The sequence below is a fragment of the Elaeis guineensis genome, chromosome 13 (assembly GCF_000442705.2).
Source record: "Elaeis guineensis isolate ETL-2024a chromosome 13, EG11, whole genome shotgun sequence".
NCBI lineage: Eukaryota > Viridiplantae > Streptophyta > Magnoliopsida > Arecales > Arecaceae > Elaeis > Elaeis guineensis.
Genome location: NC_026005.2, coordinates 69,755,859 through 69,827,947, shown reverse-complemented (window position 1 = coordinate 69,827,947; position 72,089 = coordinate 69,755,859). Strand labels below are relative to the sequence as shown.

The following is a 72,089-nucleotide window of genomic DNA, read 5'->3' as shown; positions in this document are numbered from 1 at the left end:
TTGAGATAGATAAGTTTTTAGTTTATCGTATAGAGATACTGAGTGGCAAGTACAAATAGTTGTTAGAGAATAACTAGTACTGAGCGTGACCATACGAGAGATCATATAGATTTTTATTCAATCACCAGTGATCATCTTAATATTGTAGTTGTCTGACTGATTCTTTGACCTATGGTGTCACAATTGCTTATAGTTAGATGACTGTAGTTTGACTACACATAAATATTAATCCGATCATGAGCTTTTATAGTGGATGTTAGCTTTAGTTGGTTGAGCTGTGTGAGCAAGATAAGCATCTATATGGGATCTATGGAGAGGAGTAATCCTATGAGATTGGAGAAGTTGAGTCCACAAGTCTATGGCTATTGTAGTATAATTAATAGAAAAAAATTTTCATTTGAAATCACTATTGGACTTAAGCTAATCACATCTTGTTAGATGTATGTCTTAGAAGCCAATATGATCGACACATTGTAATAAATTTAGGATATAATTTTATATTTAATATATTGATTTGATCAATAAAAGAGTAAGTTTATTTTTTATTCAAGTGTGATGTGTCCTTGAATCATCCATGAAATTAACTTTCGATACATATTCTCAAGGTGTTGAAAATTAGAGATATGTATTTAATTCCTAAATGCTCTCAGTCATAGTATCATCATGAGGATGATGATCGATCCAGATAGATTGGTGCATAAATTACTTCCTTCGAGATAGATGAGTCTCTAGTCTACAGTATAGAAATACTAGACGACGAGTATGGGTAGTTGTTAGAAAATAACTGATACTGAGCATGATCATACAAGAGATTATTTAGATTTCTATTCGATCGTCAGTGATTGTCTCGATGCTGTAGTTGTGTGAATGATTCTTTAATCTGAGATGGTATGACTGCTCGTAGTGAGACTGCTGGAGTTTGATTGACACATAAATATGGGTCTCAATGAGCTTTTATAGTGGATGATGGCGATAGTTAGTCCACTATAAGAGTAGGGTATGCATTAAGATGGGATTTATCGATCTTGATAGAAAGGAGTAGTCTTATAAAATTTGAAAGGCTAAGTCCGAGAGTCTATGACCACAGTAGTATAATTGATGGAAAAGAATTTTTATAGAGATCACATTTGGACTTGAGCTGATCAAATCTATCATATGACTGATGTTAAGGTTTGATGATTTATCCATAACCTGCCATCTAGTCGAGACTCACGATAGAGGAACTGACTCACATATTAACTACACCTTTAGATTTTTTTCAATTCTAATAGATTGCCATATATACTACTAGGTGTTACTTGTGGATTGTGAGAGCTCACTAGAATTATTCTAGATCGATAATCTTTGATGAGTTAGAGTGAAATTATTTCGATCCATTGAAAAGAGTTTCAATAATACTTTGATAGAGATCATTGTATATCTTATTACTAGATAGAATTAATTTATGAGATCACACAATAAAAGAATTAGATCAAGAATAAGCAATTGGATTTATGAAGTCTCAATTGGGTTTAGAAAAATCCTACTGGGTTCAAGGTAACCTTGCTAGCATATGGTTGGATCCAATTTTCTCTTTACGTTTGGATTTTTTATTTGATAAGATTATTCAAACTTAATTATCTATTAATAATCTAAATAAATTAGATTTATTAGACTTCAATTATTGGTGTCTAAGGTTTTGGATCAAATGAATTAAGGATACAAGTCCTTAATTAATATTCCTTAATACTTTAGTTGGGGTGCCACTTGATTTGATCAAGTTGGGCATCTTCCATCTTTAGAGGGCATGTGGATCCTTATGGGGCGTCCCTTGGGTGCACTTTGGGATGTGATTTAGTAGGTGTAAGAGCTCTAAGAGTTAGCGCCTAATAGGTTTTCTAAAGAAAGTTGAATAACTTAAGTTATTAAAAAATCTAATGCAAGTAGGACTTGTATTATGAGATTGAATTAGATTCTATCCTTGTGTCTATTTAAAAAGACCTCTCCTAAGATCCCTAGGCATCACAACCAGCAGCCAACACCCCCTCTTAGAGTGCCCCACCCCTCTCTTCTCCTCCCCTTCTCCTCCTCTTGGATGTCCACATGCCCCACCCTTAGGCGTCCCACTTCTTCATGCCCATAAGGGCTTTGGGCATCCCCTTTGAGTGCTGGTTCCTGATGCTTGGTAGCAGCATAATCAAGAAACAAGGAAAGAAAGATAAAAGAAGAAGAGAAGAAGAAGATCAAGAAAAGAGATCAAGAGTTGATCGTGATCTAGACTTCATTCAGATTCAGTAAGTTAATTTTTCTTAAACAAAAAAAATTAATTTAAGAGAGCTGTTCTAGATCGATCCTGAGTGGATACTTATAAAGATCGGATACTTGCATGGCTAAGAAAAAATCTCTTCTCTTTCAGATCCAAATTTGAAGAAAGAAATTGCAAAACAGGTATGTGATTCGAATACATATTGAATTTCATCATACGTTCAATTTCAGCATGTGAACTAGATCCTAGTGATTTACATTTTTATGCATACATGATATAGATTAAAAATATTTTAATATTTTATTCTACTATGTTATTTAAATTTTTTTTTTTAAATATACATATATGCCAATACATAAATTTCAATAGTGGTATTAGAGCCACAGATTTCATATACTGAAATTAACATATATTTTTGAAGAGATTTCAAAATCTATTTTTTTCTTGATACATGAGATCTAAAATTAAGTAATTGATCAAATCAAATCAAGTATTGATTAAAATTAGATCAATTAAATTATATGATCATACAATTATTATTGATCAAATTGATTGAATCCCATATGTAAAATCGATTAACCTAAAGATCTAATTTGGCTCGATTGTTTGAGCCTGATTTGCTTGAGTTAACCTATTTGGACCAATTGATCTTTTGGTGTCTAAGGTAAGTAATTGAGATGTGGTTATTTAATTAGTTCCGTTAGCTTATCTGATCAATTTATTGATATCTAAAGAAAGCAACGGGGGGACCCCCACTAATCTCCACTTATCTAGCTAATTTAGAAGATTCGATCTTGAATAAGGTTGTTTAGCAGTTTGGTTTAGCCTATGTCAATTAGATCGGTCATATAATGACTTATTAGATAAGTTTTAAATCTAAATCTTTTCATAAATATTAAGTCCATAGGTTTTTCACCATTATAAATGTGTGGGCATGCTACTGGTATTGATTGTTCTCAGCTGGTTATAGTGGTTCAGTTGTATCAAAAATATGCAACCACTCTATTAGCAAAAAGTTGCTCTACGGTAAGGATGGGATTGGGCCCAACAACTGTTAGGTAAGAGACCCAATGACGGTCATACACCTGCTTGTGAATGGTGGATCGGGCTTAACTAAGGAGTATGGTTAATAACTGTTAGATGAGCCCATATGACTTAGAGACCAAGTCGCTGCAACATGCTTAGAGAAGCATCTGGATAAAAAGTTACCTACGCATCGATGTGCGTATTATCAATAACTATTAGGTGAGATGCATAGCATTAGTGGAACTACAGCATCTATTAGGAATCCTTTTGTCGCATCAGGATTTCTATTTTCCATCTGGGGAGTGGAGGGATCCGAAAAATTAGTGAAAGCCATTGTTTGCATCTTAAAGTCTTTAGAAGCAAATATAACATTTAAGTACAAAAGTCTAACTTAAATCTTTACTCTTACAGTTAAACAATATTAGCCTCAAATCCTCTAGCCCACATCCTTGAAACCAATCATTTGACTGAAACTACTTACAAAGATTGGCTCAAAAATCTCAGGATTGTTCTGACCTTAGAAAAACTAGATCATGTACTTGATCAGAAACCCATAGTATTACCAAACCATCCTATCACTGAGCAAAGTGCTGTTTTGAAAAGTGGATGGATGAAGACAGTCGGGTCAAGTGCTATATACTGGTATCTATGTCAAATGAGTTGTAAAGCCAGCATGAGCATATGTCCACTGCTAGGACTATGATCACTCATCTGCAAGAGTTGTATGGTGAGCAGAGCTGTACAGTGCACTTTGAAGTATCCAAGAGACTCTTTAATTTAAAGATGCATGAAGGGCAGTCAGTCTATGATTACTGTATGACAGTGATCAAGGAATTGAGAAGCTAGAAAGCTCGAGCTTGATATGCAAAAAGAATTACTGATGGATTTGATCTTTCGATCTCTTATGAGTTCATATAGTCAATTTATTATAAATTTTTATATAAACAAACTTGATTGCACTATACCTGAACTAATCAACATGTTGGTCACTACGGAAGGAATCTTGAAGAATTGAAGGGGCACTGCTCTTGCAGTGGAGCGAACTTCTTTCAAGAGAAAGTTTACTGGAAAGAAGAAGATAATGTTTGCTAAGAAGCAAAAGAAAGAGAACAAGTCAAAGAAAGATGTTCTAAAGAAGGCTGAAGCAAAGAGAAAGTGTTTCCACTGTGATGCTGAAGGCCACTAGAGGAGGAACTGTCCACTTTATCTGGAGAGCCTAAAGATCAAAAAAGGTGATAAATCTTTGAAAGGTATGCTCGTAATTAAATATAATCTTATGGTTTCTTCTACTTCTAGTTGGATATTAGACTCTGATTCGAGTGCTCATATATGTACCTTAATACAGGATCTAATAGAAAGTAGGAGGTTGAGGAAAGGTAACATGATTTTTCAGATCAGCAATGGAGCAAAACATTACTGCAGAAGCCATTGGTACTTATCTATTTAGATTACCATCTGGTTTTAGATTAGCTTTAAAGGACTATTTTTTTTTCTATAGCTAGTTGGAATTTAATTTTCATGTTTGTGCTAGCACAGGAAGATTTTAAAATTAATTTCAATAAAACTTTTATTCTATTTATTTATAAAATAAATTAGTTGTACGAAATTTTTAAATTGACAGTCTATATCACTTGTATGTTGATGTGAATGTGAATTTAAACGAGTAAGTAGTAAGTGCTATAGGTCAAAAGAGATGTAGAGATGAAATTAACTAGAAGTACTTGTGGCATCATAGACTAGGCCATATTGGAGAGGACAGGATAAATAAACTGAAAAATGATGAGATCCTTGACTCTCTTAATTCAGAGTCGTATCCAGCTTGTTAATCTTGTCTTCGAAGAAAAATAGTCAAGTTACTCTTTATAGGACATAGGGAAAGGGCCACTGAGTTATTTGTCCTGGTACACACAGACATATATAGGCCATTTGATGTGTAGGCCAGGGGTGGTTATGCCTATTTCATTATCTTTATCGATGATCTGTCTAGGTATAGATATGTGTATCTGATGAAATACAAGTCTGAAACTTTTAAAAAGTTTAAAGAATTCAGACATGAATTAGAAAAACAAACAGGCAAGCTCATTAAAATTTTTAATCTATTCGAGGAGGTAAATATCTTAGTCAAAAATTTTAAAATATCTCAAGGATAATGGTATAGTCTCTCAATAGACTCCTCCTAGAACACCTTAACTCAACGGGATATTCAAAAGAAGGAATAGACCCTATTAGATATGGTCCGATCTATAATGAGCTTCACTGATTTATCCTTATATCTTTGAGGACATGCCTTGTTAACTGTCATTCACCTATTGAATAGGATTTCATCAAAGTCCGATTTTACCACACTATATGAGATATGGTATGGTAAGAAGTCGAGTTTAGATTATCTTAAGACTTGGGGATACCCGACCTATGTCAAGAGACAGATAGCTGATAAATTAGAGAATAGATCTGTAATAGTTCATTTTATAGGGCATCCGAAAGAATCAATGGGATACTACTTCTACTTTTCATAAGATCACAATGTGATTATGAGTCGAAATGCCATATTTGTAGAAAAATAGTTTATCTAGGATGGTGGCAGTGAAAGTTAGTTGAGCTCGAAGAGAAGGTCTCTGAAGAGCAAAGAGCTATAGATCCTCAGGAACCCATTATTCATTAGCCAGTAGTTGACATTCCTTTACCACCTCATAGATCTAGCAGGATCTCCCGACCTCCTGAAAGGTATATAGGTATGCTTACGAAAGAAATAAAAAAAATATTCTTTATGGGAGATAGGGCTCATGGTGATGATTCTAATACCTTTAACGAGGCAATATCTGACATCGATTTTAAAAAATGGTTAGATGCTCTGAAGTCAGAAATTGACTTTATGCACTCGAACCAAGTTTGGACCTTAGTGAATCCACCTGAGAGTATTATACCCATTGGGTGTAAATAGATCTACAAAAAGAAAATAGATGTCGATGGTAAGGTAGAGACCTATAAAACTAGACTTGTAGTTAAAGGTTATAGTTAGTGCGAAGATATTGACTATTAGAAAATCTTCTTACCCGTAGCCATGTTGAAATCCATCCGCACTCTGCTTGTTGTTACAGCTTACTATGATTATGAAATCTAGCAGATGGATGTCAAAACTACTTTTCTGAATGGGTATCTTGAGGAAGATATCTATATAGAGCAGTCTTTGAGTTTCATATATGGTGATAGTGATTACAGAGTATGCAAGCTGTAAAGGTCCATATATGGATTAAAGCAAGCTTCTCGAGTTGGATTCATTATTTTGATGATACGATCAAATATTTGATTTCATCAAAAATGAAGAGAAATCTTGTGTATACAAAAGATCAGTGGAATGCAATAATATTTTCATATTATATGTGGATGATATTCTCCTCATTGGGAATGATATTCCCATACTGACCATGGTTAAAAGATGGTTGTTCAGGAAATTCTCTATGAAAGACCTAGGGGAAGCATCCTATATTCTTGGAGTAAAGATCTATAGGGATAGATCTAAAAGGATGCTAGGTCTGTCATAAAAGCTGTATATAGAGAAGGTGCTGAAGAGGGTAAGTATGAAAAACTCTAAAAGAGAATTTTTATCTTTTAGGCATGGTATTAATCTTTTCAAGACGATGTGTTCGACCACATCTGAGAAAGTACAGTGCATGAGTAGGATTCCTTATGCCTCAGCCATAAAGAGCCTCATATCTACCATGCTGTATGTTCAACCTGATATTGCTCTTGCTGTGAGTATCACGAGCAAGTATCAGTCGAATCTAGACGAGGAGCACTAGATAGCTGTGAAGAACATCCTTAAGTACTTGAGAAGAGCTAAGGATTTGTTTTTGATATTTGAAAGAAATTTTAAGTTGCGAGTCAAGAGATATACTGATTCAGACTTCATGTCTGATCTTGATGATAGAAAATCTACGTCAGGATATGTGTTCATTTGCAATGGTGGAGCAGTCAGCTGAAAGAGTTCGAAACAACTCATCATAGCAGATTCGACTATAGAGGCTGAACATGTCACTGCTTCGGATGCTGCAAAAGAAGGCTTTTGGTTTAAGAAGTTCATCGTAAAATTTAAGATTGTGACATTGAATGCCATACCACTTTACTATGACAACAATAGAGCCATAGCATTTGCTAAGAAGCTGAGATCTCATAAAAAATCAAAGTACATCAAGTGACGGTATCATATTATATGCGACTACCTCGAAAAAAATATGTCAATGTGCGAAGAGTAGACTCCATGGATAACGTGACAGACCCGCTGATAAAGCAATTGAGCTAGCCGAAAATGAAAGTCCACCTTGAGAAGATGAGACTTAGATTTATGGCCAATTGGCTTTAGTCCAAGTAGAAGATTGTTAGATGTATGTCCTAGATGCCAATATGGCCGACACATTGTAATAAATCTAAGACATAATTTTATACTTAATATATTGATTTGATCAATAAAAGGATAAGTTTATTTTTCATTCAAGTGTGATATATCCTTGAATCATTTATAGAATTAACTTTCGATATATATTCTCAAAGTGTTGAGAATTAGTGACATATATTTAATTTCTAAATGCTTCCGTCATAGCATATCATAAGGATGATGATCGATCCGGATAGACTGATACACAAATTACTTTCTTCGAGGTAGATGAGTCTCTAGTCTATAGTGTAGAGACACTGAACGACAAGTGTGGATAGTTGTTAGAGAACAATTGGTATGGAGCATGATCATACGAGAGATCACTTGGATTTCTACTCGATCGTTAGTAATTATCTCGATGCTGTAGTTATGAAAATAGTCTTTTGACCTGAGATGGTATGACTGCTCGTAGTGAGGCTGCTGGAGTTTGATTAATATATAAACATGGATCTCAATGAGTCTTTATAGTGGATGTTGGCGATAGTTGGTCCACTGTAAGAGTAGGGTAGGCATCAAGATGGGATCTATCGATCTTGATAGAAAAAAGTAGTTCTATAAAATTTGAAAGGTTAAGTCTGAGAGTTGTGGCTATAACAGTGTAATTGATAGAAAAAATTTTTATAGGGATTACATTTGAACTTGAATTGATCGAATCTATCATATGACTGATGTTGAGATTTAACGATTTATCCATGACCTATCATCTAGTTGGGACTCATGATAGAGAGACTGAATCACATGTTAACTACATCTGGAGATTCTTTTTGATTTTATTAGATTGTCACTACATACTGCTAGGTGTCACTGATGGATTGTGAGAGCTCACTAAGATTGTTCTGGATCGACAGTCTTTGATGAGTTAGAGTGGAATTATTCTGACCCATTGAAAAGAGTTTCAATGATACTTTGATAGAATCATTGTATATCTCACTACCAGATAGAATTAAACTTATGGGGTCATACAATAAAAGAATTAGATCTGGATTAAGCAATTGGACTTATGAAGTCTCAATTGGGTTTAGAAAAATCTTATTGGGTTCAAGGTAACCTTACTAGCATATGGTTAGATCCAATTTTTTCTTTATATTTAGATTTTTTTTATTTAATAAATAATTTAAATTTAATTATTTATTAATAACTTAAATAAATTAAATTCATTGGACTCCAATTGTTGGGTGTCTAAGATTTTGGATGAAATAAATTAAGGGTGCAAGTCCTTAATTAATATTCCTTGATAGTTTAGTTGGGATGCCACTTGATTTGATCAAGTTGGGGGTGTTCTATCTTTAGAGGATATATAGATCCTTATGGTGTGTCCCTTGGATGCACTTTGGGGTGTGATTTAGTGAGTGCAAGGGCTCCAAGAGTTAGCGCCTCATAGGTCTCCTAAAAAAAGTTGAATAACTTATTAGAAAACCTAATACAAGTAGGACTTGTATTATGAGATTGAATAGGATTCAATTCTTGTGTCTATTTAAAGGGACCTCCCCTAAGATTTCTGAGCATCACAACCAACAGCCAACACCCCCTCTTAGAGTATCCCATGCCCTCTTTTCTCCTCCCATTCTCCTCCCTTTGGACGTCCACATGCCCCACCCTTGGGCATCCCACTTCTTCATGCCCATAAGGGCTTTGGGTGTCCCCTTTGAGTGTTGGTTCTTAGTGCTTGGTAGCAGCATAATTAAGGGAAGAAAGGCAAGAGAAGTAGAGAAGAAGAAGATCAAGAAAAGAGATCAAGAGTTAATCACGATCCATGCTTCGTTCAAATTCAGCAGGCTAATTTTTCTTAGAGAAGAAAAATCAATTTAAAAGGGCTATTCCAGGCTAATCCTGAGTGGATATCCGTAGAGGTCGGATACTTGCGCAGCTAAGAGAAAATCTCTTCTTTTCAGATCCAAATTTAAAAAAAAAAATTATGAAATAAGTATGTGATTCGATTACATATTAAATTTGAGCATATGTTCAATTTCAGTATGTGAACTAGATCTTAGTGGTTTATATTTTTATGCATGCATGATATAATTAAAAGTATTTTAATCTTCTATTCCTTTGTGGTGTTTAGAAAAAAAAAAATTGAAACACACATACATGCCAACACATAAATTACAACATATCTATCATATAATTGATGATAAATTTGACGATTTATCTATGATCTATTATTTAGTCGGAACTCATGATAGGGAGACTATATCACACATTAACTATACCTAAAGATTTTATTTTGGTTCTATTGGATTGTCATTATATATTACTATATATCACTGATGGATTGTGAGAGCTTAATATGATCGTTTTGGATCAATGATCCTTATCAAGTTAGAGTGAAACTGTTCCAATTTACTGAAAGAGATTTCAGTAGTACCTATAATAGAGATCATGGTATACCTCACTACCAGACAGAATTAAACTTATAGGGTTATACATTAAAGAAAAAAATCTGGATTAGTTATAATTAGGCTTATAAAGCACCAATTTATGTGGATTTAGAGAAATCCTATTGGGTTCATGTTAACCTTGCTAGCATCTTGGTAAACCTTATTCCTCTTATAGTTGGTTTGCTTATATGATAAGTATTAGCCAATTTCTATACTTGATTTAAATCTAATTGAATTTGATTCAATGAGTGTCAATGGTTGGATGCTTAATTTATGGCTAAGATTAAATCAAGAAAGAATTTTTTGATTTTATTCATCTTAATTTGATCAAGAACCCTTGAAGTAAATTTATGAAATCATATGGGCTGATTTGAGAGCATTTAATTAGGTCCTATATGATAGGATGTCTAGCATTGGGTGTGGACATGGGTGAATCATGGGTGGTGCCCCTTTTACATGGTCTAAGTATATTATGACTAGAACTTCTAATATGATTAAGAGGAGGGATCCTAATTTGATTAGGACACCTTTATATTGTCTATTTAAAGGACCTTAGCCATACCTCTTTTGATATGTCATATTATCTCATCCCTTGTCGCCACCCTTACTGTGCCCAATTCCTCCCCTCCTCTTCTTCTCTCTAGCCCATGCCCTCTCTCTCTAGACGTCCCCTATTGGATCCAAAAGAGAGGTGGGCGGCATCTCTTTCCTTTGTGTCAAAGGTTGGCGCCAAGGTTATTTGGTTTCATCTTTTTTCTCTCAAGTTGCTGGGAGTTTGTTACAATTGTTTCTTGGTTGTTATTCTTGTTGGTTAGTTGAGCAATCAAGAAAGGTTCTTGACTTCTTCAAGAATCAAGAAAGAAAGATCAAAAATGGTTCAAAGATTGATTCCTATCTTGATTTGGTTCAAGTCTATTCAGGCTATGGTTCAACGAGCAGGATTCAAGAGAAAATAATTCAGATAGGCCCTATGAATATCCGTAGAGATAGGATGCTTGTACTACTGATTCAGAACCTATTCAACTCTAGATCGAGGGATTGAATTGGATGTAGCCCCTATTACTTTCGTAGTTGCTAATCTGCTTGATCCAGCTGAAGCTTCATATTTTTAATCCATGTAACCCACTAGACTGTGGTTGATTGTGGGTCATTCTTTTTCTTGTTTATTCTTATACTCCCTTCACTTCTCAGTTGTTTTAATTTTCTTCCCACATTTCATTTTGTAAATATCTGATTATAGAATAAATGCTGGGTGGCTATGTGCCTCCCTTAAACCCCAAAAAAAGGAAAAAGAACAACATTTGCCTGCATGCAAAGTAATACCATCCAGAAACAAAAGGTGGCCTCTCCTGCTGGAAACAGTGAAGCCAGCAATTATTGTAGTCCTATGTTTGATCCTTCTGTTCTCCTTCGACATCCTTAGGAGAAAAAGGAAATCAGAACAGAATGCTCCCACTTTGTCTACATTGGAGGCCAGTTCCCAAGAGTCTCTTACGACGAACTCATGAAAGCAACGGATGGTATTTCTTCCACCAATCTCATTGGCAAGGGAGGGTATGGTTATGTGTCTAAAGGCAATTTGGGTCCTAGCCAAACAATTGTTGCTGTGAAGGTTTTCAACCTCCAAAATCAAGGGGCTTTGAAGAGTTTTATGGCTGAATGTCAAGCATTGAGAAGCATCCGACATCACAATCTCATCAGGATCCTGAGTTCCTGCTTAATGGTTGATTTTAAAGGCCATGATCTTAAAGCTCTGATTTTTAAGTTCATTCCTAATGGAAGTTTAGAAAAATGGTTACATCCAGAATTAGAGAGGCATTTGCCATTCAGAAGGTCTAAGCCTGCTTCAAAGGTTAAATATAGCAGTTGAAGTTGCTGATGCAATGGATCATCTTCATAATTACTGCCAACCATCACTTGTTCATTGTGATTGAAGCCTGGTAATGTATTGCTTGATAATGAGATGAATGCCCATGTAGGTGATTTTGGGCTTGCAAGGTTCATTTCCAAAGTTACAGAAAGCTCCTTAACAAGCATGAGTAACTCCACTTGGATAGGGGGATCTGTTGGATATATAGCCCCACATAAATTCTATTTATCTCAATCATCTTGGTTCAGAGTCATTTATTGAAGATGCATTTAGTAATTAATAAGGTTAAATTAGTACATTTTGGTTAAGCCTATTTATTGAATATGGACATTTCTTTAAGCATTTGAATGCATGGATTGCAGAGTATGGAGCAGGTGGTCAAGTGGCTACTTTTGGGGATGTGTATAGCTATGGAATCTTTTTTTGGAGATGCTTATGAAAAGAGACCTATCGACAATATGTTTAAAAATGGCCTAGGCCTTCAAAAGTTTGTTGAGATGGTTTTTCCTGATAGAATCATGGAGGTGCATATCCATTAATGCCTCTTGCAGAAATGAGATCAAAACTCATGAATGCTTAGCAGCCATGGCAAAATTGGTCTTTCTTGTTCAAATTAGTCAGCAAAGGATAGAATGAACATGAATGATGTTGCTACCACGATACATGCAATTAGGAGTACCTACCTCAGGGGTAGAGTTCATTAAAAGGTCTAGCAAAGGTTTATATCAGTTTTATAAATTGCCAACCCTAAGGATTGATGTCTCTCAACTTTTTTACTATTTTCCTTTTTCAAGAATAACCTTGACTTATTTTCTAGGGTTAATCCTGTATGAAACTTTTAAGTGTGAGATCATCCTAAAATACAATCACTCTCTTGGTCTTGTTCTCACAAGAGTGGAAGTTTTTTTTTTCACATGCATATGTATTCCTTCAAACTAATAGCTTAAAAATCAATAGCTAGAAGGAACAACAAATGAGCAAATTGTTTGTGCACCAGGTATATATTCCTCTGTAAATATAAGTGGAGCCTATGAGAAATTTGATCAAATAAGTGCATTGTTATGTCAACCTTAAGGGAGTTCTGCAACCAGTCAAAACAAGTGTCTGTGGGGCTATACAAGTGTGATATGGTTGGCTCGTAGCACAAAGTGATGGAACGTAGACAGAGAGGGAAATGGGGAGGTGGTCAGAGCTCAAAAACACTAACCTTCTACTAGAAGATGGAAGGGTGGCATTTCATCTAACAATATTGATGCATTGTCTTTCTCAGTGGCCACTTTTGCATTTCAGCTTCACCACATGTTTCTCCACCATTTTTAGCGAACTTACCCCCATGTCCAAGGACTCCAGTCTTATTAACAATTGAAGTTTATCGAGCAGTTCAAAACAAGAACATTCTTCCATGCATCTCCACTCCCATGTGTTTATTCTCCTTTCTTTTCTTTCCTCACTCTGTGGTTCAATTTTTTCATGTAGATTAGTTTCATGTGCATAATTCTAGTTGGTAAACAAATGAGAGCTCTAATAATCTGATCACTTGCATTAGAATTTTATATTTTAACTTTTCATACTATATTGTATACTAAAAAAAAAAAGTCTTTTGATGTTGTATGATCTAGGCATCTTTATTGTTCCTTAATCTCATCGTAGGGTTGTTAAATGATACAAGAAACTCGAGCTTAGCTAGGGCATTAGTCTAGTTAGGCCTAATTCAAAATTAGTTGAGTCAAACTTGAACTTGGTACCGAGGCTCAAAATTTGATTCATGCTGAGCTTAAGAAAAACTTGACTCGAGCATACTTAGCTACATAAGGCACAAGACTAAAGGAACAAGAAATCAAAAACAGAGTGTGACTTGTTTATTAAATAGATTAACCCAATCCCATACACGAAACTATTTAATAAACAGGTTGTGCTGGGTTGAGGCTAGGTGGGTCGTAACTTGTTAGCCTAAACTGACTCCATAAATAAAAGTATTTAAAATAGATCTTAAATAAATTAATAGGTTACATGAGTCCTAAGAGTTGTTTTGTAACAATGTCAATCCTATTGCTTTGTTTTTTCATTTTTTTTTTTGAGCGTAACACTGGGGAACTCACCATTCATTTGTTTTTTGTCATGATTATCAATTGAAGAAGCTTTACAAAATTACCCAGTCTATTGGGGACCTTTCGTCAACCAAAGATCTACACCAACCTTTTTCACGTCATAGTACAGTGGTAGGGTTGTCAGCCAAAAAAAAAAAAAAAAAAGAGACGAAGAAAAGGGCTCCACAGAGGTGTTGGGTTGACTAGGTCTTTAATCCAAGCAGAACGGTGGGGAACCCACCACTCATTTCATTAGGAAAATGAAATGGAAAACAAGGTGCTAGGAGGAACCAACTGTTAAAGTTGACAAGTGACGATTCCAACCCAATTATTAAATAATAGACTTTAAGAAAAATAATGAGGATTTCACACCCGAATCCAACCTATTTGATAAATGGCCATGAAAAACCTACCTAATCAAAGATAATGATGTTATCTTGAAGAACAACTTGTACCAGGACAAACTTAAAAGAAATAAGTATTGACTAACGACAAGTATATGTCCACCAAGTCAATACTCCATATTGCTTGCTCTTTTTTTCCTAATTAGGCCATTGGTTGGCATTGATATTTATTATTGTTAAAAAAATTAAATAATAAAACAAAACAATATTGAACAACATAAACAAGAGATCGTTTGGAGAAAGGGGAAGAACAAGTGCTGATGAAGTTGCCGTGCATTCAAGGTGTTGTGTAGCTATCCACTGTCGAATCGGATTATAGAAATTTAGAAAAGATGATATGAACAAGCCTATTCTTAGTGCCCAAGCCCACCAAATTGCAGGCCACCTAGCCTGTGATCAGATCTATTCATAAAACGCAAAATTCATAGAGATTGTTCATAATTTATACTCAACTAAATCTACACAATTAACAACTGCAGAGTTGATAAGCAGTTTGATTTGGACTCTTGAAAAAAAATTAGCTGTTAAATTTGTTAACTATTAACTTCCTTTTGTTTTATTTCATTTAATTTTGATTTGGACTCTTGAAAAGATTACCTATTAAATTTGTTAGCCATTAACTTCCTTGATTAAGCCATTTGGAAAGAACAAAAAAAAAAAAAAAAAAGGTTTGGTGGGTGTCCTAGCTTTAATAAGAAAACAAAATCCAACTTGCTCTCTTCAGAAACAGGAAAATAAAAGTTATTATTAAATTTCTTAATAGATTTCTAGATTTCATTTAAATTAATTTTGACTTGGACTCTTGAAAAAGATTAACTGTTAAATTTGTTAACTATTAACTTTCTGAATTAATCCATCTGAGATCAATAACTAAGATCGACATATTTGAAAAACTTTATATCAACTCCTGTAATCATCTCGCATTTGAAAAGATCAAGTTTTAAGGGTATCTTCTTTAGAATTGGCTTCCAGAAAGTTTTTGACATTTTAGCAAAAAAAAAAAAAAAGAAAGCTTTGACAATATTTGATATACCGGAACTATCCCGAGCTAGAAACTTGCCAACGAGCGGATGAGTTGGGCGAACTCCATCTTCGCTCCAGTGGTCTTAATAAGATTCAATTGCATTCTTCTAAAATCTAAAATGGAAATATATTATAAAAATATTAATATTTTTACTGCCTGGAAGATTGAACTGATCCAAAAATCCTAAACAGTTCTGCTTTCTCCGAGCAATGAACGGGAGCAAGTTGAGAAGGAAGCCTTTGTCTTTCTGTTCCCCCAAATTGTGAGAAAATGGCCCAGCCCACTGACCCACACGTTTCATTGTGCTGTGGCACCTCATCTTTCCTACATTTCTTTAATTTATTCTAATTTATTCTTCTTCAGGTAAACGATTGGATGCGTGTAACCTCACTCCTCTAAACAACTGCCAATAAAGACTTCCTTTTAAAAGAAAGGAAGGACTTATCAAAATAAAAAAAGAAAGGAAGGACTTACTTTTTTTTTTTTTTTGGTAATTGAAGGACCTATTTTTCAAGGCAACCCTTTCCACGCGTCTAAGCAACGACTTCTGGGGTGTCGCAAGATCGGTCAATATTCGTTTTCAGGCCCCGAAAGGTACATGTTTCTACCTGCAATTGATAAATCTTCCCTCTCTCAACCTGCCTTCTCTAATATGTTATCTGTAACGTACTAACATGCCAAAACCGAACGCTTAACATATGCCGTATGTCTATAAAAAGGATCCCACACATATATTATCTGAAAGATAAATTTATTTTATAATAATTTTAAATCAATAACAAGATAATTTTAATTTTTATAAATTAAAATTTTTTAAATATTTCAGACAACTAGCATGCTTCCGCAAATCCAGAATCTGAAAATAAAAAAAAATGATAATAAATTATACTAACTCAATAAGTGACAAAATACTTCAAAATGGCTTCAAACACGTTGATTCATAACAAAACTAAATTATAAAATTGATCAGATATATTTTATTTTTATTACATATCATAGAATAATAATTTTTTTTTTTTCAAGAATATACTTTTTGAAAACTAATACTAGAATTAGCTATGACCATATAACCCAGTAGCATGGGTTGATCACAGTTAACCGGTATGAAAAATAAATATCAGATAATAGATCCTCAGATAACTACTATTATATTCCTCAATAGTGCAGTGTCATAATCAATTTCTCAGATTATAAGTTGACAGGACTAATATACAATTCCTATTGATGAAGCCAAAACATAGCTATACTAAATATTTAAAGCAAATAATTATGCGAATTGCGCAGCCATATTTTCTAAAATCTATATCAGAGTAAATTATATATCAACTAATTTATTTGTGGACGTATATATCGAAATACATATTTAATTCCCATGCTTGACCATTTAATTAAACAGATGGGAAGATTGATAAAATTTTAAAAACATACCAAGAAATGTTAAGTCACTAACAATATAAATGATAAGAATTAAGATAAATTTGATTCGGTTACATAAATGCTTGGAGACCTAACAATCCAAAACCACATATATACATGAGTCTATTTAGCAGCATGCTAATAATTTAAAATAAATTTTAAAATTTTTAATATTATTAAAGATTTTATCAATTTTTAATTTTCTGTAGAGAAACTAATTACTAATTTTATCTTATTTTTTGTCACAAGACATAGTGAATCTCTTCAAGAACAAGTTTAGAGAAGAAGAAAGAAGATGTAGGAGAGAGTGAGAGAGCATCATGAGAGGGACAGAGAATGAGAGAGCAACAAGAAAAAGAATACCATAGGAGAGAGAAAGAGGCAAGAGAGTGAGAAAGAATATCTGTGAGAGAGATAGTGAGAGCGACAGAGAAACGAGAGCATGAAAGAGTCTTCGATGTGCAAAAATGCACCCCTTTTTCCATGTCATGTGTGGCAAAAAGGTGTGGACTAGATCTCTCCTTCTCCACGTCATGCAATAAGAAACATATGTTTGCCTATTCCACTTAGGGGTGATAAAATATGATCTGACCTGCCAACCCGATCTACGTTCACCTATCATAAATAGGTTTGGATTTGGTTTAAACGGATTCGGATTGTAAATAGGTCAATCCGTTTAACCTGTTTATTATTCAGATCGGATTCAGATTTCAGGTGGCTGACCTGTTTAACTTATTTAACTCATTTAATATATGGATCAGGATGGGTCAGGTCGGGTCGTGTGACCTGCCAACCTGTTGGGCAGGCCAGCTGCAATGGATCCAAGATGCCCAACAGTGTTGGGCCAACACGCGGCCCACTCAGGTGCTCAACCCCCCTCAAAAGTTGAAAGAGTCCTTCTTTGACTCTTCGAATCCATCGGGTGATAAATAAATTTTTAGCCCAATATTGTTGGGCCAACATGTGGCCCGCTCAGGCGCTTAGCCCCCTCAAAAGTGAAAAGAGTCCTTCTTCGGCTCTTCAGATCCGTCGGGTGATAAATAAATTCCTTAAAGGCTCAAACAGTCAAACCCTCTGTCCTTCATTTCGTCTTCCTTCCCCAGCAGTGGCCAACCCTAACCTATTCTTCCTTCCCAACAGCAGCCAACCCTAACCCTAACCATGCTTCTTCCTCCCCTATGCACTAGATCACCCGGATCATACCACGTTGTCTCCCATCAGACCGCAAGTGAGGGTCTGAGGAGTCATGGAGAATCTACGATTTTTTCTTTGATCTTCCTTCTTTCTCTCACTATTTTCGATGTCTCTGGACCTCTTCAATGACTCTTGACTGGTGAGTGACTCATTCCTCCAAGCGGAGACTAGAGGTTTCAACTTTCTTCAAGATTAGGGTTTCTACTTGATAACGGTGAGTGATTTCTCTTCTCTCTCTTTCTTAAACTCTTTCTTCTTCTTTTGTTTTAGTTTTGTTCCAATTCTTTTTTATTTTTTTCATATTATTGAGATTAGTGTTTCAAGATGGCAATCAGGTCTAGAGGAGAGTCGAGAAGGGCTGGAAGGGGAATGGAGGGCTCTGATACTCCCCTTCCCTCCTCTCTCCCTCTCCCTCCCACCCCCACTCTCTCTTTTTTCCTCTCTCTCTCACCTCCCTTTTCTCTGTTTTGCTAGATTTCTTGAACTGGGGATGGAACTGTGGAACCATGCCGGTATGCTCTTGGTTTTTTGTTCTATTCTCATATGCTGGATTTCTTGTTCCATGCTCAAATGCTGGTGCTCTATAGTGCTTTGTTGTTCATTGTTATCCAATGCTTGGGGTGCTCTGTTGTTATCTGATTTTGGTACTCTGTTGTGCTCTACTGTAGCTTTTAGATGCTGGTGCCACTCTTATCAATAATGTGAGATCTTGAACTTTATCACTGAACACAATGTATTTCATTGTTGTTAAATTAGTAAGATTTTTGAATCTTATTCTATACTCATATGCTGGTGCTCTGTGTTCCTTAGAATCACATTTTTTATGTAGGGATCAAGAGGAGCTCTTTTGTTACTCAGCATCTTTTGCTACTTTTGTTCATCAATTTAGATGGCGTAGAGACTAGAGCTTCTTTGTATTTAATATTCTATTTGGCTTCCATGTAATTATACAACATTGGATAATGGATACTAGATTCTATGTAATCATGTAACATTGTATAATTGATTGTTGTTATTGTTTAATTATGAAATTAATTAAAATTTGTTATTATTATTTCTTGTTTTAGATGGCTGATTTTGATGTTTATATTTGGATCTTTCTTGTGATGGATTAAATAATTCAGATTAACATTTTAAACAGGTCAAACAGTATTGGGTGTAAAGGCCTAAGATTTATAAATAGGTTCGAAATAAATAGGTTCAATGGGTTACAAATCAACGGTTAAATGGGTTGAATCGGGTTGGACGGATAAATAAGTTATCTGTTTAATAAACAAGTTAAATGGATCGAATCTGATAATCTGTTTATTAAATAGGTCAGGTTCAAATTTGAAAATCTGATCTGTTTATTAAATAGGTCGGATTCAAGTTTAATATTTTTTGACTTGATCTGTACCTGATCTGAATCATTTATAATCCGATCCGATACAATTGCCACCCCTAATTTCACTCTCCCTCTAATATTTATTTATTTATTTTTTTCGGACTGCATTGATGCGCAATAAATCCACGTATCCTGAAAGGTGCTAAACGTGGATGGCGGGTTGAGAGATGGATGACCGTCGCACATCTCTTCAACGATGCCAAAGACGCATAATGTGATAGCCTGGCCCGGACCCAATGAACCAGGGCCCTCGTCCTTAAGCGGTACCGCCTTAGGCGGTAGGTGGATCAAAGCGAGATGGGTGGGATATTTATGGAGCAGGGCTGCACAATTTCTGTTCCACAACAGAGCATGGAACTTCCCCTGATACTTAACATGGGGTTGATCTTCTTCCTCCTCTGGTCATCCTCATACTTGTTGGTGCAATCCGGGGTTGATGCCATGGGAACTATTCCATTCGGAAACGAGACCGACTATCTATCACTGCTTGCTTTCAAACATCAAATAATAATTCATGATCCGTCGAAAGCTCTAGGCTCGTGGAACAACACCATCCATTTCTGCAATTGGGAGGGCGTCGCATGCAGCAGGAAGCACCAGCAGAGGGTCATCGCCTTGGACCTCAGCTCCAGCGGGTTGGAGGGCTCTCTCTCTCCCTCCATTGGAAACCTCACCTTCCTTCACCGGCTCGACCTCCAAAACAATGGTTTCATCCACGAGATTCCACCGGAGTTGGGTCGTTTGCGCCGCCTAAAACATCTCAACTTGAGTTTGAATTCATTCCAAGGGGTAATCCCTGTGAACCTGACTTACTGCTTTGAGCTACTAACTCTTGACTTGTCGAGCAACCAGCTTAAGGGCAAGATTCCAGTGGACATTGCCTCCCTTACAAGGCTCGGTGAGCTGATGCTTTTCAACAACAGCCTTACTGGATTCATTCCACCTTCAATGGGTAACCTGTCATCGCTCAACACACTCGAAGTCGGCATCAATCATCTGCATGGTAGCATTCCAGAGGAGATTAGCCAGCTTACAAGCCTAGAACAACTTCAATTGTCTGTCAATAATCTCACAGGTACAATCCCTGGCCGGCTTTACAACTTGTCATCATTGACTGACTTGGCGGTGACGTCTAATAATCTGCAAGGGAGTATTCCACCTGACATTGGCATCACCCTTCCTAATCTTCATCGCCTTCTGTTGGGTGGTAACCAATTTGATGGACCTATTCCTCCTACATTAGCAAATGCCTCGGGACTTCTTATCATTGACATGTCACAAAACAACCTTAGTGGAAGGGTGCCGTCGGAACTTGGAAGATTAGCAGGCTTGCAATATTTAAATCTAGAATTCAATCAGCTGGAGGCAAAGAATGCCAGGGAGTGGGAATTCATCGACTCCTTGGTCAACTGCAGCCAATTAGAGATGCTGGCACTGGACCAAAATATGCTAGGAGGCATGTTGCCCAACTCAATAGCCAACCTCTCTTCACATCTCCAAGTATTGCTTATGGGATCAAATCAAATCTCAGGGAGAATTCCCCATGGAATTGGAAACCTGGCCAACCTTAATATTCTCGGTATGGAGGATAACCATCTCACCGGTACTATTTCAGAAAGTATCGGGATGCTTTCGAGGCTAGAGAGTCTGGACCTGTATCTTAACATGATTACAGGGGAGATTCCATTTTCTGTAGGCAATCTCACTCGATTGACTGAACTCTTTTTGCTTCACAATAACCTGCAAGGCCCCATACCTCCAAGCCTTGGAAACCTTCAACACCTATCAAATTTGGACCTCTCCAACAATCATCTTAGTGGAACCATACCCAAAGAGATCGTAAACCTTTCTTCCCTATCCATTTATTTTGATTTATCTTCTAATTCATTGGTTGGATCTCTCCCTCAAGAGATCGGAAGTTTGAAGAATCTACCAGTTCTAGATGTTTCTTGGAACATGCTGTCTGGTAATATTCCCGGCACTCTTGGTGTCTGTGAGATGTTGGGGACTTACATCTGGACCACAATTTATTCCTAGGGATAATTCCTCAAACCTTGAGCAACATGAAGGCCCTCCAGAAATTGGATCTCTCACATAACAATTTAACAGGGCCTATTCCCTTGTTTCTCGAAGACTTCAATCGATTGGAAAACTTGAACTTGTCTTTCAATCATCTCGAAGGAGAAGTGCCAGTAAAGGGGGTCTTCAAAAATGCAACTCGAGTTTCAGTCGAGGGAAATAATGGACTCTGTGGGGGTGTTCCAGAATTGCGCTTGCCCGCATGCCAAAGAACATCATACAAAAAGAGAAAGTGGCCTGTACTATTGAAAATAGTGATTCCCATAGGCGGTGCAGTCTTGTGTGTGAGCCTTCTATTCTCCTTTTTCATCCTTCGATACAAGCGAAAGTCTAAAAAAAATAATGCTCCCATTGTAACTCTATTAAAGGACCAATTTTCTAGAGTTTCTTACACTGAACTAGTTAGAGCAACTGATGGATTCTCTTCCACTAATCTCATCGGGAGAGGAGGGTATGGTTCAGTCTACAAAGGCATCTTGGTCCTCAGCAAACTATTGTTGCAGTAAAGGTTTTCAATCTTCAATATCAAGGAGCTTCGAAGAGCTTTTTAGCTGAATGTGAGGTACTTAGAAACGCTCGGCATCGTAATCTTGTCAAGATCACAACTTCCTGCTCGACGGTTGATTTCAGAGGCAATGATTTCAAAGCTCTAGTTTTTGAGTTCATTCCTAATAGAAGTCTAGAGAATTGGCTACATCCAGTGTTAGATGAGCATCATCATTCAGAAAGTCTAAGCCTTCATCAAAGGTTAAACATAGCGATTGATGTAGCTGAGGCAATAGACTACCTTCATAATAATTGTCAGCCATCTATTCTTCATTGTGATCTAAAGCCTAGTAATGTCCTGCTTGATAATGAGATGGTTGCTCATGTGGCAGACTTTGGTCTAGCAAGGTTCATGTCCAAAGCTACACCTAGCTCCTTGACAGACAAGAGTAGCTCAATCCGGATAAGAGGATCCCTAGGATATATAGCTCCAGGTACGTTCTATTTTCATTTTTATCTTCTTGGCTCATAGTTGTTCAATTTAAGATGTCCATGCCAAACTTTTCATCTTTTTTTTTTTTTTAATTTTTGATGTTGAAGATAATTGTTGGATTGATACGTTTTGCTCAAACATTTAAATATATGGACTGCAGAATATGGTGCAGGTGGTCAAGTGTCCACTTCTGGTGATGTTTATAGTTATGGAATCCTTCTTTTAGAGATGCTCACTGGAAAGAGACCTGTTGATGATATGTTCAAAGATGGCTTAAGCCTTCGAAAGTTTGTCGAGATAGCTTTTCCTGACAGAATTATCACAATTGTGGATCCCCTGATGCCGCTTGTAGAGAAAGAGAGTAAAACTTATGAATGCTTAGCGTCCATCGCAAAATTGGTCTTGCTTGCTCACATGAATTAGTGAGAGAAAGACTGAATATGAGTGATGTTGCAACCACCATGCATACAATCAGGGCTGCCTATCTTGGAACTAGAGTTCATTAGAAGACAAATGAAGCTTATGTAGAAGGTAAAGTCATAGTATCTTACCTCTAATAATTGTCAAACTATAATTTTTAATCTTCTAGACCTATTCCTAGTGTTAAACTTCTATGAGACTTGAGTTGTGAGTTTGTTGTCTATTGTGTGATTGTGGCTACAAAGAGTTGGTAATAAATATCACAACTGTGTGTATCTATGCATTTACATTTTTTTATATAAATAGAAATTTCAAATCTAAAAGAATTTTATATCCAATATATACCAGCATTTTAACATCAACATAAAGTACCTTCGGCCAGTCTAAAATGTTTTTATAGATATGGCTTAACGATTATCATCCTATCACCCCCACAACCCCAGTGATACAACTATTATGCGCTTAGTAGCATAACCCACTAGTCTACTAGAACATTGCTATCCAATATTATAAAAGGTGGGTGATAGTAAACAATAGTGAAAGAATTAATGGAATCAAAGAGAGGGATGGAGAGGTGGTCAAAGCTCATGAGCCCAAACCTTTCATTGGGAAAAAGATATAGTTTTGAATCTGAATTACCTTGATGAGTATCCAGGAGCAGTATGAAGAAGGATGCTCCAAATTTGTCGCTAGATGAGTGATATAGAAAAGAAACTAGAACTTTCAAAAACCAGCTTTAACACTTTCGGCACATGAGAACAGTTAGCTGATTCAGAATTTTGGCATCTCAAAGAGTTGAACCTTCAGGTCAAGGTGGAGCATGAGCTCATGCATTCATCGTTTCATGGAACCAACTTAAGCACTAACTCATCTATGCAAACCTAAACTGCTCAAGATCAGACCATTTATGAGACAAGCTTCCAAATATATTGAAGCTCATTTTCCAAGTCTAAAATGAGATCAATGAGTATGTAGCTTGAATACACAAGGTCGTGAGCACATCAAACACAGGAGGTAGCTTAGGTAAGACAAAAAATGGTTGAACATTATGGCTGTCCTCCAATTTGGGCACAACACATGGTTCCTAATGCATTAGCCAACACGAGCACAGACATCACCACAAGTAATAAAGCAGCTAAGGTTGGAGGGATCGAGCATGTGGAGACCATTCTGGTAGGTAAAGCAACTAATATAGGGAAGTAGACTTTTGTTTGTATGCTTGGAACGTAAGGATTACCATGCATTAAATAGACCACAAACACTGGTAAAACTAAAGGAAGAGGGTTCTCCTGTTTCTCCAAGTTCAACAGGTTCTTTACTGTCTCATAAGATACTAAACACTATTGAAATAGAACTTGGAAGACAATTTTTCACATTATCTTAACCAAGTTCTATAAAAGAATTACCAGGAGTTGGAGGCAACCATCACATCATTAGCTACAGAGCTTAACACAAGGCCTCATGACTGCTCAACCTGTGGCGGTCACATTCAAGCAAACCCTGTCAATCATCTGCCTTCTCCGCATCGACCAAAAAGCCTCCCAGCTATTGTAGAAAGTGCCAAATATTGCTGTTAAGCTTGTACAAGCCCTTGACTAGGAGAAGTTTTCTTCTTATCCTTGGCCACCTTGTGAACCACTTCATCTTCTCCTTCTTTCTATTTTCGATCCTTGCAAACACTGATTTAGGATCTACCATTATCTGACTGCTTTCATCCCACCCCATTTGGTATCATCTGCATGATAAAGGCAAAAACATAATCATAAATGTAAATATCAATGAAATTTGTAAAAATAATAAAATTGGCTGCTATCAGCTATGCACATCCAGAACCAAAATTCCAACATTTGGTGCGAGATTGTGCCAAGATCATGCATACAGATTCAACACAAGATAAATATTGATCCCTAATCTATATATTATAAATGCTATCAGTATTTCCTATAAGACGATCAAGCCTAGCATAGTACTATACTACATAGAAAAACTTATGGATGCATGCTACATAGAAAAACTTACGGATGCAAAACAAGTTACGTGAAGCTGTACGTTTCTTCATGCACTAGGCTGCTCAGAAGTACACATTGCATGAGAAAGAAGATGCATGAAGAGTTGAAAGCACCCAGGTCACTGCTTCCAACTGAGCCTTTGAAAACCCAAGTTGCATGTATATTCTCAAACATAGGCTTGGAGTGATTGGAGCAAAGCAATTGCTATAATCCCATTGCCTCCAATATAATTACAAGGTCCTGCATATAAATGAATGATAAAATGATTAGCAACTGTAACTTTCATTATAATAAAATAGAATATTAGTGACAAAAAAAATTCATCGCTAACAATCAATTTTCGTCGCTAATAGTTATTAGCGACAAAATTTTCATTGCTAATATTTAGTCACAAATAATCACATCGTTGAAAATTTTTTACGATAAAAAAAATTTTCATCGCAAATAATAGATATTTCTAATGAAAAATTTTCATCGTTAAAAAAATCATTTTTTCGAAAACTATTGACGATAAAAAATTTTCATCATAAAAAAAAATTATGATAAAATATTATTTCACTAATAAAAAAATAATTATTTACGATGAATTTTATTCGTCACTATTAATTTAATTAAATTTTTTATAAAAATTAAATTTAAAAAAGTATTAGCGACGTAAATTTTTCATCGTAAATATCATATTGTTTGATGTAAATTTTTATCGCTAATAAATAATAAATTAATAGCGATGAAAATATTTTTACCGCTATTAATTTAATTAATTTTTTTATGAAAATTAAATTTAAAAAAAATTAACAATGTAAATTTTTTATCGCAAATATGGTTATTTGTGATGAAAATATTTTTGTCTCTATTAATTTAATTAAAAATTTTTATGAAAATTAAATTTAAAAAATATTAGCGATGTAAACTTTTCATCACAAATAAAATTATTTACGATGAAAATATTTTTATCGCTATTAATTTAATTAAAAATTTTTATGAAAATCAAATTTAAAACATATTAGCGACATAAATTTTACGTCACAAATATCACAATTCTTGACGTAAATTTTTATCGATAATAAATTTTTAATTATTTACGATGAAAATATTTTTGAAGCTATTAATTTAATATAAAATTTTAATATTTTTAAATTTATTAAAAAATTATTTAGATCAATTTTTCATCGCTAATATATTTTTTGGTGACCAATATTTCGTTGAAATAATTTCATCTCTAATAATTTACAGATATTTTTTTAAAAATAATTTACGAATGTATATATTTAATTTATATTTATAATATTTTTTTATAAATTAAAAATAAAAAAATAAAATAAAAAATCACATAATAAATTTTATCATTTTATTATATTAAATTAAAATTATAAAAGGTCTAAAATAAAAATAAATAGCTAGACAAATAGGTCGTCAAGTATCGGCATCTGCAGAAGGAGAATGGACTGGGGAAGGAGACGCTCGGATGAACTCGAACCGGCCTGCTGCTGTCTCATCAGCTACATCATCTGTTCCATCTGCGCTATCTGCTTTATCATCTGGATCGGAGCCGCTGGTACTCATTGACGTGTGCAGTCAATTTATCAGCTCACTGCTCAGCTTGTCTCTGCACCTTCACTAGTCGAGCATCGCAGGCAATATGGATGTCAGCTCTGGACGAGCGTGAGAATGAGGGAGCAGTGATCCCATGCTATAGATCCCTAACATAGTAGGATCTCGTACCAAGCACCTGATCACAGATCTCATCATCCTAAAATACAATCACTCTCTTGGTCTTGTTCTCACAAGAGTGGAAGCTTTTTTTTAACATGCATATGTATTCCTTCAAACTAATAGCTTAAAAATCAATAGCTAAAAGGAATAACAAATGAGCAAATTGTTTGTGCACCATGTATATACTCCTCTGTAAATATAAGTTGAGCCTATGAGAAATTTGATCAAATGAGTGCATTGTCATGTCAACCTTAAGGGAGTTTTGCAACCAGGCAAAACAAGTGTCTGTGGGGCTATGCTAGTGTGATATGGTTGGCTTGTAGAACAAAGTGATGGAATGTAGACAGAGAGAGGAAATGGGGAGGTGGTCAGAGCTCAAAAACACTGACCTTCTACTAGAAGATGGAAGGGTAGCATTTCATCTTACAGTATTGATGCATTGTCTTTCTCCGGTGGCCACTTTTGCATTTCAGCTTCACCACATGTTTCTCCACCTTTTTTAGCGAACTTACCCCCATGTCCAAGGACTCCAGTCTTATTAACAATTGAAGTTTATCTAGCAGTTCAAAACACGAACATTCTTCCATGCATCTCCACTCCCATGTATTTATTCTCCTTTCTTTTCTTTCCTCACTCTGTGGTTCAATTTTTTCATGTAGATTAGTTTCATGTGCATAATTCTAGTTAGTAAACAAATGAGAGCTCTAATAATCTGATCACTTGCATTAGAATTTTATATTTTAACTTTTCATACTATATTGTATACTAAAAAAAAAAGTCTTTTGATGTTGTATGAGCTAGGCATCTTTATTGTTCCTTAATCTCATCGTAGGGTTGTTAAATGATACAAGAAACTCGAGCTTAGCTAGGGCATTAGTCTAGTTAGGCCTAATTCAAAATTAATTGAGTCAAACTTGAACTTGGTACCGAGGCTCAAAATTTGTTTCATGCTGAGCTTAAGAAAAACTTGACTCGAGCATACTTAGCTACATAAGGCACAAGACTAAAGGAACAAGAAATCAAAAACAGAGTGTGACTTATTTATTAAATAGATTAACCCAATCCCATACACGAAACTATTTAATAAACAGGTTGTGCTGGGTTAAGGCTAGGTGGGTCGTAACTTGTTAGCCTAAACTGACTCCATAAATAAAAGTATTTAAAATAGATCTTAAATAGATTAATAGGTTACATAAGTCTTGAGAGTTGTTTTGTAACAATGTCAATCCTATTCCTCCGTTTTTTTATTTTTTTTTTTTTTTTGAGCGTAACACTGGGGAACTCACCATTCATTTGTTTTTTGTCATGATTATCAATTGAAGAAGCTTTACAAAATGACCCAGTCTATTAGGGACCTTTCATCAACCAAAGATCTACACCTACCTTTTTCCTTACTGATCACATTATGGTACAGTGATAGGGTTTTCGACAAAAAAAAAAAAGAGAGACGAAGAAAAGGGCTCCACAGAGGTGTTGGGTTGACTAGGTCTATAACGTGTTCGTCGAACTGATTCCATAAAATGAATTAATAAGTTACATAAGCGTCAAGGAGTTGTTTTGTGACTATGTCAGTCCCGTCTTTGTTAATCCAAGCAGAACGGCGGGGAACCCACCACTCATTTCGTTAGGAAAATGAAATGGGAAAAAAAGGTGCTAGGAGGAACCAACTGTTAAAGTTGATAAGTGACGATTCCAACCCAATTATTAAATAAGTTGGATTGGAATAGACTTTAAGAAAAATGAGGATTTCACACTTGAACCCAACCTATTTGCTAAATGGCCATGAAAAGCCTACCTAATCAAAGATAATGGTGTTATTTTGAGGAACAACTTGCACCAGGGCAAACTTGAAAGAAATAAGTATAGCCTGTGATCAGATCTATTCACAAAACTTAAAATTCATTGAGATTGTTCATAATTTATGCTCAACTAAATCTAAACAATTAACGACTGAAGAGTAGATAAGCAGCTTGATTTGGACTCCTGAAAAATATTAGCTATTAAATTTGTTAACTATTAACTTCCTTTTGTTTTATTTAATTTAATTTTGATTTGGATTCCGGGAAAGATTAGCTATTAAATTTGTTAGCCATTAACTTCCTTGATTAAGCCATTCAAAAGAACAAAAAAAAAAAAGAAAAAGAAAAAGAAAAGGTTTGGTGGGTGTCCTAGCTTTAATAAGAAAACGAAATCCAACTTGCTCTCTTCGGAAATAAGAAAATAGAAGTTATTATTAAATTCCTTAATAGATTTCTAGATTTCATTTAAATTAATTTTGACTTGGACTCTTGAAAAAGATTAACCGTTAAATTTGTTAACTATTAACTTTCTTGATTAATCCATCTGATATCAATAACTAAGATCGATATATTTGGAAAACTGCATATCAACTCCTGTGATCATCTCGCATTTGAAAAGATCAAGTTTTAAGGGTATCTTCTTTAGAATTGGTTTTGAGAAAGTTTTTTACATTTTAGTGAATAAAAGAAAAAAAGAAAGAAAGCTTTGACAATATTAGATATATTGGAACCACCTCGAGCTAGAAACTTGCCAATGAGTGGATGAATTGGGCGAACTCCATCTTCGCTCCAGTTGTCTTAATGAGGTTCAATTGCACTCTTCTAAAATCTAAAATGAAAATATATTATAAAATATTAATATTTTTACTGCCTGGAAGATTGAACTGATCCAAAAATCCTAAACAGTTCTGCTTTCTACAAGAAATGAACAGGATCAAGTTGAGAAAGAAGCCTTTGTCTTTTCTGTTCCCTCAAATTGTGTGAAAATAGCCCAGTCCACACACTGACCCACACGTTTCATTGTGCCGTGGCACCCCATCTTTCCTACATTTCTTTAATTTATTCTAAATTATTCTGCTTCAGGTAAATGATTGGGTGACTGTAACCTAATCCTCTAAACAATGACCAAGAAAGACTTACTTTTAAAAGAAAGGAAGAACTTACCAACAAAAGAAAGGAAGGACTTACTTTTTTTTTTTTTTTTTTTTTTTTGATGATTGAAGGACTAACTTTTCAAAGCAACCCTTTCCACACGTCTAACCACGGCTTCTGGGGTGCACCGAAAGATCGGTCAATGTCCGCTTTCAAGCCTCGAAAGGTACGTGTTTCTACCTGCAATTGATAAATCTTCCACCTCTCAACCCGTCTTCTCTAATATATTATATGTAACATGCCAAAACCGAGTGCTTAACAGATGCTGTATGTCTATAAAATGAATCCCACGGATATATTATCTAAAAGATAAATCTATTTCATAATACTTTTAAATCAATAACAAGACATCCTTAATTCTTGCAAATTAAAATCTTCTAAATGTTCCAGACAACCAGCACATTTTCTCAAATCCAGAATCTGAAAAATAGAGAAAGAACAATAATGAGCGATGCTCGCTCAATAAGTGACAAAATATTTGAAGATGGGTTAAAGCATATTGATTCATAATAAAACTAATTTTGTATAGTTGATCAGGTGATATTCAATTCTTATCACATATCAAAGAATAAATAATTTTTTTCTTTTTCAAAAACATACTTTTAAAAATTAATACTAGAATGGCTATGGCCACATGACCTAGTGGATGGATTGATTACAACCAACCGATACGAGTAATAGATATCAGATACCGGGTCCTTAGATAACTACTATTATGTTCACTGATGGTGTAGTATCAAAACCAATTTCTCATATTACAAATCGACAGAACCAATATACAATCCTCATTGATGGAGCCAGAACAAATCATAGCTATATTAAATATTTGAAGAAAATAATTATATTAATTGGGCAGCAGTATTTTTTAAAATCTATATCAGAATAAATTATATATTAAACTAATTTATTTACAGAAATATCAAAATATATATTTAATTTTCATACTGTAAATAAAACATAACATACTTGACCATTCAATTAAAGAGATGCAAAAATTAATAAAATTTAAAAAATATATTAAAAAATATTAAGTCACTTACCATACAAATGACAAAAATCAAAATAAATTTAATCCGGTCATCGAAACCTAACAATTCAAAACCACCCACGTACATGGGTCTATTAAGCAATATGCTAATAATTTAAAATAATTTTTAAAATTTTTAAAACTATCAAAGATTTAATTAATTTTTTATTTCTTTTAGAGAAACAGATTACTAGTTTGATCTTATTTTTTTGTCACAGGACATAGCGAATCTCTTCGGGAACAAGTTTAGAGAAAGGAGATGTAGGAGAGACTGAGAGAGAGTCATGAGAGGGACGGAGAACGAGAGAGCAACAAGAAAAAGAATGTCATAGCAGAGAAAGGGGGCAAGAGAGTGAGAAAGAACATCTGTGAGAGAGACTGAGCGAGAGCGAGACGGGAGCGTGAAGGAGTCCTCGGTGTGCGGAAATCGCACGTAAATCCTCTCTTAGCTGTAGACTTCTCCCTTATATTTTTCATTGTTCTGTTTGCAAACCTGTTCTCACACCTTTCTGCCTCCATTACCATAAAAAAGAAAAAGGAAGAATGTTGACTAATTGTTTAGTCTTCACCAGGACAGCTCTCGCCACCTCCAAACAATATTTATGAAGCAGCGCCGCACAATTTCTGTTCCACAACAGAGCATGGAACTTCCACTACTGATACTAAACATGGGGTTGATCTTCTTCTTCCTCTGGTCCTCCTCATGCTTGTTGGTCCCATCCGGGGTTGATGCCATGGGAGCTATTCCATTCGGAAACGAGACCGACTATTTATTACTGCTTGCTTTCAAAGATCAAACAATTTATGATCCCTCGAAAGCTCTAGGCTCGTGGAACAACACCATCCATTTCTGCAATTGGGAGGGCGTCACATGCAGCAGGAAGCACCAGCAGAGGGTCGTCGCCTTGAACCTCAGCTCTTGCGGATTGGAGGGCTCTCTCTCTCCCTCCATTGGAAACCTCACCTTCCTTCACCGGCTCGACCTCCAAAACAATGGTTTCATCCGCGAGATTCCACCGGAGTTAGGCCGTTTGCGCCGCCTAAAACATCTCAACTTGAGTTTCAATTCATTCCAAGGGGTCATCCCTGTGAACGTGACTTACTGCTTTGAGCTACTAACTCTTGACTTGTCGAGCAACCAGCTCAAAGGAAAGATTCCAGGGGACATTGCCTCCCTTACAAAGCTTGGTGAGCTGGATCTTTGGAACAACAGCCTTAGTGGATTCATTCCACCTTCAATCGGTAACCTGTCATCGCTCACAATACTCCAACTCGATATGAATCATCTGCATGGCAGCATTCCGGAGGAGATTAGCCAGCTTACAACCCTGGAATATCTTCAATTGTCTGCCAACAATCTCAAAGGTACAATCCCTGGCCGGCTTTACAACATGTCATCATTCACTCACTTCGCAGTAGCAGGTAATGATCTGCAAGGGAGCATTCCACCAGACATTGGTGTCACCCTTCCTAATCTTCAGGGCCTTCTATTGGATGCTAACAAATTTGATGGACCCATTCCTCCTACACTAGCTAATGCCTCGGGACTTCATGTCATTGTCATGTCAAGTAACAACTTTAGTGGAAGGGTGCCGTCGGAACTTGGAAGATTAGCAAGCTTACAATATTTAAATCTAGAATCTAATCAGCTCGAGGCAAAGAATGCCAGGGAGTGGGAATTCATCGACTCCTTGGCAACTGCAGCCAATTAGAGGTGCTGGCACTGGATAAAATATGCTAGGAGGCATGTTACCCAACTCAGTAGTCAACCTCTCTTCACATCTCCAATACTTGTTATGGGAAGCAACCAAATCTCGGGGAGAATTCCCATGGAATTGGAAACCTGGCCAACCTGAATGTGCTCGGTGTGGAGGATAACCATCTCACCGGTACTATTCCAGAAAGTATCGGGATGCTTTCAAGGCTAGAGATCCTCGGCTTGCATATGAACAGGTTTACAGGGCAGATTCCATTCTCTCTAGGCAATCTCACTCTATTGACTAAACTCTTTTTGGATCAGAATTACCTGCAAGGCCCCATACCTCCAAGCCTTGGAAACCTTCAACACCTATCAGCCTTGGACCTCTCTAACAATCAGCTTAGTGGAACCATACCCAAAGAGATCGTAAGCCTTTCTTCCCTATCCATTTATTTTGATTTATCTTCTAATTCATTTGTTGGATCTCTCCCTCCAGAGATCGAAAATTTGAAGAATCTACAAAATCTAGATATTTCTTGGAACATGCTCTCTGGTAATATTCCCAGCACTCTTGGTGACTGTGAGGTATTGGAGGAGTTATATCTGCACAACAATTTATTCCAAGGGATAATTCCTCAAACCTTGAGCAACATAAAGGCCCTTCAACTACTAGATCTCTCACATAACAATTTAACAGGGCCTATTCCAGCTTTTCTCGAAGACTTGAATCTCTTGGAAAATTTGAACTTGTCTTTTAATCGTCTCGAAGGAGAAGTGCCGGTAAAGGGGGTCTTCAAAAATGCAACTCGAGTTTCAGTCGAAGGAAATAATGGACTCTGTGGGGGTGTTCCAGCATTGCACTTGCCCGCATGCCAAGGAAGATCATACAAAAAGAGAAAGTGGCCTCTACTACTGAAAATAGTGATTCCCGTAGCTGGAGCAGTCTTGTGTGTGAGCCTTCTATTCTCCTTTTTCATCCTTCGACACAAGCAAAAGTCCAAAAAAAATAATGCTCCCATTGTAACTCCATTGGAGGACCAATTCCCCAGAGTTTCTTACACTGAACTGGTTAGAGCAACCGATGGATTCTCTTCCACTAATCTCATCGGTAGAGGAGGGTATGGTTCAGTCTACAAAGGCATCTTGGGTCCTCAGCAAACTATTGTTGCAGTGAAGGTTTTCAACCTTCAATATCGAGGAGCTTCGAAGAGTTTTTTAGCTGAATGTGAGGTCCTGAAAAGCGCTCGACATCGTAATCTTGTCAAGATCATGACTTCCTGCTCAATGGTTGATTTCAGAGGCAATGATTTCAAAGCTCTAATTTTTGAGTTCATTCCGAATAGAAGTCTAGAGAATTGGTTACATCCAGAGTTAGATCAGCATAATCATTTAGAAAGACTAAGCCTACTTCAAAGGTTGAACATAGCTATCGATGTGGCTGAGGCAACAGACTACCTTCATAATAATTGTCGGCCAGCTATTGTTCATTGTGATCTAAAGCCCAGTAATATACTGCTTGATAATGAGATGGTTGCTCATGTGGGGGACTTTGGTCTAGCAAGGTTCATATCTAAAGCTACACCTAGCTCCTTAACAGATAAGAATAGCTCAATTCGGATAAGAGGATCCCTGGGATATATAGCTCCAGGTATATTTTATTTTCATCTTTATCTTCTTGGCTCATAGTTGTTCAATTTAAGATGTCCATGCCGAACTTTTCTTTTCATCTTTTTTTTAAATTGTTGATGTTGAATTAATACATTTTGCTCAAGCATGTAAATATATGGACTGCAGAATATGGCACAGGTGGTCCAGTGTCCACTTCCGGTGATGTTTATAGCTATGGAATTCTTCTTTTGGAGATACTCACTGGAAAGAGACCTGTTGATGATATATTCAAAGACGGCCTAAGCCTTCGGAAGTTTGTCGAGATAGCTTTTTCTGATAGAATCATTACAATTGTAGATCCCCTAATGCCGCTTGCGGAGGAAGAAAGTAAAACTCATGAATGCTTAGTATCCATTGCCAAAATTGGTCTTGCTTGCTCACACGAATTAGCAAGAGAAAGATTGAACATGAGTGATCTTGTAACCACTATGCATACAATCAGGGATGCTTACATTGGAACTAGAGTTCATTAGAAGACCAGATGAAACTTATGTGGAAGGTAAAGTCTGTTGTAGTATCTTACCTCTAATAGTTGTCAAGCTATAATTTTTAGTCTTCTAAACCTATTTCCTAGTGTTAAACTTCTACGAGACTTGAGTTGGAAGTTTGTTGTCTGTTGTGTGATTGTGGCTCCAAAGAATTGGTAATAGACATCACAATTGTGTTTATCTTGGCATTTATGTTTTTCCATATAAATGGAAGTTTCGAATCTAAGAGAATTTTACATCCAATGCCGGCATTTTAATATCAACATAGAGTTCCTTTGGCGAGACTATAATATTTTTATATATATGGCTTAATAGTTTTCACGCTACGGTACCGACAGTCGAGCGATAGAATTATTATGTGCTTAGTAGCACGACCCACTAGTCCACTGGAACATTGTCATCCGATATTATAAAAAGGGGGTCATAGCAAACAACAGTGAAATAATTAATGGAATAAAAGAGAGAAGGAGAGGTGGCCAAAGCTCATGAGCCTGAACCTTTCATTATGAAGAAGATATAGTTCTAAATCTGAATTACCTTGGTGACCATCCAGGAGCAGTATGAAGAAGGATGCTCTAATTTTATCACTAGATGAGTGACATAGAAAAGGAAATAGAACTTTCAGAAACCAGCTGTCACACTTTTAGCACATGAGAACAATCAGCTGATTCATGATTTTCATCGAACCAACTTAACCACTTACTCATCTATGGAAACCTAAACTGCTCAAGATCAGGCCATTTATGAGACAGACTTCCAAAGAGATTGAAGATCATTTTCCAAGTCTAAAATGAGATTGAATGAGAATGTAGCTCGAATACATAAGGCCGCGAGCACATTAAACATAGGAGGTAAGACAAAAAATTGTTGAACATTATGGCTGTCCTCCTATTTGGACACAACACATGGTTCCTAATGCATTAGCCAACATAAGAGCAGAGGCATCACCACAAGTATTAAAACAGCTAAGGTTGGAGGGATCGAGCATTTGGAGACCATTCTGGTAGGTCTCATGAGTATGCTCTTATATTTCACGGCAAAGCAACTAATATGAGGAAGTAGACTTCTGTCTGTATACTTGGAACACAAGGATTACCATGCATAAATAGAACACAAACACTATTGAAATAGAATTTGGAAGACAATTTTTCACATTATCTTAACCAAGTTCTATAAAAGAATCACCAAGAGTTGGAGGCAACCATCACATAATTAGCTACAGATCTCAACAAAAAGCCTCAGGACTGCTTAACCTGTGGCGGTCACATTCAAGCAAACCCTGTCAATCATGTGCCATCTCCACATCGACCAAAAGCCTCCAAGCTATGGTAGAAAGTGCCAAATATTGCTGTTAAGCCTGTACAAGCCCTTGACTACGAGAAGTTTTCTTCTTATCCTTGACCACCTTGAGAACCACTTCATCTTCTCCTTCCTTTCTATTTTCGATCCTTGCAAACACTGGCTTAGCATCTGCCATTATCTGACCGGCTTTCATCCCACCCCATTTGGTATCACTCTACATGATGAAGGCAAAAAGATAATCATAAATGTAAATATCAATGAAATTTGTAAAAATAATAAAATTGACTGCTACCAACTATGCACATCCAGGACCAAATCCCAAAATTTGATGCAAGATTGTGCCAAGATCATGCATACAGATGCAACACGATAAATATTGATTCTCTAATCTATATATTATAAATGCTATCGCTATTTCCTATGAGACGGTCAAGCATAGCATAGTACTATACTAAATAGAAAAACTTATGGATGCAAGAAAAGTTATGTTCCTTCATGCACAAGGCTGCTCAGAAGTATACATTGCATGAGAAAGAAGATGCATAAAGAGTTGAAAGTACCCAGGTCACTGCTTCAAACTGATCCTTTGAAAACCCAAGTTGCATGTATATTCTCAAACATAGGCTTGGAGTGATTGGACGTAAAGCAATTGCTATAATCCTAATTGCCTCCAATATAATTACAAGGTCCTGCATATAAATGAACAATGAAATGATTAGCAACTCTAACCTTGCATTTCCCACCAATCCTTTAGCATTTAATAGCACAAATTCGTTGATCTTTCCATGGAAGATGTTCACAGCCAAGGCTGTCAAATAGAAGTGTGAAATAGGTAGCACAGTAAACTTGTGAAAAAATTCACCAGCCAATGCTATTAACTGTCATATTAATTAAAACATTGATAGATTATAAAAAAAAGTGAGACCAGTTATTTAGCACAGTATCTAGTAAATTAGTTACCAAATCAGGTAGGAAAAGACACCACCAATGTAGCAAAATTGGACCCCAGATTGTATCGAGCATTTCAATGTTTAGATCTGGGTCTTGATTTTCTTCATAATTTAGGGATTTAAATAATGGAGCAGTTTTAGGAAAACCTTATTGAGGTAGACAAATTCTTTTGCATGCCAAAGTTATTGGTACATGGTCAGGTATTTTAGGAAAATCAGTATAACTCTTTTAGTAGTTATAAGAATTTTATGATCAATAAGTCAGAACATGAGTAAACTATAAAAGGCTTCACATCAGTTACAGGCCATGTTTATAGGGGATCCGGAACAATATTTTGGGTTTTAAACCAGTTCTCAGGACCATGCAAACGTAGTTAAATGCACTCATATGGAATTATATCAAATTAGACATAAAAAAGTCACTCGAGATTCTTAATTTTCTTTCTCCTCCTTAATCTATATTTTTGATCATATCTGAAACCTTGACTGACAAAAACAAAATAAGATGCTCAAACAATATTATCAAGATATATAAGGACTATTTAAACTTCCTTTATGTTGAAATCATCATTAACACCTGTTTAAGATTTTATGCTAGTTGCTGCCAGCTGTAAGACTAGTAAAAGTTACATACTTGCAGTGTCAGAGGAATGAAAAAAAAAAAAAGTGGAGGCTCCAATTTGACTCAATCCTCAAATTAAATGTTAAAACAAGATTCGCCGTCTCGATATCAGATCCTATATTGATACCATTCTATTACAGTATCAATATGTGATATAATACAGTACAACAGTGTTAGTACGAAGCAGTATGGTATATCGATATGTGAACAAGATGGTACGGTGTGCTTCACATCGGGCAGTATGGGGTGGTATAGCAAACATATAGTTAAACAAATCTACCAAGTTGTATAAAGGTTCAGGGGGACTTTATGAATAAAGGTTCAGGGGGACTTTATGAGCAGGTGGGAAGGTTTTAAATCAAGCCGAGCAATCTTAGTATACCAGTCTAATCAAAGCCAAACCCCACCATCAAACTAACCACTTCCACCCCTATATCTTAGTTCAGTCAACCAAGAGTCTTTCATCCATGCAGTTGTTCAGTTTCTTCAAGTCCATTCATTGCTCACTCTGCTCCACCAAAATGAAAATGCATCCAAAGCCCACCACAATTTCATGATCACTCTAAGTATCTGTTTTTGCTCATGATTTTCAATTCAAACAACTTTACAAAATTACCCAGTCTATTGGGGATCTTTTGTCAACCAAAGATCTACACCTACCTTTTTCCTTATCACTTTTTTTGATTCATATGGCTATAGTGCAGTGATAGCATTTTCAGCAAAAAAAAAAAAAAAAAAAAGAAAGGAAACAAGGAAGCTCCACAGAGATGTTTAAGCATGAAGATACCAATCTTTATTCTCCCCTAGAGTGGGCCTTTTCAGTACCTCAAAGGCAGAAAACTGGTTATGTTTTCACATCAGCCCGCCATATTATACTTACCACTTGGACGATATGTGCTGTGGACCAAGAACCTCAAAACAATGGGCTGAATGATCTGGCTCATGTAGTATAGGCTTCTATGCGAAATATATTAAGGTAAGGTGACCTCCATATTTGAGGTGTATCCAGTCTCTGAAACCCCTCACCTCTACATATTTCCCTTCTATCTAGTTTAATGGAATAGTGGTATAACTCCTTTCTTATAATATTAAAAGAACTTTTGGTATCTAATGAAGGTACAGTAATATTCATCGTCTGCAAGATTAACATCACGGCAAAGAAAGAACTTGAAAAAGCGCAAAAATGATCGAACAAATGATCAAACTAAGATGTAGTCGATACCTTTGCAGCCATTTCAGAACTAGCACCCCCTTTCTTAAAACCAGACCATGGAGCACGTTCATCCATATATGAATTACCAGCATTACCAATATCTAACACAGATTCACAAGCAGATTACAATGAGAGATTCTCATAATGGTGTCTTGCCTTCTTCACCTATGCAAACAGGCATCAGCAAGAGAAGGTATTACATATAGCTTAAATATTTATTCTAAAATTCCATTTCAACTTTTCATGCTAATAAGCTTTTTGTGTTATAGTAAGCATATGTTTAGAAAAAAAGCAATCCTTAGAGACAATATATGCTCATCTACCATGGTACAATGAAAGGAAATTTCGGTATTTTTTAGCATTGACAACCATGCTGTACCGGCCTGTACCAGTGTGTATCGACCAAACCGTTGTAACTATACCAAACTGGTAGGCAGTACGGGGGCATTGCAAGTGTTGATACACCAAGCCAACCCCTATACCGGGTGTACCAACACTGTACCAGGATGATATTGGTATGGGGTCCATACTAAGACGGTGAACCTTGTTGACAATGCTTGTTCAGAAGGAGAACTTTTTAAGAAGTACGCATCAGTGGACATACATCTAGACAAGCTGTGAAAGCCAAAGAAGAAAACTACGAAGTATTAAGCCAGGAACCAAGACAAACGGGACACTAGAAGAAATGAATTATTAGACTAGGAAAAAGAAAAAGAAAAGCCAAATAGCATACTAGCTGCAGGCATCCTCCCCCTACTCATCATGCATGCACATATAAACACAAACTGGGGCCTAATTCTGTACAAATTCCCACCAAAAAAAATCTCATATGAGGTCCTCTACAAGGTATCAGCCATCAGGTAAGGCCCACTTCTCCATCAAATCACTTGGCACAACACAATGATAGTCTTATGCAACTGTCCAGATGCAGCCACTGGCACACGTCAAAATGTGGTAGAAATGAAGATAAAATACCATTGCATAGGTCCATGAATATCACTCAGAACTCTATTTTCCCTTGACTGGTTTTCTTGTCTAAGCCATTCACCATTAGACATGTATAAGAAGATCTTTTGGTGTTAATGAGGTTCACTGCGGATTACCTCTCTGAAAATTTAGAACTCCATGGAGTCCATATTAAATTGTGTTTTCAAGGAATTAGGATAACAAAGAGAAACTCATTAAAATATTCAACTAAGTAGCGCATGCTGATGACATCATAAAGGAGCAGACTCCAAATGACAAAAAATAAATTCAAAAGAGATAAGAGCTTCAAGAATAAGTTACTAATCCTTACCAACTTCTCCACAGTATCTTTGAACGGATGTCCTTCTGCTGCAATACTAGAATCAAAAGCCAACATGGACTGGCAGTTCTTCTTTAAAAGTCCAAGGGTACAGTTGAGAAGGTTTCCTGTGCATATAAATACAAGCAACCCAAATAAAAGGGGAATCGAAACAAGCATATAAACTGGGTTAAGAATTACTCCAATGTTACTACATACTACCAGAAAAAGATAGTAAACATTCCAATCAACAATGACTCTAGTAGCCAAGTAACATACCGATTGTATTTGCAAGATGTGCATTGACTATATTTATGAAACGGTCCTCTGAATAGTCCCCATCATTGCCAAATTCCGCTTCTCGCAAGAAAAAGTACCTGACAGAATCAGCTCCAAATCTATCCACCAGATTCTTTGGTTCGAGTGTATTTCCCAATGATTTTCCCATCTTCATACAATCCTAAAATTTTCAACGTTAAAAGTAGCTGCATGATATGAAAATAAATATATGAGATAGATTATCAGATTCCATGGTATCTCTGTAATAACCCAGATTTAAAAAAAAATAATAATAATAACAGAGGAGGAGGAAGACTCCTAGCCGGAGTCTTCTTCCTTCCCGTTTCCGGCAAAATCGGACTCAAAGAGTCCGGCTAGGGTAGGAAACTTCCACTATAAAGATCCCCGTCCTCTCTTAGGAATTTACAACAAAAATTTCGAAGAAAATCGAGGGATTTGAGAGATTTTCTCAAAGGTTACCGTGGGTGGTTGATCGGAAGAAAGGGGGGTCGTCGGAGATTTCTTTGGACGGCGGAGCAAGGTATTCCTCTTCTCTTTTTTTTATTCCCTGGTCACCGGTGTATTTGGAAACCGGCGAGGTGCCGGTTCGGGCTCAAACAGGGACACCCCTGTTTATGTTTTGTTTTTTTTTTTCTCCCCCGTGTGCCACCGGCAACAGCCACCGTTGGGGCTGTCACCGGGGCTGTGGATGCGTCGTCGTCGGCTGCTGTCGGAGGGTGGCCGGAGTCGGCCCTCCTTGGCCGCCTGAGGGTGAGAGGAGATGGAGGGGGACGATGCCCCTGTTTTACCCCAAAGGAACCCACGGGAAAAGAAGAAGGAAGAAGAAGAAGAAGAAAAGAAAAAAAAGAAAAAGGAAAAAGAAAAAGAAAAGAAAAAGGAAAAAGAGAAAGAGAAAAATAAAAAATAAAATAAAATAAAAAGAAGAAGAAGAGAAAAAATTTTCCTCTCTCCTCTCTCTACCTTCTCTCTCCAGTTTCTCTTTCTAGATTCTCTCTCTATTTTTCTCTCTAGATCTTTCTCTCTTTTGTGGATTTTATCTCTCTAGAATCTTTCTACTCTCTCTCTGATTGTATCATAGACCCTAGGATAAATTTGAAATAAAAATATGATGATTTGAGATTGCTCCGAAATTCGTGCGATAGATCTGATTTCAGTCCGATCCTATTCGAAATTTGTAACACTTGATTCATATTGAGGCATCCTGATAGGACCTCTGATGATCTCGACCATGATTGCCTCATCGAAAGGATACGAAAGTTTCTCTCTCTACTTTCTCTCTCTACTTTCTTTCTCTAAAATTTTCTCTCTCTTCATGGATTTTCTCTCTCTAAAAGTCTTATGGATCAGTGGAGGATCCTGATACATAGACAAGTCCTAATTTTGGTTAATCCTAAGAGAGGTCCTCGATTTGTGTATTAAGATCAATTATCGGTAATTTTCTATATGTGATTTTTATATTGATCAGGGTTATGAAGAGATACGATTGTCTGCATAAGATATCGAGTGGAATATTTTGTTAGAGAAATTCATAAATCAAAGAAGAACATTGATTTCTGTGCTTGGATCAGTCACCGGTAAAGGTAAGAATCCCTGTACATGATCACTATTATATATATGCTATTTTACTGTTGGTCTTGCATCATCGGATTTGAGATCGATGAATTTATTATACCTGAGATACTGTTATTTGATTTTGAGCATGAGTATGTTATGTCAATATATATATGTATCAGAGATTGATGGCATGATTATATGGATATGACATATCTGAATTGATCATAATGCAAGACAGAATTGATTTGATGGAATCAACACATAATGATTAAATGAAAAGAAAGAGATGTATGGTATGGACTAGTCTTGTCATGTAGAACAGCCCGCCAGGAGCTTATGCCTGGGACAGCCCCCACTGGCTTACAGGTAGATCAGCCGGTCAGGAGCTTATACCTGGGACAGCCCGTCAGGAGCTTATGCTTGGGACAGCCTCTCACGGGCTTTGGTACGTAGGACAGCCGGCCAAGAGCTCATCCTGGGACAGTCTTGAAAGACTAAGTGGATTCAATCCGGATGGTGACTGAGGTATAGACTTGGATAGTCCAGAACCAGAAAGAAAAGGTTAAAAATCATGTGATTATGAAAGGAGAAATGAAAATAAGACATGAAATATTTGTTGAATAAAAGGGGTTTCACCTGTTAACATATGATGATGCATCTATTTTAACAAGACAGAAAATTTATGAATATTTGCATTATTCTGGACATTGAACATGAGATTTTATATTTTATTGCTTATCCTTATTTTCAGACTATATTACTATATCAGTGTGATATGGAAATTCTTACTGGACTGTAAAGCTCACACCTCTTCATCTTTCTTTTTCTTCTCAGAGTTACAGGACATTCACGATTGGCTATGGCTTAGATTTATGGATGAGCAGATGGATAGATAGAGTGTCATAGTACCTGATCAGAGAATTGAAGAAATTTAAATTGTAATTATGCAAGATTTTATGAATTATTATTGAAATAAATTATTATGGTTGATAAGGTTGTAATGATTTAATTTGGCCTTGCATATTCTTTAGGGCTTGCTCTAAGGAGTGTGCGGCCATCACGTATCCGACCTGGGTGTTGATTCGGGGCATGATAGAATGGTATCAGAGCAAAGGTTATGATCATTAGGGATTATGATATAAGTAATTAGAATATGACAGAATGGTATCAGAGCTTAGGTTATGATCATTGGAGATTACGATATAAATGATTAGGATGTGATAGAATAATATCAAAGCTTAGGTTTAAGATCACTAGAGATTATGAAGAGATATTAAAACTTTATGCATGATCAATAGGATGTGATAGAATGATATCAGAGAATATAATAGAACAATATTAGAGCTCAAGTTTAAGGTCACTAGGGATTGTAATATAAGTGATATCAAAATTTTGAGATTATAATCAATAGAGTATGATAGATAATATCAGAGTTTAAGGTTATAATCATTAAGGATGTAATAGAATGATATTATAGTTTAGGTTATGATCATTAGAAAATATGATTTAAGTGGTATTTAAGCTTAAGATTATAATTATTTGAAATTATGACTTTAGTGATATTTAAACTTAGGTTATGATCATGAGGAACATGATAGATATAAAAGAGAAGATTCAATATTTAGACTTCGAATCAATAGATATTAAGATGAAATTTATGTATAAGTGGCATATGATATCTATAATAGAATTGATGAGTTATATCTTAGATTTCAATTAGTAAGGTTGACCTAAGTATGAAAAGAGTTGACCTTGGAATAAAGTGGGAGGTATTGATAAGTTATGTTGAGTATACTAGAGGATTTTAGAATGTAAAACTTATATGATTGAAGATCATGATTTTTTTTTTAATTTCAATGATAATTGTCTGAACATTATGAATTTTGGACTTATCAAAAAAAATTAATTAGGGTATGGTCTAAGAAGAAATTACATCATATGAGAGAGAAATATTTTTGAACACTGAACCTATAAGAGGTCATATATGAAACTCAATCTTAGATAAAAAATATAATTGAATTTTATTATGAGAATATGAGATACACATCTTGGTAAAATCTTTGGTTACTCAAAATATCATATTCTGAATATGATTCCTTGATCTTTCAAGTTGCATTGAATTTCAAGTCAATAGTTTATTTTTCTAAGTGGATCAAAAGTATTTTGATATTGTTATTAAATTTAAAAAAAAAAATATTTTGTCAGAGTATGATATACAGGTTATGATGAAATCCTTAATAATTCGTATTATTATCTTTGGATTAGATTTTTTTTAATTTTTTTGTGATTGTTGAAGACGGTGAAGTGTATTAATTATTCAAGTCAAAGTTTGAATTTTATTTTTTTTTTAAATTGAATTAAGACATCTTGCTAGTGTTAAATTTTGAATGACTTATACAAGGGATAAGATTTTGTATGAATTTATCGGTTAATATTAAGGGTTGTGATAAAGAGAGCTCTATAAGAAATAATCAAGTGATTCTACTTAAGGATGTTGGCTTGAGTTCTTTTAGTTGTCAAGTTAGAATTAATTCTTTTAAAAAAAAAAATTGATTTAGAAATTATCTAAATGATTTAAGGTAAATCTAAGATTAACTCCAATTAATTCTAGACATGTTGGATTCTTGAAAAATGATGAAACTTATACAATGATTTCAAATATAGGAAGTAGATCAAGATTTAATTTTTATATACTATACCCGAAGGTAGTAAAGATAAAGAAACTTAAAATTTTGTCGTAAGTCTTATATGAAATTTGAAGGTTGGATCTATCCTGGATTGATCTAACATATAAGGATATCTTTATCTTTGATAGACTTATATAGTTTGATAAATTAATATCAGAGTGCGCAGCAAAAGCATGGTGGGTTAAATTGATTAGAAATATTAATTCTTTGATTCCGAAGATATTATGGAATACATTAGTTGTAAATAAAGAATGATCTAATCTGATCATAGTTTGATATTTTTTGTCAGTAGATTGCTTCATTGTAGATAATACCAAGAAATCCTAGATATCTCAAGTTTATTGTTAATAGCTTGATAGTTCTGTTATTAGTTCAAACTTAGAATGTCTTAATACAGATCCCATATATATATATATATATATATATATATATTTTAATTTAATATTATTATTCGAACTGATATAGAAGATTGAGGTTTTCTTAAAATGAGAGTCTACATATAAAATTTGTTGGAAGATCAAGAGAAGAAAGAAATCGATGATTGTGAAGAGTGCCCGATGTTTGACCTTTATTTATTTTTCTATCATAGGCAGTCTGAGATAATTATGAATTTTGAGTGGAATGTGTTAGACAAATAATGATGGTATATTAATACAAGTCAAAATATTACAGTTCTTCAAAAAGTTGAGAAATCAATAAGAAGGGATGAGTTTGAGATTTTAAATAATTTTTGTTATAACAAGATCATGAGAAATAAATAATATATATGACATTATCGTAAGCTTGAGAATGACATGAGGAATGTATACCTTGAAATAGGTATCTCGAACGACATAACCTAATTTCGAGGACAAAATTATTTTAAGGAGGAGAGAATGTAATAACCTAGATTTAAAAAAAAAAAATAACAGAGGAGGAGGAAGACTCCTAGCCGGAGTCTTCTTCCTTCCCATTTCCGGCAAAATCGGACTCAAAGAGTCCGGCTAGGGTAGGAAACCTCCACTATAAAGATCCCCCGTCCTCTCTTAGAAATTTACAACAAAAATTTCAAAAAAAATTGAGGGATTTGAGAGATTTTCTCAAAGGTTACCGTGGGTGGTTGATCGGAAGAAAGGGGGGTCGTCGGAGCTTTCTTTGGACGGCGGAGCAAGGTATTCCTCTTCTCTTTTTTTTATTCTCCGATCATCGGTGTATTTGGAAATCGGCGAGGTGCCAGTTCGGGCTCAAACGGGACACCCTGTTTATGTTTTGTTTTTTTTTTCTCCCCTGTGTGCCACCGGCAACAGCCACCGTTGGGGCTGTCATCGGGGCTGTGGATGCATCGCCATCGGCTGCTGTCGGAGGGTGGCTGGAGTCGGCCCTCCTTGGCCGCCTGAGGGTGAGAGGAGATGGAGGGGGACGATGCCCCTGTTTTGCCCCAAAAGAACCCACGGGAAAAGAAGAAGGAAGAAGAAGAAGAAGAAAAGAAAAGAAAAGAAAAAGGAAAAAGAAAAAGAAAAGAAAAAAGAAAAAAAAAAAAAAAAAGAAAAAGAGAAAGAGAAAAATAAAAAAATAAAATAAAATAAAAAGAAGAAGAAGAGAGAAAAATTTTTCTCTCTCCTCTCTCTACCTTCTCTCTCCAATTTCTCTCTCTAGATTCTCTCTCTATTTTCTCTCTCTAGATCTTTCTCTCTTTTGTGAATTTTATCTCTCTAGAATCTTTCTACTCTCTCTCTGATTGTATCACAGACCCTAGGATAAATTTGAAATAAAAATATGATGATTTGAGATTGCTCTGAAATTCGTGCGATAGATCTGATCCCAGTTCGATCCTATTCGAAATTTGTAACACTTGATTCATATTGAGGCATCCTGATAGGACCTCTGATGATCTCGACCATGATTGCCTCATCGAAAGGATACGAAAGTTTCTCTCTCCACTTTCTCTCTCTATTTTTTCTCTCTAAAATTTTCTCTCTCTTCATGATTTTCTCTCTCTAAAAGTCTTATGGATCAGTGGAGGATCCTGATACATAGACAAGTCCTAATTTTGGTTAATCCTAAGAGAGGTCCTCGATTTGTGTATTAGGATCAATTATCGATAATTTCTCTATATGTGATTTTTATATTGATCAGGGTTATGAAGAGATACGATTGTCTGCATAAGATATCGAGTGGAATATTTTGTTAGAGAAATTCATAAATCAAAGAAGAACATTGATTTCTGTGCTTGGATCAGTCACCGGTAAAGGTAAGAATCCCTGTACATAATCACTATTATATATATGCTATTTTACTGTTGGTCTTGCATCGTTGGTTTTGCATCGTCGGATTTAAGATCAATGAATTTATTATACCTGAGATACTGTTATTTGATTTTGAGCATAAGTATGTTATGTCAATATATATATGTATCAGAGATTGATGGCATGATTATATGGATATGACATATCTGAATTGATCATAATGCAAGACAAAATTGATTTGATGGAATCAACACATAATGATTAAATGAAAAGAAAGAGATGTATGGTATGGACTAGCCTTGTCATGTGGAACAGTCCGCCAGGAGCTTATGTCTGGGACAGCCTCTTACGGGCTTTGGTACGTGGGACAGCCGGCCAGGAGCTCATCCTGGGACAGTCTTAAAAGACTTTTTAATGGATTCGATCCGGATGGTGATTGAGGTATAGACTTGGATAGTCCAGAACCAGAAAGAAAAGGTTAAAAATCATGTGATTATGAAAGGAGAAATGAAAGATAAGACATGAAATAATTGTTGAATAAAAGGGGTTTCACCTGTTAACATATGATGATGCATCTATTTTAATAAGACAGAAAATTTATGAATATTTGCATTATTCTGGACATTGAACATGAGATTTTATATTTTATTGCTTATTCTTATTTTCAGACTATATTACTATATCAGTGTGATATGGAAATTCTTACTGGGCTGTAAAGCTCACCCTCTTCATCTTTCTTTTTCTTCTCAGAGTTACAGGACGTTCACGATTGGCTATGGCTTAGATTTATGGGTGAGCAGATGGATAGATAGAGTGTCATAGTACCTGATCAGAGAATTGAAGAAATTTAAATTGTAATTATGCAAGATTTTATGAATTATTATTGAAATAAATTATTATGGTTGATAAGGTTGTAATGATTTAATTTGGCTTTGCATATTCTTTAGGGCTTGCTCTAAGGAGTGTGCGGCCATCACGTATCCGATCCGGATGTTGGATTCGGGGCGTGACAATCTCTAAACATCTTATGCACATCCATTACAAAGAGGAAGAAGATGAATTGCATGGAAACCATGTAATGAAGTCTGAACACAAGAGATGTGGTTGACAAATAATTTCAGTTGAGGCTGCATAAGACCAAGCTTGACTTTTAAAAAAACATAATCCAAATATTTTAATTATTGTAACTACCAGCTCTATAAATGACTTTGTATTACAAAATTACTTGTACGCCCATAATTAAGCATGAACCTGGAAACCCATAGTATTACATGGCATGAAAATGTGCAAGAACACTAAGTTTCTATGATAACAAAGCAGCAGAAAGATGGTGAACTACATCAGATAAGGAGTTTTTGGTTTGAGATCATGGGCTCATATGCAATTCCTCAAATGTAGAGCATCCTCGGGTCTTCATTCTTCATGCCAGCGAGGTTACCTGACCTATCGCAACTATTAGTGCAGTCTTAGATCTCAAAAGTTGTACATATCCTAACTCTATATATATACATATATACATATATTCCTACAAAATGATAATCATCTGCTCCAATTTGCAAAATTTAGTATCTGCTGCAATGTAACCAATCTCCTAACTGACTTATCCCAATCACTATGTGCCAAACTTAAAATAATACTCAAGAAACCCATCAATCAGCTACTATAAAAGGCTTATGGGTTGTTGCTTAGATGATTTGGTAGCACAGTTCCTTACAAAGGAGAAACTGTCCAAGTATCGAGTGAAAAGGACACATATTTCGAGGTCATGGTCGGGTAGACATTTTCAGAAAGTGAAAGATATAATTGTACAGATGCACTTAACAGATATGGGGAACAAAAAGTAATTAAATACAGAAATTAGACAACACAAGCAATCACAAACTTGCTGAAAGTCAATCAAGATGGATAGTGAATTCAAGTATAGATCATGGACCTACTGCAAATACTGAACAATGGGGAATCTCAGTAAATGTCTGGCACATGCAACCTGGAGAATATGTCATTTATAGAAAACATCCAATAAATGTCATGTGTAGACGAGCTGGTGCAGAAAGAGAAATTTTAAAACTTATGCAGAAGATAACATTAGAAATCCCACCCGACAAACATTTTCTGATAAAGGATATCTGAATCATAAGTGGCCAACAATTTGTTTGAGAAAATTATAACATCGTGGTCTCTCAATATTTAAATTTTAACCAAAATTGGGGTGCTCTATGGTTTACAAAACTCTAATAAAAGTCAAAAAGATGGATCATCCATACCTTTGTCAAGAATCATGACCAAAGACCATGTTTCAGTCCTGCTGACATCAACATTGCTGGCCAATAAATTCCATGAAATCGTAAGATGCAGATGTAAAACAGGAAATAAGAGCTTCCCTTTATCCATTGAAAATAAGAAATGTATGAACTTTAAGTTCTGGAAAAAGGCACTGAATGAAACTTAGATACCATCCAAAGTGAGAGACCAGGTACTCTGACAAGCTTATTAATTGATGAAAGGAGAGTGTGAATAAATGCAATTGAACATCGAAAGTTAACTACCTTTTAGCAGAAAACAGTGGATTTGTCTCTATCTGGTGTAATATATAGTGCATAAAACATGTAAGTGCAGATGTATGCGCACCTTTTATATATATCTTCCAGATCTCAACCCTAGAAAACCAAAAGATCTCAAAGGGTAACATTTAACACCTAAATCACATCTAATTACTTGCATAATTAACAGAGCCTTCATGGCATCTTTCTTTCAAGGGCAAATGAAAAAATTTCTTAGGGATACACAAAAAGAAGGAGAAAAGGTAGTATAGCAACCACACCAGGGTGATAAAGGTTCAAAGAGATGCAAAACAAAAAGAATGACAGATGAAGGCAGCAAGGTGATGGATGCACAATTAAGGTGTGACTTATGACAGCTTCTAGAACTACAAGTCATGTTGACTTATGATACTGTTAGACATCAAATATAATTTTAGAAAATAATAATAATAATAATAAAGATAGTATAGCATTACCTCATTCTTTGTGATAATTATACTTGCAATCTTTCAAAAGAACTTGGGCATTTTACTACACCCAGGCTTTTATAGTTTTCTGATATCCATGCATCACACGATCACATCTAATAAGTAACAATAGGCACCTAAATGGAGAACTGTATAACAATCCTTAACTATGGATTTAAGTGTGAATTAGCTCTTATTTTTCAAAAAAATTACTAACTATGAATTAGCATCCCAAGTTCCCAACGTGATGCACCCAGAATAGATTGCACACATATGCACAAGAATGGAACGGCATGAATGGCCAGCACATTGAGTGTGTATGCAATACCCTATCCTTCTATAATTATGTAGAACCAAGAATGCTTTTCAACAATAGAATAGGGACCAAATAGCTATATAGTATACCTTTCCTATTTAATGTAATCAAGCAGGCCAACCAGCACTAACAGCTTGCTGTAAACTTGGTTTCTCTCCATCCTCTAATAGTGCTGAAATATACCTGCATGAAGGTTGGACACATTGTGTATATACAAATATTACAAAATTAAGAAGTCAAAACAAGGATTAAGTAATGGGAAATCAGTTGGAGGCAGTGATCTAATGAGCAAGAGCACTTGGTTTTTTATTGAAAGGATAAAAGAGAAGACAATGAAGAAGAATCAAAGGAAGTCACAAAAAAGGGAAAAGTACTCGATTGCAAAGATTATTTAACTTTGGATAGGAGATAAATAGTGAAAAAGAATTTACAAAGAAATCTAAAAATGTCAGGGTAGTAGGTGATGGTTATGGTAGACAACAGAATTGAGCACTGCAAATATTCTGAAAAGAACTTTAGCTTAGCAGGTAAGTTGGTGAATTCACAACCCCAATGTTGCAATACAGATCCAAAGTTAATTCTGAGCAAACCTTAACTTTGGTTTTCAAAATTCAAATAGCATAACTAAGAAATTTTAAAAACTCTTGGAAGAAAAGGGCGGGGGAAGGCAAAACAATGTCTTAAGACCTTTAAAAAAAATATGCATACCTCAAGTACAGTGTGACCATAAGAAGCTAAATTCTAAGACTTTTAGGGTGTGTTTGGATGTAATAGAAATCGTGATATCTTGTATTTTCTGAAATTAATAATTATAGTTTGTAATGTGGTGTGCTTATTGTTTGATGAAATCACAAAATGGTCTTAAAATCAAAAAAAAAAAGAAAAAAAAACTTCTTTGATTAAAAAAATAATTTAATTCACATTTTCTCTCCTTATGTTCAATCTTTTTTCCTTTTTTAACTTTCATGTTTTAACAGCCAAAAACCTCCTTGAAAAACTGAATTTTTTAAAAGTCAAAATTACAAATTGATGAAGAAAACAGAAACATGAAGTTTATATCTAAAACCTCTGCATGTAGACCCAGCAGATTGGTGCTGAACTATTAGATTTTCTTCTTCAACATTAAAATTGGCCAAATAACCAAAAATACAACAAAAAAAGCGGCATACACTGACATTTTAAAACATTAAGAACCTTTAGGAAGTTGTACTTCGGGATCAAAAAAAGATGTTCATGTCTAATTTTCCAGGCATTCAGCCCCACTGGGATCACACAATATGGGAGAGAATATGTGAAAAACATTTGAGAGACAACTCCTCAAGCAAAAATATAAGTGTAATGGTGGAAACCGGGCACAATGCACCAAGAAGCCATCATGCACTCAGCTTTGGCTAGGCTTTTACCACTATTGTGAAATGATGAACTGAAACATCTAGAGACTATATATATATATATATATTATTAAAGAAAAGTCTGCATGCATGCAGACTACAAAATTAAGCAAGAGATAAGTGGAAGGATGATTTTACCCCAATAAAGCATCAAACCAGACATAAATAGTTTGGCTACTGTCATTTGGCACGGTTATGCCCCAGTCCACAGATGAGCAGGATATAGAGAAATCTTTCAACCCACTCTTAATCCAGCTGTGCACCTAAAATAATATCTCTGTCAGAAAATGCAATCATAAACTAAAAGACAGTGATAAGGACACCAACCCTGGTTTATTACACCTTGGATCAGCCAATATGATAGATCATAGACTTTTGAATGATTGACTATGAACATTATTCAAAGAGAGGTTTTCATGAATTTAAGTTTTAAGAATGTTACGCCCGAACCCAATACCTAGATCGGATACGTGATGGCCGCACACTCTTTAGAGCAAGCCCTAAAGAATATGCAAGGCCAAAAAAATTTGTTACAACCTCAACATCCATAATATCTAATTTCAATAATAATTAGTAAAACTTGCATAATTACAAATTAAATTTCTTCAATCCTCTGATCAGATATCAATAATTTTCTATTTATGCATCCGCTCACTCGCACATCCATACCATAGCCATTCATGAGCATCCTGTAACTCTGAAAAGAAAAAAAAAGATGAAGGGGTGTAAGCTTTATAGCCCAATAAGAATTTTCATATCATACTGATATAATAATATAATCTAAAAAAAAGAATAAGCAATAAAATATAAAATTTCATGTTCAATATTTGGAATAATGCAAACATTATAAATTATCTGTCTTGTCAAAAGAGATGCATCATCATTGTTAATGGGTGAAATACTTTTGTTCAACGATTGTTTCATGTCTTCTCTTTCATTTCTCTTTTCACAATCACATGATTTTTTTAATTTTTCTTTCTGACTTTGGACTAACCAAGTATATACCTCAGTCATCATCCGAATCAATTTTCACTTAAAAATCTTTCAAGACTGTCTCAGGATTAGCTCTTGGCCGGCTGTCCAACGTACGAAAGCCTGTGAGAGACTATCCAAGTATAAGCTCCTGGCGACTATCCCAGGTATGAGCTCTGACCGGCTGATCTACCTATAAGCCAGTGGGGGCTGTCCCAGCATAAGCTTCTGGCGGGCTATTCCAAGCATAAGCTCCTGGCGGGCTGTTCACATGACAAAGCTAGTACATACCATATCTCTCTTTTTCATTTAATCATTATGTGTTGATTTCATCAATCAATTCTGACTTACATTATGACCAATTTAGATATGTCATATACATATAATCATGCCATCAATCTCTGATACATATATATTGACATAACATACTCATACTCAAAATCAAATAACAGTATCTCAGATATAATAAATTCATCGATCTCAAATTCGATGATGCAAAACCAATGATACAAGATCAACGTTAAAATAGCATATATATAATGGTGATCATGTACAGGGATTCTTACCTTTACCGGTGACTTATCCAAATACAGAAATTAATGAGCTCCTCAATCTATGTATCCGAAATCAAGATATTTTGCTCCATATCTTCTTGTATAATAAATACATCTTTACATAATCAGAGTTAAACATAAAAATCATATATGGAGAAATTACGGATAAACGATCCTATAAATTCAAGATCTCTCCTAAGATTAACCAAAATTGGGATTTGTCTAAGTATCTGGACCCTCCACTGATCCACAAGACTTCTAGAAAGAAAAAAATCCATGAAGAGAGAGAAAATTTTAGAGAGAGAAAGTAGAGAGAGAAAGTGGATAGAGAATCTTCGTATCTTTCAAATAAGATAATCATGATCAAGATTATTAGAGATCATATCAAGGTGACTCAATATGAATTAATCATGATCGATGTTATAAATTTTTAATCTACTGCACGAATTTTGGAGCAATCTCAGGTTATCATATTTTTATCTCAAATTTATCCTAGGATCCGTGATGCAATCAAAGAGAGAGAATGATCCTAGAGAGATAAAATTCATAAAAAGAGAGAAAAGGTCTAGAGAGAGAAAATAAAGAGAATCTAGAGAGAAGATGGAGAGAGAAGGTAAAGAGAGGAGAGAGGAAAGAGAGAAAAAAGAGAGAGAGGAGAGAAAAAATTCTCACTTTTTCTTTCTTTCTTTTTCTATTTTTTTTCTCTTTTTCTTTCTTTTCTTCTTTCTCTTCTTCCCTTTTCGTTTTCTTCTTTCTTTCCTCTTCCTTAGCCGAACAGGGGAAGACCAGAGAAAGGCTCGATGGCTCGGCTCCGGCGAGGGGTGGCGGCATCTAGTCGATGGCGACAGAGCAAGGAAGGCCGATGGCGAGGTTCGACTGGCGAGAAATCAAGAAACAATCGAAAAAATAGGTACTACACCTCTCTCTAGTTTTCCGATCATTGGCCGGTCGCTGGTGGCCAAAACCTCTCAAGGAAGGGGGTAGAGAGATGAGGTCCTATCCTAGGGATGAGATGCCGCAAACGGCGGCGCTTGTGGCCGAAAAAGAGGAGGAAAGGGTCTGGCCGAAATAGAGCAAAACAGAAGTTTAACCTTTTCATGGATTTTCCAACGAGCTCGACGGCCGGCGAGGGTGCACCATGCCGTGGAAAGGAGGAGAAGGAAGAGGGGAAAGAGGAGAAGAGCTTATCTCCAACTCCGGAGAGGTCTTCGGTGAGTATTTGAGATGAACACGATGAGGACATCCGCAGTTTCAACGAAAAAGTTCAAGAAAAATAAAAGTAGAAATCCGGTGCTCGTCGTGGCTAGCCATGGAGAAGGAAAGGGGAATTTTATAGAGATCTTCCTAGGATTCCTTGTGGCCCTAGAAATTCTCCTCCCAATCGGACACAGGGAAGAAGAAGAAGACTCCAACATGAGTCTTCTTCCAAAATTTTTTTTTTCCTCATATAGGTTTGATTCAGGGCCCAATTGGGCTGGGTGTTACAAAGAATGCAAACAGGTTGCAACAATCGATAAGAACATCATTTGTTGGTTCTATTATTTATGGTGGTAACCATAGTTACAAGAAAATTGCCATGTATATGTCACAGAGTCATGAACTATATTTCATTGAAGTCTGAACCTAAATATCTGAACAACAAAAAATTAGTTTTAGAGCAAGAATTATAATTAAATTAAGCTCTCATATTTAAGAAATCCTGAAGCCATCATGCATGTACCATAAACTTCTGCATTTAGTGCTGACGATGAAATATGAAGCCAATTATCCCGACAGACTGAAGTATTATATAAACTAAAAATTTAACATAAAACTCACAAATTTATTTAAAAATTATCACCATATTCAAAAAAAAAAATGCACTAAAAGCTAAAGCCACAACTTTAACCAATCCAAAGATTGGATGGCTATTAACACCTCACCTCATTCAAGCGAAACGAAGCCTTCACAAAATCTGGATTTTGTATTAAAAACTCTTCCAGCATTTGTTGATAGTTTGATAGAGCAAAAAAGTAGTTATCCTCCTTTCGTCGTACACAAGGCTTCAAGTGCATGGGGCATATATTATTTTCAAGCAATTCTTTTTCATCCTGTATGTATTACACAAACAGATGATTAAAGACATATTGGTAAAAGCAGTTGAGAGCAAAACAAATATTCAAAGAAGAATAGCATGATGAAGCATCATCGTAATGGGTGTATGGAGCTAGTAGAAGTACATTTTGACAAGAGTGAAAAATAATGAGCAGGTGCATTTTTTTACTTTAAACAGTGTTCCTCGTGAAATTACACAGAATCTATAGACGAAATCTTAGACAAAATATCTCTAGCTATTTTCTAAATACTTAAGCTACTTCACCTTACAATGGTAACCTACCTCTTCTTTCTATGATAGAATCAAAAGTTAATAACATTTTCAGTAGGAATGAGCCAAGCCAAGTCGAGTAGCAGGCTGTTCAAGCTCGGCTCTATAGTTTGGAAAAGCTGCTCGAGCCTGGCTCTACCTTATATTTTCAAATCACTCATGTTCAGGCTTGGCTCATTTATGAGCCAAGCCTTAGAAGCTCTCTGAGATCAACTCATTTGGTAGCTGAGCCAAAGTCAAATGAGCTTTTGTTGAGCTGAACCCAAGTAGGTTGTGATCAACTCGGTTTGTTTGCAGTCCTAATCTTCAGTCGTTGGATAGTTTCCTGGAAAAGCTTGCTTTTGTACCTGCAATCTATTTAGTGTTTCAGAGTGCTGCTAAACAGCAAGAATCACAATTTTTGAGCGGGTCTACTTTTTCCGGGGATAAATTAGAGTTTTGTTTAATGCATCACTGTCTTTGCAGAAAAGCATTTCGTTTAGTGTGTCATTATCTTTATAGAAAAACTATGATGCACACACACACATACACATAAATATATGTGAGTTAGAATACATGTTAGTTAACCACTGACTAGTACACTTAGGAGTGCTGGCTTTTGTGATCTTTGGCTTGCTGATGGTCAAAATCATGAACTGATGCCATATAGCCATATATCCATAAGGCCTTGAATCAGTAGTTCGAATGAATTTGTCATATTCAACGTCTAGCTGCCATCAATGAGCAAAATGGAAGGTAATGCTCATCCTGCTCATACTATAAACAGTAAATCCTCAGCATGAATTCTATCGGTTCAGCCAATAACTAAAAAACATAAAGCACTTGAAAACGTAAACACTTAAAAGAGAGTATGGAACATACTTCTTTCCAGAGCATCTGGTAAGCATGCGAAACAATGTCACAGTGCTCGCTAGGATTCTTCCCACTAGCCTCTGCAGCCGCAGCAATTTTCTCTCCATGTTCATCTGTCCCTGTAATGAATATCACCTTCTTCTCTAGCAGCCTCTGGTGCAAAAAGAATAGCATTGGAAAAGCTCAAAAAAAAAAAAAAAAAAAAAAGAAGGTGGGGGGTGGTTAATGAAATTATCCACTCTAGCATGAATTTGTGAAAATAGAAAAACAAATCTTTTTCGTCCTTTTAATCTGTGATTTAACCACATTCGCTTGATATTCTAAAAAAAAATGATTTATGTAAGAGAATAAAAGCATCATTATTAACTCTAAGTAGAAGTTGGGCCAAATTTTATGAGAATAGTGACCGCTAGCAAGTTTGTGAGAACAAAATATACAAAGTCAGCCAAAACTGAGTTTTTCTTCCTTTAGCATGAACAAAATACCACCTTTATCTGATTTGGACCACAAATTAATTGAAAATGAACAAAATATGTCCCAAAACCGAAGACAAGGAACTTCAATCCAGAAGAGAACGAGAGTGACGAATTGGGAAGCAAACCTGAAACCGGGCGATGGCATCGACGGCAATGGTGGTATAGGCGCACTGCCCATGTGTTGGATTTCGGCCATGCAGCAAAAAGTGATTTTTAAAATTTTTTAAAAACATAAATCAATAGCTTTATCAAATAAAACTATCAAGCCGAACCCAAAATCCTAGAATCACCTTGTCAAACACGATCAAAGCAAATTCAAGCATAAAAAGAGATAAAATATTATATTTTAATCAAAATAGAAACGTGGCACATTGGTGTTCTTCACAAGACCCCAAGATAGAAGTCCTCCAATGGTGATTCACACGGAAGTTGGCCAAGGTCCTTCCCAACCGGTGCGCAGCCACAGCCTTATCTTCTCAAGAATACTACCGATTTCAAACTTGCGTCACGATCGTACTAAAGCCCAGTTTCTTTTAATCTTGTCACCAAAACGACACCAAGAAGACACTCTTCAGATGTCACATAACCTAGGATTTAATTTTTGACTCCAACATATGAAAAAATCAAATCCTAGGACACTCCAGCAACACTTGCTAAAAATCTCACCACCCTTATAGCAATTTTTGCCACTCAAATTCTTCTCTTTTTTTAAAATTTTTTTTATATTTTTTTTCTATGATTTTCACATCCCTTCTTTCTGGCTCACCCAAAAATCTCTATCAGAAGCCATCTGGGACGTCCCCTATTAATAGGGGACTAGGGGACATCATATGGGATTAAGGGGTGCCATCTTTTGGTGCTCCAACTTCCCACATGCCAAATAAATTTATCGAGTGAATTTTTTGGTGATTCAGATACTTAGAGCAGAATCTTCCTTCTCTATGTGCCATAAAAATTTCATTAATTTTTGACATCAAAATATAGGATTTCTGATTTATCTTTTAAGGCAACGCGTTTAATAAAGAGCCTTCTTTAAGAAGGACTCTTTAATTCTTATGCTGATTTGAGGTGGCGGCAATTATGTTTTTTCATGACTTTTGATGAACGTGGAGGAGTCTTCCACTTGAAACTGATCTAAGTTGGATAAGGATCCAATCCAAATTGACCCAATCCCATTAGGTCAAAGCTAACTGGTCTAGGTTAGCTCAAACACTTTGAACCAAACTAATTTGGAAACTTGGATTAATACAATATGCTAGCATATCAAATTAACCCATAAAATTTATATTAAACTCTAATTAAATCAAACCAAAATTAAATTTCAAAGTGTGTGACCCATTGGGTTTCAAATCTAGTCAGCAATGGATCCGGACTTTCGACGTAATCCTAATCCAATAAGATTAGGTCACCCACAGAGTCCCAATCAACTTGGACTCTTCCAAATTGATTCCAGAATCAATTTTTTTTAATTTTTGTCAAGTGCACAAGTTAAGATTGATGTCTAGCAACATATCATGACTATTCGAAAGATTTGAAATTCTGATAAAAAACTACTAAAATATCCTTTAGTAGCAAGTTCCCGTATAATTCAATCCTTCAGTCAAATAACATCTCAAATAAGCTGTGGGTATAAAAATATGTCAAACCCAATCACTTATCTTTATGTATCTCGATCTGAAGGTGATGATTCAATTGATGATACATTAAAATTTTTTTTCTAATTATCATCCTATTTTGGCCAAAGACTTTCAGAATCACCGTCCTAAGAGATCACATAGGACGTTCGCTCTTCTTATTAGGAGTGACTGATCCCTTATTGATTACTCACAATCTCTATGCACACTTCACTATATGTAGAACACCCCTCACAAAGATCAGAGAATTAAATTAGTAGTGAACCAAAATATAGATCCAAGTACATAAGATACCATGGTGATCTCAGGTCAAAAGATCACTTACACAACTCCCACTAGAGAATTATCAGTTAACATATAAATAAGACTCCATCTGATTATTCTCTCACAGGTCAATTCAGTAAACTCATTCTCTAATGAGTACCCATATCCTTGTATTAGTATCACCACACAAGTGATTGTGAGATCAACCACCCTCATTTCTGAGCATACATAGGAATGTCAGTCTTATCAGTATTATTAATTCCGACTTAATGTACCAATGACTAAGAATATTTTAGATCAGGACTATCAAGAATTTAGGTTTCACTGGTGTGATCTCATCACGACCCTAAAACCATTATCCAAACCTATGGGATTCATTATGATAGCATAGTATATATAATGAATCAAAAATACCTATTTATTAATAATATTAATATCAATTATATGAGTTTGAAAGATAAATTACAAAAAATATCATATCGCATCCCATATGTGATTGGCTTGTAGGGCATTATTCTTTCAATCTCTCACTTGCACTAAAGCCAATCGCCTCTATACTTGATACCCATGCTATCAAGGTGGTGGTCAAACTGCTGCATTGATATGGCCTTAGTGAATGGATCGCTATATTATTCTTGATGTCAACTCACTCCACGATCACATCGCGTCTTTTGACAATCTCCCGAACGAAGTGGAACCATCTTAGGATGTGCTTGGATTTATAATGAGACCTTGGTTCTTTGGCTTGAGCAACTGCTTCAGTATTATCACAATAAAGAGGCACTGATTGTTCAATTCTGAAACTACACCCAACTTGTGATGAATTTCTTCATCCAGATGGCTTCCTTAGCAGCCTCACTTGCAGCAATATACTCAGCCTCAGTGATCGAGTCAGCAACAGTTTGCTGTTTGAAATTTTTCAACTTACTGCACCACCATATAAGGTGAATACATATCAGATATCGACTTGCTATCATCTGGATCAGATTGAAAACTAAAATCGGTATAACCTTTCAGTTTTAAATCAAATCCACCATATATAAGAAAAATATCTCTAGTTCTTCTCAAGTACTTGAGTATATTTTTTACAGCTTTTCAATGATCCTCTCTGAGATCAGTCTGAAATTTGCTTACAATGCCCAAGGTATAAGCCACATCAGGTTTGATACATAACATAGCATACATTATTGATCCTACTATCGAAGCATAAGAAATAGAACTCATTCTATTTCTCTCTTCAGGTGTCTTAGGAGATATCTTCTTAGAGAGTTGTATGCCATGACCTATGGGCAAGTAACCTCTTTTACTTTCCTCCATGTTGAACCTCTTCAACACAAGATTAATGTACCTAGACTGGGATAAGCCTAGTATCCTTTTCGATCTATCCCTATAGATCTTTATACCAAGTATATAGGATGCTTCACCCAAGTCTTTCATGAAAAATTTTTTGATAGCCAAGTCTTGATCGATTGCAACATCGGGATATCATTCCCAATGAGTAGCATGTATCTATATACAAGATCAAGAAGACAATAGCACTCCCACTAATCTTCTTGTACACATAAGGTTCATCCATATTTTTGATGAAGCCAGACGATTTGACTGTCTCATCAAAATGGATGTTCCAGCTCCTCGATGCTTTCTTTAATTCATATACAGATCTATTCAGCTTACATATCTGATTTGCTCTCCCACTTAAGATAAATCTCTCTGGTTGATCATATAGACTTCTTTCTCAAGATTTTCATTGAGGAAGACAGTCTTGATATCCATCAACCAGATCTCATAATCATGGTATGCTGCAATAGCAAGCATTATCCGAATAGACTTGAGCATGGCTACCGACAAAAGATTTTTCATAATCAATACCTTATTTTTGTCTGAAATCTTTTGCCACAAACTTGGCCTTATAGGTCTTTATCTGGCCATCTACTCCAATCTTCTTTTTGAAAATCTATTTGCAGCCTATTGGGATCACACCCTCAAGCGCATCAATCAACGTCCAAACTTGGTTGGCATACAGGGAGTTCATTTCGAATTTCATAGCATTGAGCCACTTGTCAGAGTCACTACTCATGACAGCTTCCAAATAGATCGTAGGCTCATCATTCTCAATGATGTGAGTTGTATTATCATTCTCAATGACAAACCCATACCTGAGTGGTACACTACGTACTCTACTCGACCTTCGGAGAGGAGATGTGTGTAGTGGCTATGCCTCAACAATAGGCACATCTAGTTGAGAACCATCTGGTGAAACTTGGATGGATTGTAAGTTTTGAACTTCCTTAAGTTCAACAGATCTCCCATTGCCTCCTTCTTGGATAAACTCTTTCTTCAATAAAATGGCATGCTTACCAACAAATATCCTTGTTGAGTAGGATTATAGAAGTAGTATTCTATACTCTTCTTGGGATAATCTACAAACCTATATTTTTTTGATCTAGCATCCCGCTTATGTCCATCAATATTTTTCACATAAGCTGAGCAGTCCCAAATCTTAAGATGCTTAAGATTGGATCTTTTTTCTTTCTATATTTCATATGGAGTGCTAGAAACAGATTTCGAAGGTATTTTATTTAAAATATACACTGCAGCCTTGAGGCGTATCTCCAAAAGGATAATGGAAGATCCATGAAACACATCATGGACTTCACCATATCTAATAGGATGTGATTTCTCCTTTCCACAATTCTATTTAATTATGGAGTATAAGGGGGTGTCTATTGAAAAAGTATACCATTTTATTTCAAATAATGAGGAACTCACTAGACAAGTATTCTCTTCTCGATCCGATCGAAGAGCTTTAATACTTTTACCAGTTTGTTTCTCGACCATTCTTTGATACTCTTTAAATTTGTCAAAGGCTTCAAATTTATATTTCATTAAATACATATATCCAAACCTAGATATATCATCAGTAAAGGTGATGAAGTAAGAGTATTCACCTCTAGCTTGAATCGACATTGGACCATACACATCAGTATATACAAGGTCCAAAATGTCACTCACCCGATCTCCATGTCCAGTAAATGGAGTCTTAGTTATTTTTCTCATGAGACAAGATTCACAAGTTTCATATGATTCATAATCATAAGGATCAAAAAAATTATCTTTGTATAACTTGTTGATCTTTGACTCATTTATATGGCCAAGTCGACAGTGCCAAAGGTATGTGACATTCACATTCTCTCTCTTTTTTTTCTTCATATTATCAATATGAAGCACATTATCATTAAGTGAAAGAAATATTAGACCATTATCAATAAAAGCACTTCCATAATATTCATTAGAAAAATATATAGAATAATCATTATTCTTTGTAATTATTTCAAAATCTTGTTCCAATAATAATGGTACAGAAATAATATTTCTAATAATATTTAGAATGTAATAACAGGTTTTTAGTTCCAAATTTTTTTTTGAAGGTAACTTCAAAACCCTGGTTCCTACGACTTCGGCTTGAATGGACTCTCCACTTATGTCGAACAGCTTGAAGTCACCTTTATTCAGATTTCTTATTTCTATAGACCCTACAACGATTTGCAAAGGTGTGAACCACAGACGATATCCAATATCCAAGAATCTAATATTGAAGTACTTAATGATAAATTAGTTTGTATCATATACAAACCTTTAGCAATATTTGTTGATTTCACGGTTGCAAGGTATTCCTTGTAATTTCTCTTCCAAAGATCTTCTTTGCCACAGTGATAACAAGTACCTTTGGCGGAGACCTTCTTCACCTTCTTCTTGAAGATGCCAATCTTAGGGTTCAGCTTTTTCTTAGAACCCTTCTTCGCCTTCTTTTTGCTGATCTTATCAACATGAAGAACCTGAGTCTTTTTATCCTTGAAATGGCTCTCTACTATTTTCAACATATTCAGCAGCTCAGACAAGCTGATGTTCAGTTTGTTCATATGATAATTAATGACAAACTGAGAAAATGAGTCAGAGAGAGATTGCAAGATCAAATTCTGGCTCAGTTCACCATCCATGACAAAACTCAGCTGTCCCAGACGAGTGATCAAATCAATCATCTTTAGGACATGCGTTTGCACAGAAGAGCCTTCAGTCATACGAGCACGGAACAACTGCTTTGATATCTCATATCGAACAGTTCGACTTTACTTCCCATATAACTCCTTAAGATTAAGGAGAATAGAGAAACATCCATGTCCTCATACTGTCTCTGGAGCTCATTGCTCATGGAGACAAGCATGATACATTTGACAGTCACACTGTCATCTTTTCACATTTTGTATGTGGTCCTTTCCTCCTCGAAAGCATCTTCTCTAAGAGAATCTGGAGCAGGTGTATCCATAATGTAGGAGACTTTCTCCTGAATGAGAATAATTCTTAAGTTTCTTAATCAGTCGACATAGTTGAATCTGATCAACTTGTTAGTATCTAGGATACCTCTAAGGGATAGTGAGGATACCATAAGTGTAGTTAATCTACAATGATAAGAACATAATATAAGCGAATAACTTATGAAGATATTCACAACTAACTAAGACTTTTATCTAATTGTGTCTTCCACTATTTTATCAAACTTATAGCCCTCAAATATGAAAGTCGAGAAACATACTAATATTTTTTAGTGGGGTCGAGATCCTATTCCTCACAAACACCTTGTGGATAGCACAATAAGTATTCATGAGTTCAAGAGTAGTAACTCTTTACTAATTATACCTTTACAATTCTCAACATCTTTTATTCTGGTCTCTAGATCATATATGTCTTGTGGATAGCACAACAAACTATAGTGTTCTAGTTAAGTTGATCCTTCAATCCATATAGTCATACTTAAACAATAGTATCCTTGTAAATAGTACAATAAAGCAAAACTATTCAAATATGCATAAGCATCAATATGCACTTGATCAACATCATATCAATTTTTATAATACGCCTTATGGATAGCACAACAAGCTCACTAAGATCTTGACATACTCTATTAACCAAGTTTGAAGGAAGGCCCTTGTAATGTCTACATCACTAATCAATCTGTCTGAAATTCAAAAAGATCAAATTGGCCAGGTAAGTAGGTGGGAGGCTCCCCATAGCTTTTCTAGACACCAACAGAGTTGGCCAGGCCAGTATACGGACCTAATTAGAAAACTATCTTTCATATTTTTTTTGACACCAATTGATCTTAAGAATTTGACTCTTGATTTAAAAGTGAATTCCGACATTACAACTTAATATAATTTTACGAGAAACTTTAAACTGTTCTCGACACATCCTAACTATATAAGTACATAAAATATACACTACAAATTATGCAAATTTATATGCTTCTACTATTCAAAATAGTAATCATATTATCATGCCAAAAGATATATAAGGATGCAACCAAAGTCATAAAATATGACTAACAAATTCATATAATATAACATACTCTAATCTAATTAGACATGCATAACACCCTTATTAGCTATACATCGATTTAATCATCATGCAATTATAATAATAAAATTTTAAATAATTATAAATTTATAATTTAATAATTAAAATTTAGAATCATGATTCATAAAAAGTCAAAAATATTTTTTTGAGTTTGAAGAATCGATGCAAAAATAATACTACATTTTTGGCAGGATATGAACAAGAATAATTCTAACCTACTATATTGTACTTATTTGATCGAATCAGACAAAGGTGGCTCTGATACTACTATTGAGTTCCGACCACGCAGTGAAAAATAATTTTTAAAATTTTTTAAAATACACAAATCAATAGCTTTAACAAATAAAACTATCGAGTCGAACCCAAAATCCTAGAATCACCTTACCAAACATGATCAAAGCAAATTCAAGCATACAAAAAGATAGAATATTATACTTTAATCAAAATAAAAAAGTGACATATTGGTATTCTCCACAAGACCCCAGGATAGAAGTCCTCCAATGGTGATCCACACAGAAGTTGGCTAAGATCCTTCCCAATCGGTGCGCAGCCGCAGCTTTGTCTTCTCAAGAACACTACTGGTTTCAAATTTGTGTCACGATCGCATCAAAGCTCAGTTGCTTTTGATCTTATCACCAAAATGATACCAAGAAGACACTCTTCAGATATCATACAACCTAATATTTAATTTTTGACTTAATATATGGAAAAACCAAATCCTAGGGCACTCCAGCAACACTTGCTGAAAATCTCACCACTCTTGTAGCAACTTTTGCCACTCAAATTCTCCTCTTTTTTTTTAAATTTTTTCAAATTTTTTTTATGATTTTCATATCCCTTCTCTCTCCCAAAAATCTCTATCAGAAGCCATCTGGGGCATCCCTTATAAATAGGGGACCAGGGGATGTCACATGGGATGAAGGGGTGCCAACTTTTGGCGCTCCAATTTCTCATATGCCAAATAAATCCACTGAGTAAATTTTTTGATAATTCAGATACTTGGAGTAGAATGACTCTTCCTTTTCTATGTGCCATAAAAATTTTATTAATTTTTTACATCAAAACATAGGATTTCTGATTTATCTTTTAAGGCAACGTGTTTAATAAAGAGCCTTCTTTAAGAAGACTCTTTATTTCTCACGCTAATTTGAGGTGGGCGGCAATTATATTTTTTTATGGATTTTGGTGAATGTGGAGGAGTCCTTCTCCACTTGAAATTGATCCAAGTTGGATAAAGATCCAATCTAAATTGACCCAATGCTATTAGGTCAAAGCCAACTGGTCTAGGTTAGCTCAAACACTTTGAATCAAACCAATTTGGGAACTTAGGTTAATACAATGTGCTAGCATATCAAATTAACCATAAAATTTATATTAAATTTTAATTAAATCAGATCAAGACTAAATCCTAAAGTATGTGATCCATTGAGTTTCAAATCTAGCCAGCAGTGTATCCGACTTTTGATATAATTCTAATCTGATAAGATTAGGTCACTCGAAGAGTCTCAATCAACTTGGACTCTTCCAAATTGATTTCAAAATCAATTTTTTTTAATTTTTGTCAAGCCCACAAGTCAAGATTGACATCTATCAATATATTTTGACTATCTAAAAAATTTAAAATTTTAATAAAAAATTATCAAAATATCCTTCAGTGGCAAATTCTCGTGTAATTCAATCTTTCAGTCAAACAACATCTTAGATGAGCTGTGGACATAAAAATATATCAAATCCAATCACTTATCTTTATGTATCTTGATCTAAAGGTGATGATTCAGTTCATGATACATTAAAAATTTTTTTCTAATTATCACTCTGCTTTGGCCAAAGACTTTCAAAATCACCATCCTATGAGATCATATAGGATGTTCGTTCTCCTTATTAGGAGTAACTAATCCCTTATTGATCACTCATAATCTTCATACATACTTCACCATATCTAGAATACCCCTTATAAGGATCAGAGAACCAAGTTAGGTAGTGAACCAAAATATGGATCTATATACATAAGGTACTATGGTGACTCAAGTCAAAGGATTACTTATACAACTTTCACTAGAGAATTATCAGTTAATATGTAAATAAGACTCTATCTGATTCTTCTCTTGCAGGTTAATTCAGTGAACTCATTCTCTAATGAACACCCATATCCTTATATTAGTATCACCACACAAGTGATTGTGAGATCAACCACCCTCATTTCTTAGCATACATAGGCATGCCAGTCTTACCGTATCATTGATCCCTGACTTAATTATCAATGACTAGGAATATTTTAGATCAGAGCTATTAAGGATTTAGGTCTCACTGGTGTAATCTTATCATGATCCTAAAATCATTGCCCAGACCTATGGGGTTCATTATAATCTTAAGAACAATAAGATGCAGCATATAATGAATCAAAAATATCTATTTATTAATAATATTAATGTCAATTACATGAGTTTGAAAGATAAATTACAGAAATACCCTATTGTATCCCATATGCGATTGGCTTGTAGGACATTATTCTTTCACATATATATTCACGTAGTAAAGAGGGGTCGTGATGACAAAAGGCTCTACCCTTCAGGGCTCCTTCTCCTCCGCCTTGGTCCGCAAGTGGCTCCGACAGTAAGAGGATGACGATATGGGCACCGCCTTCCATCGACAGAAGAGAGGCAGCGAAGCCATGAGGCTGTTGCTCCGGAGGTCAATGGAGGAGAGTGACGTGAGGGTGTAGAGACCGTTCGAAGAGGAGAGCAGAGCTCATCCGGCCATTGAGAGATCCCTCGCTCCAGTACTCCAGCCACCGAAGTCTCCAGTGGACCAAGAGGAAGCTCTATGGCTTATGGTGGCTTGGAGTGGGATGGGATAACCCTCGCTGACCCGATTTCCTTAGGGTCCGTCCTTTGTTCTAAAATCATATTTTTAAGTAAATATTTTTTAGATAATATTTGGGTTAAAAAATAATTTATTTTTTTTTATGCATGAGAAATGGTTTCAAAATTTATTATCCATATTTTTTTATATTACTTTTTTTTAGATAAGTTCTTAAAATTTATCAATATATTTATAATATCCTTCATACGACTTTAAATTTGGAGAAAATAAATGATTAAATTATTAGATATTAAATAATAAAGATATTAAAAATAAAAATAAGTATTTTCAAAATAAAATTAAATATCTACTTTATCGATTAATGAAAAAATAATTTAATCATCTCCTAAGTAGATAAGATTTCCTTCAATTTTATGGATAAATGCTATCCATGAAAAAGTAACTTAACAAATATCACAAGAATATGGATAAATTGATCGATGGAAAAGTTGATCAATTTTTTCATAATATTTACTCAAAAAAAACAGACCCTAGATTTCACGAGTGCTTAACTTTCATTGGGCTCACACCAAATTTGAGATTTTGTAAAATCTCAACCTAACTTAATTTGATTAATATTTTATATATATCTATATAATTATATTTTTCATTTCATTGAGTTATAAAATTGTATATGTATTATTAGAATGGATGGATACGAATTACCTCAACCAAATAAATATTAGTGCAATAAAATCATCAAAAATATTTCTTATATCTGAAAATTTTGACTCGATCTTATTAATATTGCTCAATCCAATCTGATCTAAAAATAATCCAGCTTAATTTGAATGTTGCTTGAGTTAAGACTGGATTCGGTTAGATTAAATATATCCCAATCTAAAACTAAGTTCCGTAGGATTAGAACTGAGAAATATAGAGATTGGAAGTTAGGATCTAACCTTTAACTTTTTCAACTTGTAGCTATTTAATTTATTAGCATGATCTTGTATCAGTCTGTATTATTATTTTTTTTTTATTATGATCTTATTAGAGTGATCTTAAGAATCATATAACAACATGTATTAGTCTGCCATATTTTTCTGTATTAGTATAGTCCTTATCAACCTATATTATTTTCCATATGTGTAGCATGTACATTAGTATATTTAACTTTTGAAATATACCGAATGCCAGGAACAATCCTCTCTCTCTCTCTCTCTCGTTTTTCTTCTTCTGCAAATATTTTAATTTTTATCTTCACAACTTCTGGCACTCCAGATGGGCTTCGGCCAGGCATTTCCTCATGCTTAAAGGTCGGAATGGGAGACTTTTGTGATCTCTTATATGACTTTTCTTACCTTACTTTAAACGTGCTCCGGAATAACTTTACCCACCCCTTAGCTTGCCCAAGAATGATTTTAATGGTAGTATGATTAATAAAAGTCTCATGGTGGAGTAGGCTTTGCACTGGAAACCCCAATCGTTCTCTGGTGGTGGCTAGTGAGTGCATTTTGTATTACACTGTTCTTCTAATAGCGGAGCCATGAAGGCTCGGAAAGGACTTAATTATGTAATTACAATTTTTTTATTTTTTTTGTTAAGACAGTTCATTCAAACGAGTCTTACGTGAATATAATCGAGAGCATCAAAAAATAAAATAAAATAAAATGTCTCAAAACTGTACAGTTCTTTGAGTGCTAAAAATCCATTTGAAAGGTGACACAGAAATTATGGTTAGTTGGATAATTAATTCTACAGCTTGTATAATTAAGTTGGATAACTCAAAAATCATGATTAGTGAGATTACTAATTTAATTGTTCCATAATCATTAGATTCAAATAAAAAAATTACTTGATAGTAATTGTTACTGCAAGACTCCGAGCCAAGGAGGGATAGCTAGATCGCCGGTGATCCAAAGTGAAGCTTGATGGTCGGCGGTGATCCGAGGATGACTGGGTGCTCTTGAGATCTACAAAAAAAGTCTGATCATCAGAGATTTTTCAGTGAAGGACCTCTAATACTTAAGTCAGTTAGCTCTTTGGGAACATCAAGGTAGAATTTAGCAAGAAAATGTCTTTCAAGTCCCAAAAAAATTTACCGAAGGATTTTCTATAGTCTCCCTTTACAAAGGAGGAAGAATATGTTATTTTGATTATCGATAACTACCATAGAGAGTTATGGTCCATGATGCCATCATGCATAGTGGTCAATTAGTGGCATTAACTTATGTGCTATATTTTATTGTAACCATCAAAAATTTCATTATAATTATTTTGTTAGAATTTCATGATTTCATAGATACAAAAATTTTCGAAAATAAATACGCAGCGAAATTTAAAAATTTCAGATTAAATCTAATTTAATCTAAGCAAGCATAAGATCAAATCTTAAAATCATAAAAGGATCGACATATGTGAGATAGGATTCAGATACAGAAATCAAATAGAGAAAAATAAATAGAGAACATATCTTGGCGTGGGTTGATTTTTACTGTGAACTGATGATCATGGATGTCTTCTGAAGGTTCCTTGAAGCCGCACAAGTATCTGACCTCTACGGATATCCATATAAGATTTCGATTTGATCAGAAGCTTATTGATCTCATCGGAGTACTAGCTTCCTTGCAGAGATCGCATCTTGACAGTTGAAAATTTTTTTTCTCTCAAGACACTCTTAGAGAAGAAGAAGAAATAGGAAGATGATGATTTCTACCTAGAGATCATGAGAAGAACCCTTTCTTCTCTTTTCTTTCTTAAACCCATGCACCAAATCTCTATGCTAGAGATGTAAGTATTTTGTCCAACTTTTGGACAAAGAGGAGAGGAGAAACCATGTCCAAACTAGGACAAAATATGGGAGAGAATGTGTCCTAACAACCAATGTTTGGTTGTTTGTAATAAAGAAGAGATATGGACCATCTTACCTCACGCCCATGGCCTTCACGCCATCCCTTTCTCTCTCTTGATTTTTTCATGCACAAAACCCTCTCCTTTTGGCGTCAAACCTGATCCATATCAGGTCCCCCACTGTCCCTCATGACTCATGTTTAAATAGGCAAAGGGGAGTTAGATTTTGAATAGAAGATAAGAGTCCAATTCTCTTAGGACTCTAGCCTTTTTTGTGCTACCCAACAACAACCCTTTTGTGCTCAGGTTTCTCACGAAAATAGGAGAGAAATGTGAATTCTTTCACACACATAACCTCATGCAAAAAAGGAGAAAAATAGGTGCTCAAATCTGGTATGGCGTGGGACTTAGTTGGCGCATGAAAGGAAGAAGTTTTAACTTCATGAGACTTTTCTTTAAGTGACTGATTTAAATCAATTTAAACTCTAACCAATTTTAATCATATTAGAAATTGATTTGACCCAAATAGATGAAAATCTAAATCTGATTTAGAGTCCAAACTATTTAAATTAGGTGTCACCTAATTAGAGAATGAATCCTAGTCCTTTTGGACTCTTTCTTGGTGCTTGAGTCAAACTCAATTTAATCATAATCCAATTAGATTTGATGCACCCATGAAGAAAAAATTTTTAGTCCAAATAGAAACCCAAACACTCTTAATTAGATCCTAGTTTAATTAGAATTAAGTCAAACTCAAATCCTAATTCAATAAGAATCATTCTCCCATGTAATTTGGTTATCTCATAACCCAATTAAGCTTGATCAAATCAAACACATGTTAAGTCAAATTGAATCTAATTTAATTAGACTTGATGCAAGCCCTATAGCTCAATCAAATCGAGCCAATTAGCAATCTAATTACTAATTAATCATCCTATAACTCACTAACTCTTTGCGAGTTACTTAATACAACTTTTGTATTGGATCAATCATCAATCAAATTAATAATCAAATCCTATCATGATTCATAATCGTAATTCAATTATCTGATCAGTCAAAAACTTCTTTGTGTGTGACCCCATAGGTTTTATTTTGTCTGGTAGTAAGATATATTATGATCTCTATCATAATATCATTGAAATCTTTTCAATGGGTTGGAACCATTCCAACTCTGCCCACCAAGGATCATCGATCATCAAGATGATGCTCGTGGGTCTCCCAATCCACCAGTGACACCTAACAGTATGTAGTGACAATCCGACAGAATAAAAGGTGATGAACCTTTAGGTACAGTTAACATACGATACAGTCCCTTTATCGTGAGTCTCAATCAGATGGCAGGTCATGGATAAATCATCAAATCTCATCATCGGTTATATAATAGATTCAATCAACTCGAGTCCATATAAGATTCTCATAGAAATTCTTTTCTATCAATCACACTGCTATGACCATAGACTTAAAGACTCAGCTTCTTAAATTCATAGGACTACTTCTTTGCTAGGATCGATAGATCTCATCTAGATGTATATCATACTCCTACAGTAGATCAACTATTATCAACATCCACTCAAGGCTCAATGAGATCCATGTTTATGTGTAGTCAAACTGCAACAATCTCACTGCGAGCAGCTATAGTACCATAGGTCAAAAGATCAGTCATATAACTGCAGCATCGAGAAAGTTACTAATGAGTGAGCAGACATCCATGTAACTTCTCTTGTTGGTCATGTTCAGTGCTAGTTATTCTCTAACAACCACCTGCACTCTCGCTCCAGTATCACTACACTGCAGACTCGAACTCATCTGTCTGAAAGAAGTGATCCATGCACTGGTCTATTCGGATTATCACCATCTCCATGATGATCCTATGATCAAGAATAATTTAGAAATTAATCATCAATGATACATGTCTCAAATTTTCAACTCTTTAAGAATATGTGTCATCATTTTGTTAATCTCTTGGATGATTCATGGATACATAAAATATGAATGGTAATATAAATCCCATTAAGTACAAAAATATATCATAGTAATATAATATACGTCAGTCAAGATTGACTTTTAGGACATACATCCAACATATTTGATATTTAAAGGGCATGGTGCTGGTCCACTTTTTCCATTTAAGGCTCAATATCTTTGAAAAAATCATCAGCTTGAATCTGACCACGAGATCAATAGTAGTAGTACGATGAAGTCATCTGATAGTTGGCCGAGGACAATGTCCGAAGATAAAATCCGATATGGTTGTCCACTTCCTTTTAGCTCCTCCAATCAAAATTTTAGTTGGACAATTTCAAGGGCAGTCCAGATTGGAGCCATGGTGATGAGGGTTCGCTTGTAAAAGGAGCAGGATATACAGATGATGCTCACCATTGAGATCCATTTTGAGACCTCTACCGTTGGCTAAAGAGTGCAGCTAAAAATTGAAACCGAGGATAAAGACCAAGATGGTATATCCTCATAACAGTAATTTATATTTGTAAATGTAAATTTGGCACGATAGATGATCTAAATATTATAAAATCAGTGGGATTTGTGCAATATATATATATATATA

At 35.4% G+C, this 72,089-nt stretch overlaps 2 protein-coding genes and 1 pseudogene across 2 annotated transcripts; 2 read left to right on the top strand and 1 right to left on the bottom strand.

Annotated features, from left to right (window-relative positions):
• Positions 1-19,728: 19,728 nt before the first annotated feature.
• LOC105036099 (uncharacterized) lies at positions 19,729-22,941 on the top strand. The gene is made up of 3 exons (XM_010911840.3): positions 19,729-20,535; positions 22,418-22,519; positions 22,679-22,941. The coding sequence occupies exons 1-3, from the start codon at positions 19,758-19,760 to the stop codon at positions 22,939-22,941; spliced, it is 1,143 nt and encodes a 380-aa protein (XP_010910142.3). The 5' UTR covers positions 19,729-19,757.
• Positions 22,942-30,915: 7,974 nt separating this feature from the next.
• On the top strand, positions 30,916-34,674 carry LOC140853164 (uncharacterized). Its single transcript, XM_073247250.1, is given in 4 exon segments — positions 30,916-32,330; positions 32,333-32,352; positions 32,443-33,985; positions 34,132-34,674. Coding segments are annotated over 4 exon segments (3,000 nt in total). The 5' UTR covers positions 30,916-31,240; the 3' UTR covers positions 34,479-34,674.
• Positions 34,675-35,621: 947 nt separating this feature from the next.
• On the bottom strand, positions 35,622-66,634 carry LOC105056161 (methionine--tRNA ligase, chloroplastic/mitochondrial-like; annotated as a pseudogene).
• Positions 66,635-72,089: the final 5,455 nt, after the last annotated feature.

Coding starts and splice junctions, on each gene's coding strand:
- LOC105036099 (XM_010911840.3), top strand. CDS start 19,758: ATGGGTGGGATATTTATGGAGCAGGGCTGCACAATTTCTGTTCCACAA. Junction 20,536..22,417: donor GTCTGTCAATAATCTCACAG/GTACAATCCCTG, acceptor CTCATGTGGCAG/ACTTTGGTCTAGCAAGGTTC. Junction 22,520..22,678: donor CCTAGGATATATAGCTCCAG/GTACGTTCTATT, acceptor TATGGACTGCAG/AATATGGTGCAGGTGGTCAA.